General features: G+C 44.7%; 2 protein-coding genes across 4 annotated transcripts in view; one reads left to right on the top strand and one right to left on the bottom strand.

The window, feature by feature from the left end:
* Positions 1-17,816, top strand: part of TSHZ2 (teashirt zinc finger homeobox 2) — a 207,081-nt gene extending 189,265 nt beyond the window's left edge. The window contains exon 3 of the mRNA XM_066330948.1: positions 17,054-17,816. The gene's annotated coding sequence lies outside the window, so the exon portion shown is untranslated. The remainder of the gene's footprint in view (positions 1-17,053) is intronic.
* Positions 17,817-34,032: 16,216 nt separating this feature from the next.
* Positions 34,033-61,296, bottom strand: ZNF217 (zinc finger protein 217). 3 transcript variants are annotated; one of them, XM_066330956.1, is made up of 7 exons: positions 61,186-61,292; positions 60,097-60,169; positions 45,409-47,233; positions 43,226-43,351; positions 40,833-42,416; positions 37,401-37,527; positions 36,073-36,204 (listed from the first exon to the last, which is right to left on the bottom strand). In XM_066330956.1, the coding sequence occupies exons 3-6, from the start codon at positions 46,805-46,807 to the stop codon at positions 37,415-37,417; spliced, it is 3,222 nt and encodes a 1,073-aa protein (XP_066187053.1). In that variant the 5' UTR covers positions 46,808-47,233; positions 60,097-60,169; positions 61,186-61,292; the 3' UTR covers positions 36,073-36,204; positions 37,401-37,414. The 3 variants fall into 3 exon arrangements, with proteins under 3 accessions (XP_066187054.1, XP_066187053.1, XP_066187052.1); XM_066330957.1 differs by lacking the exon at positions 60,097-60,169 and having other exon boundaries at positions 34,033-36,204; positions 41,116-42,416; positions 61,186-61,296; XM_066330955.1 differs by lacking the exon at positions 60,097-60,169 and having other exon boundaries at positions 61,186-61,296.
* Positions 61,297-71,181: the final 9,885 nt, after the last annotated feature.

Raw genomic sequence — 71,181 nt, 5'->3', positions numbered from 1 at the left:
ATCCCCAGGTCTGCTCCTGCCACTTCATTTCTTCCTGAGCAGTAGAACAGTAGCTCAAGGAACTCCTGAATCACAGATTCCTTGTGCTGTCTCCACAATCAGCCCTTCAGCTGGTCCTTACTAGTATGGGGACGGCTAATAATTAACTCCTAACTCTTTGAAGCTAAACAAATGAGGATAAGTGATATAATTAAAGCAGAGAGGTGCCTGACTTTTCATCCTCCTTAGAAGTTACCAGGTGGCTTTCCCAGGTCTCTCTGTTTGTGCCAGGTTTTTAATTTCAGCCTTGCAGGAAGGGACCTACTCCTCTGTTCATCAGGGCCCAGGCACATCCTCCACTTGACAGAAAGAGCTGAGTATTCCCAGCATTAACCTGTGGGAGCAGTATTAGGGGTTGAGGACTTGCAAGTCTGGACCTTTTTATGAAAATCCAGCATGCAAAGAGAGAGAGTGAGAACCCTACAGGGAAGAAGTTGGGAAATTGAAGTGAAGTTTATCTGAGGGTGAAACTGCAGGCAGAAGAGTGACCCCATCAGTGGAGTTCACCCAGGAAACAAAGAGCTGGACTTTGGTTTCCTCCTCCTGGTGTCGTTTTTCTCTGCATTAGCAGCAGCAGACCAGCTCTGGCTGGGTGCAGGAGTCTCTCCAGGACAAGGCCAAGCCCGAGGACAGTGATGTGACTCTGCAGTGCTCAGTGACAGCTGGCTGTGACCAGGGGCTGCTGCTGGAGCTCCCTGTGCCCTCCCACACTGGCCCAGCCCTGATCTCGGTGCCTGGGCTTTGTGCAGCCTCTCTGCTGCATCCCTGCTGATGTGCACCAGGAAAGGTTGTTGCTAAGTGACACGACAACTGCAAAGTGCTTTTCAATTCCTCTCTCTGGCTGCTGCTCCCACCCTCCACGCTCATCCTGAATGGAGAGTTTGCTGCTGGAACATCCCTCTCTGGCAGGGAGCTCTGAGACACAAAGCTCCAGCTCTCCTTTCTCACTGAAGTGCTACCAAAGCTTCTGCTGCTGCCCCAGCGCTTCTAGGAGTTGGAAACTTGGGTTTGGCCAAGGATTATTCCCAGTTTCATTTGGTGAGGTGTAAATCTGGGTGGTTCAGAGTGCAGTCTGGAAGGGGTTTGGTGGCATCTTGCCCGTCCCGTGTGGCAGCTTCTGAGCTGTGTCACTCAGCCCTGAAAACACAGAACACAACAGGCAAAGTTTTGACTTGGTTAAAGCTGCTCTTGCTGCTTTACCCTGCTGTGGGTAACTGGCCCAGGCTGTGCTGTGCTGGGAGATCTCTATTTCCAAACCCTGCTGGTAGCCCAAGATTCCATTGCTGAAGCCCTCCTCAGTTCTTTCATCTATTGGCTCCACGAAGGAAGGTAATTTAATAACAACAATAACAACAAAACCCCACCCAACCAAACTTCAAACAAGCAGATTCTTTGAACTTTACCTCTTATCACAATCTTTATGCTGCTTACATCTCCCTGCCCTGAGTGTCCTTGGCCAAACCATCTCCTTTTGCTCTGTGCCAGTGCAGTGACTCTGGGGCTGGATGGGCCCTGCCAGGACCCAGCACAGCAAACCAGTGAGAGGAGAACAATAAATTGAATTACGGGGCTCGTGCACCTGCCTGTCCTGGGCCCTCCTCTGCTCCACACCTAGGGGAAGTCACAATTTCCTGCCATGCAGAATTTGTGAGTGAAAGACTGGAATTACACCTGAGCTGTCTCTTCTTTACCACATTAAAAAAAAAGTCATAAAAGGAGAGTCAGTTTAAAAATCTTGCCGCTGAAGAAAGCCTTTGCACTGAAATAAATCCCAAGCATGATATTTCTTTTTTTCAGTTTGGGAGGAGGGGAGCTGCTAGAAAAAAATTGTGAGCTCAACTATTAGCTTTCCACTTGTAAAACTTCATATATCACTAAATATATTGCCCGTAGAGGACAGAAGTTGTTAAGACGGAGAAGAATTTTGAAGATGGATGAATGACAAAGACAAATGAAGATTTTTTATTTTAGCAGAAGTTTCCAAGTGCTGTCTCTGGGTTGGGAGGGTACTGTTAATAAAGTACACTTGACATATAACTGTTCAAGTTCCTGAGAAACAGCTTTGCTTTAAAGTTCGGTGGAGGATCAAAAAGAGTGAATTCTCTGTTTTTCTCTATAAAAAAGAAAAAGAAAGCCCTGAAAAAGGATAGGTTTTTTTGGGAAACGGCATCTATGCCTTTTGTCTTTTCTTCTCTTTGTGGTCCAGAGACAGTGCGTTGACTGACTTCTTCAGAAAGGAGATCAGTGAAATTGTCAGTTGATTACTTCTCCTTGATTAGCATTTATAAGAGCCCTGTGATACATTATTTGCATTCCTATTTAGCCGTGATTTTTGTGGGGCAGCAATGATTAAACTTGTCACAGGGCCTGATTGACAGGGTCAGATCTTCACTTTCTACTCTTTTGAAATTAAAAACAAATGTGTCAGCTCCCTTCATGGGCCGCAGCGCTGTGAAGCTTGCTTGCCTTGTCATCGCAGATAGGTCAGGAATGTTTTAATTTTAGGGATGGATTCTGCTTGTCAAGCAGAGTGTGATGGCGTGTAGTTCTGGAGATGAGATGTGAAGGGTGTAAAACAAAGAATGGAAAGAACAAAGACAAAGACACTCACATTATTAGACAGATTTAATTAGTCTGAATGGATATTATGCTAGATGAAGCAGTGAGCTGTGAAATTAACCCTTGATTACGGATTGGCGGATCGTGCTCATAAAGGGAATCAAACCTTGGTGAATGGGAGAGAGGTGCTGTCCTACCCTCCCAGCCTCCATCCCCACGACCCCTTCCCCAGGCCAGGAGGGGGTGGAAAGCTTTGAAGGAGAAGCTGTTGTTGGTGGCATTTGGGAAGTTAGGGCAGCATCTCCCTTTTTCCCAACCTCTGAGGCTGGCCTGCCCAAAGAGCTGGAAAAGCAGCAGGCTCCAGGGAGGGAGGCTTTTGCAGGAGGGATGGTGAGTAATGACTCCCTGTGAGCAGCACAGAGCCCAGGTCCCCTCTAGAGACACATCCCCACCTCATTCCTGCCTCCCTTCCCACCACTGCCTTGCAGCTTCGATATTCCTGCTTGAAATCCTGTTTTGTTCTGATAAGCTGCGAGTTCAGGTGAAATTACTCACCCCTAGGTGAGGACTGAGGCTGATCTGATGTCCCAGATGCGAGGCAGTGTTGGGGAGCAGGGCACTGACAGTCCAGAGGGTGTTGTGTTTGAGCATCCAGCGCTCTGCAGAAGAGGCACTCCAGCCTTTTGTGTGCTTCTCATCAGCATTCCCAGAGCTCTGTATCAAGAACTCCTCTAATTAGCACCACTGCAAGGGAGGAAAACAAATAGAAAATACAGTGTTACCCTCTTGTTAGTTCCTTGTCATTTCTTCCAAGTTGTTCAGCTAATGGAGTATTCAGCCTTTCTGTTAAAAAAGAGGGGGAAAAGCCAAAGGGCATTAGGTGCACTGATCTGCCAATAGGTGTGAGGCCCCAGCTTCCCTCTGGCACGTTTGGAAGGCTCAGTTTCAGCGCAGATTTGCATGCCAGAGGCTGTGAGATTGAAAAGGAGTGAGACATGAAAACAAGTTGGGTCAAAGACTGCCTGGAAATGGTGGCTGGAGATTTTTTGAGCAGCAGACTCACCTCTAGTGTTGAGCCTCTGTGGGTGCCGTGCTGCACTGTGCTGCCTCAAACACCCTCTTTGTGTATCTGATATCAAGAATTCTCATTTTTACTTAACATTTAGCAGCATTTAAGTAGTGTCTCTGCATGGAGTGAAAAAACCCTTTGATTAAAGACCTACAGAAGATTAATGAAAGTCATTATCTTTATATGATAGCAGAGAGTTACTACCCACAGAATAAAAGGAATTTCTGCCTGCACATCTTCCCTGCCCTGGTTTCCCCATCTCTTTTCATACCCTGAAAGAGAAGAGACAGCATGGGAAGGTGATGAGGGAATAGGACATGACACAAATCCCATTGAGAAGCCTACTGCTGAATCTCTGTTGGTGTTAGAACAAGTCACTGTGCCATTCTCCAGATGAAAATTATTATTTAAGGACAAAAGCCTAGTACTTATCATGAAACCTGAAGACACAGACTAGTTCTTAGGCAGAAAAGCCTTGTCATTGAACTGGTGTTTATGTGAGCAGTCACACATTAGTGTTGCTGCTTTCAGGGGCTTTTCATCAGACTCTTTATTATTACAGACCTATTGAGCTGTTCCTCAGTTGCTGGGAATCAGCAGAACTCTCTTGAAATAGTTTTACATCAGCTGAGGATCTGACTCTTAATTTCTGCCTGTTGATAAATATTCAGCTGAACTCTTCCAGTAGAGGCCAAACCTTCTGAGAAGGATCTGCAGGTCCAACACTGAGCCCTTGGTCTGTGTCACCTCAGCCCCCATTCTGGAAGACCGAGTGGGTGACAGATTAATTTAATTAAACGGTTTTAAGATAATTATTTGACTCAGTAGATTTTGCAGTCTCTGCTGGGTTACCTGTAGCAGGCTCAGGGATCTGGACAGGCTGCTGGCTTGTGCTGTTAAAAGAGAACAAAACACACAAAATACTGCAAAATAAATGGCAGTGAGAGGGAAATCCGTGTATCCTCTGTGTGTGTATTGACAGCAGCACAGGTGAGGTTTGGGGTTTGGGGTTTGAGGTTTGAGGTGTGTCTCTGGGCACTGAGCTCCGTGGGTCACACAGTTCCCCATGGCTCATTCCGCTCACTCCGCACAGACACACACCTCAGCTCCCAGGAAAAAACAAAAGGCATCCAGAGGAGAGGTCTGGACAGAGCCATTCAGCACTGAGACTGTTGAGTAAAAGCTCCAGACAGCCCTAGAGAGGTGGAGGTGTTCCTTCAGTGGGGAGCAATGAGCACCCCCGGGTGGGACACGCTGCGCGCCCGTGGGATGCTCCGTTTGCCATCCCCGTCCTGCTGCTCCCCAGCAGAGCCCAAGGAGCAGTGCTGGCAGCCCTGGCCCCATTTCCAGGGCCATTCCTGCCTCGCTGCTCTGCCCTGAGAAGGAGGAAACTCTGCCTAATCCAGGGAATTAACCCTGGCGTAAAACCAGGGAATTAACCCTGGTGTAAAACCAGGGAATTAACCCTGGTGTAAAACCGGAGTGAGCGCGGCAAGCTCTTCCCCCAAATGTGAGCTCAAACTTGCGTTTTCTACCTCCCAAATCCAGCAAATATTTCCTAATTATCCCCAGCGGATCCTGGCTCACCTGAGGCTCAGGTTTGCAGCCCTGCCTCTCCTCCCTGCCTGCATTCAAAGAGCAGGAGCTGTCGTGTGTGCCCCTCGCCCTCCCTTCATTTCTCCCACGGAATTGTTTCGGCGCTAGCTTGGTGTGTCAGCTTGTAAGTCTATAAAACAGTTCTCTACCAGCTGGAAATCCAACATGCTACATGAATACATAACAGTGCCTAACCAAGAAGGTTTGTAATTCAGTAATTAGCTGTAATTAATGAACACAAAGTGAAGACTCATTTACAGTTTAAATTATCACATTAGCTCCTGTCACCCTCTATGTACACAAAACAGCAGGAATTCAATTATTTTTATTCTTCAAAGCTAATTTAAAATTTAAGGAATGCCATTACATGAAATAATAGGTAGGAAATGTAATAGAAATCGCTGAGAACAGTTGGCCATCCTTAGAATGGGAGGAAAAAAAATGCTATCAGTGATGATTTGGAAATGTTATTTCGTCTGCGAGCAGATGAAGGATTGAAATCTACACTCTTTTCAGTGTATTTAAAAAGAAAACGAGTTTGGTGGTTGCTAAGTCTTTGTGCAGGAAGAGCGTAATTGTGCATTGTGCATAATTGTAGAAGCAGTTGATACTGATAATGCTGTTGATAGCAACACGATGACAGCATGGAAATGCTCACACCATTATCTTTAATGGGGCTGAGCCGACTGCGGCAGCACCGAGCCCCTGGAATCCTCACCAATCTTACTTGGGAAACTTCAGCCTAGCAGGCCTTAAGTAATTGTCACTTTGCAATCTGCCTCCAGTCCGTGTGTGTGCACGTAGGGCTGTGTAAAACACTTTCATTGTGCTTTTTAAACCCACCACGACGCTGCTCTCTGCAGCTGCCACTGATTATTTTTTCCCCCTCAAACAGTTCAATAAGCGAGAGAATTCCAAACCCATCTGATGCCACATATCTGCATTCCAGCCCTTCTTCTTCTTTCTTCTTTTTTCTTTTTTTTTTTGTTCTTTATTTCTTCTTCAGTTCCCTTTTCATTTTAAATAGGCCACTGGAAGCTCCGGCGTCTAATTTTTCATAGGTGATCGACTGCTGAGTTGTGGGTTTGTGTAGACAGAGGGAAGGTAGCGATAAGCCAAGAGAGAGGATTCTATTAGGGAAATGCAGCAGTAACTAATGAATCCTGCCAGTAATTGGGAAGGTGTAAGCCTCTGTAATATCCTAATGATAGTCATCCGTTGTGTGCATCCCCCGGCAGCGGCAGCGATCCCTCATCGGCTCCCTGATCTCAGACACTTAGCCATGCAAATCTTCCTGACAGGGCTCTATGTCTTTGTCTCCCTAATTGGACAGTATAGAGTTGTTTATGGATATTGCAGACATTTAGACCTCGGTTGGAGGTTGTTCAAAAATCGTTAGCAAAGTTGCCTTAACAGCATTGTCAAATATTTATTCCCCCTGTTTCAATATCTGTTTTTTAACCCAAGCGTGGTTGGAGAGAGAATTACCATTTCGTTGATGGAGCGTCTCCTTCCAGCCTCTGGTTGAGATTTTTATTAAGCCATTTTCTTGCAGAAAGACAGAACAACAACAAAAAATCTACCAGAAGTCCTCGTTTCTTCTTCTTTTTCTTTGGGGTTGTAGGGCAAATGTGCTGATTTTTAATACCATTTCTATAGGGAAATATTAGGAATGCTGACAAAGGCAGTTCCAATTATAAAAATTACAGGAAGCTTATGGGGCAAAAATTCCAGTTTAGTGTAAGCCAAAATAAATGGAGAATATTCCCATTCACTACACCACTTCAAGTGAGTGCAGATTCAGGGCCTGGCTCAGATTTATTAGAAAAGCCATGTTTTATTTCCTTGGTCAAGAGCTGAGGGATTTAATTCTTGTCTCTAATCATCTCTTGGTAGTAGGTGAAAAGTAAGATATAAAAAATACATCCAATGCTGTTCTTTACCAGGAGGAAGTTTTCTTTCTTTTAAAAAATTTGAAACTGGGTGATTTCACATTTCGTGTAGAGGGTTTGGGGTTTTCTGAGCACATGGCAAAGTCTTACAGGCACTTCCAGAGACCATGAAGCCAAGGAGGAAAACTGAGTTTAGGAGATCAGAGATTCCAAATATTGGAATTTGTGAGGAAGATCAGCTGGATCAGGCAACTGAATTTACCATTCCAATGGTCATGTGTCATTTTACTCAGGTTGTCCCACAAATCAAGGGGATTATTTGCCTCAGTGAAAGCGATCAGACCCCTCCTTTTTCTAACTACTAAATTAATCCTACTGATTAATCCTACAAAGAGTTAACTCCATATGGACTTCCATTCCCATCCTGTAACCCAAGGCTGCCTATTCTAAACTGCATACATTCTATAAATATTAGACAGATATATATATAAAACCAGAAAAAAAATATATGCAAGAATTTGCCTAAAATAATAATTTGGCTTTTTTTTCCTTTTTTTTTTTTTTTTTGAGCCAACTCTTTACACAAATAGAGGGTGTGAAAGCTTCTGTTCATGGGAATATTTCTAGGAACAATTTCTGAAAGTATTAATTTGCGCCTGTCTGGCAACTATCTTGAAAGCTGTTTGTAGTTTTGGAGATTATTCAGCCAGGGAGCAGTAGAAATGACACATTATATCGTTGATTAATGTAGTAAAAAGCAAATTACTGAAGGGGGAATAATCAAAGCCATAGTTGCAGCAAATAGTTCCCTTATCTGATTTCTCTCGGGTTAGCCCAAAGTTTTAGGTACTTCCCACAATCAGACCCAAAAGATAAAGAAAGAAATTAAAGGAGAACTATTTGTAAAACAAGAGAAGGAATTGAATATTTTTTTCTTTTTGTGAAAAAAATTCTGCAGATTTGCTATTGTTCTTAAAGTAAGCTCCCATTCTTTCAGGTTTTAGGACTTTTTATACAAAACTCCCTGTTCCCCTGAAGCACTACTGACACCATCTGTAAACCCATCAGCTTTTCACCCCTGTCCCTAAACCGCTGAGGGAAATGTTGTGGCTGCAGAAAAAAATTCCATCCACTGAAGGTGAGAGAAGGCAGAGGACTGCCTGGGTCTAGAGCCGAATTCAGGGAATCCTGGAATTATTTACGTTGGAACCACTCAGAGCTCTGAGTGCAACCATTCCCTGTCCCTGCCAAGGCCACCATGTCCCCAGATCCCTGCAGGGATGGGGATTCCACCTCTGCCAGAGCTGAGCAATCCTTTGGGGGAGAATTTTTTTCCTAATATCCAACCCAAACCTCCCCTGGCACAGCTTGAGGCCTTTTCCCCTTGTCCTGTCACTTGTTCCTTCCCCAATTCCTGACCCATCCCAGCTCAGGATTTGCCAGCCTGAGCTCACTGAGGGGACAGAGCTGTAGCAAGGTAGTCCCAGCTCTCAGATATCCCTTTTTTTGAAGTGAATTCCTGTTTCCCACAGCTTTTGATGGACCCCTGGCTGCAGGGAACATCCCAGTCTCATCCCAGTCTCATCCCAGTCTCATCCCAGTTAGAGCCCCTCAGCCTCTGAGGTCACCAGGTTTCCATTCCCATTGGGCCAGCAGGATCAGGATCAGCCTCTCTTCTCCATCCTAAAACAAACAGGCTCTGGATGTGCTTGCTAGAACCTTCTCCTCCAGAAAATGAATATATTAGCATTTAGGGTTTTTTTTTGGTTTTTTTTTTGTTTTTTTTTTTTTTTTTTTTTTTTGTAGACACACACTCACGTATATATATTTAAAATCCCAGCTTTACAAACTTACGTTGGTGCAGCAGCCCGTGACACTGAATACAAGCTGCTGTGCAAAGCAATTGCCAAATGTTTACATAAACACATAAATAAGACAAATAAATTCATTTTCATTATTTATATTTTCTGCTATTTCTTCTCTTTTTTTTTATTTATGCCTTAGACAATGGCTCCTGTAAATATTCTGATTAAAAAAACACCTGCAGTGGACAGAAAGATGATCAAAAAGCCCTGATAGAGAGCAATTCATGTTTCTTCTTTACAATCACTAACGAATCTTAACTTGAACCATGTTACGTTCCCATGTGAGTGATAAGCAATGATTTATTATGAAGTGTCAGGAAATCAGAATGCCATACAGTGAGACATGAGCTAGTGGAAAATGTGTTCCCTGTTTCCCAGCCTCATTACTCAAAGATGCAGTGTCCCTTTCTCCAAGTCTAATTTACCTGGCAACTCAGAGCCCAGGAAACTGCTCCAGGAGGGGAGCGCCTGATCCAGGCTGTGCCCTCACCTTCCAGCCCCTCTAAACACCGTGGAGTGACCAGGGAGAAAAGGGCTGGAAATGCAGAGCTCTGGCTGTACCCAACCATTCCCAGCCCTAATGATGCTCTCCCCAAAAGCAATCTCTCAGCATTACAGCATCCTTTGCCTCATCAGCGCTGTCAGCGCCTGAGGAGGAAATAAAGCAGGCGGCGCTGAGGAGACAAACGGATAAGTTTTCTTTATGTGTTGGAGTTTCTTCTACTCTCTAATGATTCCCTTCTCCCCATGATCCTAATTCAAGGAACTGGCATGTGATATATTTTGCAGACAAATCAGCAGCAGAAGAGCGTGTGCGGCTCCGGCGCCGTGATTCACTCACAGCTCGGGTTTGAAGGTGGGGATTTGTGCTTTTGGAGCTCCCTGCAAAGAGAGGGGAAAGCAGCAGATCCCACTCGGACTCACAGGGGCAGCCTCCACGCCTACCCACTGATGCTCCCTGCAAAAAGGAACCCAAACTGGCAGAGTCTTAATGATGAAACATTCGTTCTGGGTGTCTCTTTAAAGGCCTCAATCCCAAAAGCATTTGGGGTCAGCCAGATGTGGATGGGAAAAGGTGAATTTTCTTAGGGAAAAGCAGGGGGTGAGCGTGGTTCTGTTCTGGAGCAGCAGCAGAGAAGTGGGAGCCTTCCCAAGGAGGTTTGGCTTGGATGGTCTGGGCACATCAGAGGCACTGGCACCTGAAATGATGAGCAATATTTTGTTGGAAAGGCAAAGCCTTTATCTAAAAAATATTTTAAAATAATATTGAAACTTCTTTTTAAAATAATCTTACTGTCCAAAAGCATGGATTTAATCACAGCAGATTGGTTAAAAAGCTACCAACAGTAGCATTTTCTATTTCAAGATCTCCTTCTATTGTGGTAAAACAGGAGAGAAAACCAACAAGTTAAACTGGACAGAATAAACTTAAGAAATATATGTCCTGCAAATTCTTTCACATGAAAAATAAGAATCTCATATCTGGGCATGTTACGACTGGTTCAGTCTGTCTTAAGCAATGGTAGCTGCTGTTTTTCCTTACAGAAAACGTGGAAATCATCAGAAAAAAAAAAATTAACCAGAACTCATCTTTGTCTGAAAGGCTGAGAGACTCACGAATTTCAAAAAAATCTTTTTTTTTTTTTTTTTCCACTATAGAAATGCTTTATAGAGAATCTTTGTGAAGTACAAACCAGAGAGTGGTTGTCTCCCAGCACTGACAATGTCTGCTGTTCCAGACGAGACGGTGTGTGATGTACCATCCTGAAATATTGTCAGCAAGCCTGCAAATATGAAGGCATTTTCATAGCAAGGCAGGGATGAAAGGGAAGAGCTTTGGGTTTGCTTTTTTTGTTTTGCTTTGTTTCTTAGTCCTAATAAAATCTACCAGTGCGCTCTTAACTTCTCCCCTCCCGTTTTGTTCCGAGGAGAAAGGGAACATCATTCTCTTGTGAAAGTGTTCAGGGGAGAGGGAGGAGGTACAAATTCCCTGCTGGAGGGGTTTGCTGTAGCCAGGACCGGGTTTGTGTGATGTTTGAGTAACTCAGAGAGCAGAGACACATCAGCATCTCCCCACTGTCAAGTGGCCTTTGCTGCCTCACAGTGAATGGAGATATTTTAGTGTCGTGGCTCAGAGGTGGGGTTGAGAAAAAAACCCACCCACAGCAGCCTCTGGTTTGGTGATTTAGAAATCCTCTTCAGGGTTTAAAAAAATGTGGGGTTTAATCTCAGGAGGAATTACACCTCAAGGGAAACAGGGAGGAAACTGTGGATCGTGCAACAGTTGAGTGAACATTTGCAGACAATTCAGCCTTTTTAAGCACCTAAATAAATGGAGGGATCCACCTTTGAGTGACCCACGGGTTCCTGCCGACCTCCATCCCTGTGCACCCGGGTCTGGAACACGCAGCCCTTGTCCAGATGGTTGCTCCATAATTGCTTTGTCTAATCTGCTGTAAATTCACGTTTTGCAAGGTGTGTTCCCAAAGCTGTTTCTCGGCTGGGCTCCTTACAGGTGGCACTTTAAAATGTAGCGAGCGCCCAATCCTGCAGAACCTGCTTGTCACAGAAAATGGCACAGTTTGCATGTGACCTGTAATGACAGTTGCTAGTTGAAAAGAAACCAGAAATTCAGCTTTATCTTCCACACTTTGGTTGCAGCTGCCATCAACTAAATCTCTCTCCAAGGGCAGATGGTGCCCTGTACAATGAACAATTTAATCTTTAGGAAACTTTGCCAAAAAATCCACTTTTTTTTTTCCCCCCCTCTCCAAGAATAGGCTGTCAATAACATGTGCTCCCAAATACATTGTGATTTGATGGCTATACTTTATTTATAGGAAGAAACAGAAGTTAAATGCTCCCTGTAGTTTTTATTTTCTCTTTCCAAGTCTGTGATTCTTCCAGCCACCCTCGTGCTGGGCTCTGTGGGGGGACCAGGTGAATGTCACACCTTTGTGCTCTGTGTCACTGTGTCACCCTGAGGTTCATACTGAGCTCAGGGGTGAAATCCTGCCCTCTCTCAACACCAGTGGCACAAATCCCCCTCCTTCCAGCAGCCCGGGGTTCCACTGGGTCTCTCTGGAACCACGGGGAGCTGCAGCCCCAGCTTTTGTCTGACTCATCCACAGCTTCTCTGGGCCACCTCTGGCAGCACCTCCCACCCTCACAGGGAAGAATATTTTCCCAATATCCAATCTAAATCTCCTCTTTGTCAGCGTGAAACCATTTCCCCTTGTCCTGTCACTGCAGGCCTATGGAGATTATCTCTTCCCATCTTTATTTTTTGCCTCTCTTCAGGAGTGAGCTTCTTGTCCTTCCTGCACCATTGCTGCTTCAGCACCCTGCAAAGCTCTGGATTGCCCAAACAATCGGAAAGAAAATATCATCCCAGGCAAGGTCTTTAAATTTTCCACCTGGGTGTTGCAGGGTTTCATTCTGTGTTCAGACAGACACAGCTGAGTTAGAGCCCACATTTCCTTCCTCTTGCCCCACACACTCACAAGCTCAGATCAGAAATGTTTCCACACTTCACTCTCCGTGTGGCTGATGGCTGAGGGTGGATGTACAAGGACTGGTGGCTTCTGCAGGGACACGAGTGGTGACATTGGTGGGCTGTGGGACCCTTCAGTGGCCAGGACACGAGGGGTTGTCCCTGGTGGCATCACATGGAGCCTCTGCCTGCCTTTGGCTGGGTGCTGCACCTCAGCAAGGTGAGAACTGAAAGATTTCCTTTCCGTGGGGGTTATTTCTACCTCTCCCAAAAGTCTTTCCCATCCTATCCGAGGGTGTTTGCTGAAACAAATATATTCTGTTTATTTATTTAATGTGCTGCTAAATGACCTTCTGGAAAGCTATTCCTGCCATGAGGCTTTAAAATGGATGGGCAGGCAGAACTCCAGGGAGCATGCTCCTCCCAATCAGGATGAATCATTCCAGTAGTTACTGTTTAGATTGATATAATTTTAGTTATAATTATGGGTAACGAGAAGGCGTTTAGAGGCTGTAACATTGTAATTCATGGTGAGAGGAGTCCTAAATGAAATAAAACACATCCGGATTTGCTGTTTCCCCCTTTCTCGGTGCTGTGCACGTGGCATGGCTCTTTAAGGAACAGATTTTGTGCTGCTGCAAAAAATCTAGCAAAAGTAGGTCAAAAATGACATCTAGAGATAACATGTTTGGTAACCACAAAGGGTCTGTCTGTGTCTTTCTATGTGGCCTTTAAAGAGTCCTGCAATTCATAGTGATAGGTGCAGCTGCAGCCTGGAAAAGTTTTGATCCGGAGGCTCCCATGGACTGCGGTGGGTGGATCACAGAGGAATATTGTCATTTTTGTTATCCCATTGCATAAACAGGAGCTGGCTAAATGATATTAGCAAAGATATGGAAATACAGGGAAGGCATGATAAATCCATGAAGCTGCTGTCATCTGCCTGGCTCTGGAATTCCATCCCACCTCAGACTGTGCCACTGAAGAGGTGACAGAACCCCAAAATCAAATGGTGACAGCAATCCCCAAGAAAAGGGCTTTAGATCCTGGAAGGACCTCACAGCATCTTCCAGGATCTGAAGGGGCCTTCGAGGAAGCTGGAAGGGGCTCTTCAGCAGGAACTGGAGTGGCAGGACACGAGAGAATGGCTTCAAACTGAAAGGGGGGACATTTAGGAGAGGTATCGGGAGAAAATCCTCCCTGTGAGGGTGGGGAGGCCCTGGATCCCTGGAAGTGTCCAAGGCCAGGCTGGACAGCGTTTGGAGCAGCCTGGGACAGCGGGAGGTGTGGAAGGGTGGAACAAGATGAGCTTTAAGATCCCTTCAACCCAACCCATCCTGGGATTCCATGGCTTGACACCCACGCCGTGAGCAGGCAGCTCCCAGGAGACAGCGTCACTCCGCTGGTGTGGCTTTTGGCTGTGGGGACAAAGGGGACAGTGGAGAGAGCAGAGCAGCCCTGGGGCCTGGAGGAGAGCTGGGCACTGCTGTGTGAGCTGGGAGCCCGGCTCAGCCTGCCCTGGGAGCTGTGGCAGCCCCGTGAGCCCAGGCTGGCAGTGCCCGTGTCACCGCCGGGGGCTGGCGCGCCGCGAGCTGCCGACACACACTTGACAGTTGTCTGGGGCTGCAGACGGGTTTGAGAGCTCCCATTTCAGAGGTTTCACAGCTGTGTTTTTCTGGAAAGCTCGGATGAGGAGAGGGAAGCCGTGCCATGGACAAGGAGAGGGAAGGAGGCTGTTAGGAGGGGTGCTGAGTCCTGACACATCCGCGTTAAAATAGATACGACTTTTTACATCTGTTGATGGCTCGATAATTAGTGTTAAATAAAAGCAAAGCTTCAGTATCTGCAACTGATATTTCACATATGCTGTACAAGACATCAGTATAATGAACACCCTCAGCCACGTTTTCAGAACAGGATTCAAATGATGGAGTTTTCTTTATGGCACAGGGTGAGCTGCATCTCAGCAAACGCCCAGGAAGCACCAGACTCTGCCCATCAAGTGCTGTTGGGATGTGCAGGCTGCTCTGCACTGACTGCAGGTGACAAGCTCCCCACAAACTCCCTGAATCTCTTACAGACTTGATAATGAAATACATAAACTATGACCTTTATTGATCAGGGCTCACACTAATTAATTTCCCAAAGTCCTGTCCCAGCCTGCGGTGGTATCAATAAAACTTAAAAAAAACCCCAACAAAACCCACAAAGATGGAGACTTCAGTTAGCCAAAAGACCTTAGGGGTGAAATACTTATCCCATGGAAATCAATGCCAAGTCCCAATTGAATTGACTTGTGCACAGATGTTACCATTAGTCAAGTACATGGACACGGAGCCTCAAAAGTTTATTTGTTGCCAGAAGAGTTTCCTGTGGACCTTTTCTCTGACCAACGTGCCTCTGAAGGGTCTGCCCAGGGCTGACAGTGTCCTCAGCATTGTTCTGTGACAGGGAAGTGACCAGGAATATTGCTCTGCTGATTAAAAACTCTCAGGGTCTTCCTCACAGTGGCACAAAAAGAAAAGGAGGCGGGAGTTTGGCTTTCCATTTTTCCGATCCAAGCTTTTATAAATATTCCCCACAGGCAGGGAACCAGTGCCCTGCAGTAACTTCCAGGCTCCACCCCACTAATTTGGCTTAATTATCCTAACGAACGTCCTGGAGGCAGAGTTGACCTAGTGAAGGGTCACCACTCCTGCTCTCAGCTGGGTCACCGCTGTCCCTCGTCACAGCCCACGGTGCCTGTGTCCCCATGAGGGAGGCAGGGGCTGGTGTGATGCCTCAGGTGCAATGTCACAGGGAGTTTTCCATCCTGGAAACCTCCTGGAAGGGTAAAGCCTCTTCCATTCCCACCCTTGGGTGGTTTGCAGAGGTGATCCCACAGTGAGAATCTGGCTGCGGCGTTGCTGTGTGTCAGCTCCAGGCCCCACGACAGCAATGCTGCTGGAATTCTTGAAGATTAGAGCAGGGTATAAACTGGCACAGCTCTGCCCTTTTTGCAGTGAAAAATAATAGCTTTGCAAAGTGAGAAATGCTCTGGAGTGTTACCTCTGAAACCGAAAGGCAACATCTTAAAATGTCAACATGGGTTGCTTTTAATATCTTTTAAGTGGGAATCATGATCCAAGGTATTCACCACAATTTCAAGCTGACTTCCATGCATCCTCAGTTGCCAAAAGTCGCTACGTTCAGCTGCCAAAACCTCCTCTTCCCTTCCAACAGTTTCTCCACAGCAGCTCTGGGTTGCCAATGCAAAACTCAGCATCACTGTGAAAACTGAAAAGGTGAAGATATTGTAAACCCAACCAAATTATAAACTAGCTAGCATGAAGTCAATGGACTTTTTTGTTTTCATATGGAATTTTTGAAAAGCTGAGTTTATTTTACTTTAAATAAAGCTGCTACTGAATTTCCAGTTGATTTAGCCAGAACACAGAGAACACACTGCAGGATTTGAGTTGTGTTTGCTGAAATATCCATGGCCTTGAACAGATAATATATTTTTCTGTAACATACTTCTCTTTGCCCACTGCAGCTCTTTTTTTCCCTCTGTGTTCTCTCCAGATTGACTTTCACTCTACTTATTGCCTGCCTCATTTCTCACCCTATTTTTCCACTTGGTTTTTTTTTCCTACAGCATCTTTCTCCCAGATTATAAGCAAAGCAGAACCCAGCTTTGGGCTGAACTTTTAAACCCACATCTTGAAATGAAATAAAACAAGCCCCTTCTGTCTCTGTGTAGCAGTAGCTTCACAACTTGAATCACTTAGCACTTTTAGCAGCTGCAGGATGGAAAAGGCCCACTGGAAGATGGCTTTTAATGCTGGGGAGGTGCCACAAGAAAAAGGGATAACACAGGAACAGTGGGGAAATTAGACACTGTGTGGGTACAGAGATGTCCAGCTCTCCATGAGGAGTTTAGAGCATGTTCCTGGCTGCCTGTAGGAAGGAATAACAAATTTGAGGAATATGGGGGAGAAGCTGAATAAGGGGCTCAGTGACCAGGCAGAGCCTCAGCACCAGCTGGAGTTCACCCACTGATCTGTGCATGGTTGTGGAACCAGGATTGTCTCTATAGGGCACAAAATGAATGACACACATAGAGTCAAGTTGTCAGGGCAAAAAGAGGGAAGTTTATTTTTCTACTTGGGTTTGTATAGATTTTGGACAGTGACTATGGATTGGAGGATGAAGGTTGCCACCTCTCCAATTACACTGGTCAAACCAGAAGTCCATCAATTCTCCCTCCTCAAGAGAGGAACGATAAACAATCACTTTTACATGAAAATCACTTTGTTTACGTGGAAATCTGCGAGAAACTCCAGTACAAAAATGCAAACATCAGAAGGCTGGAAAAAAACAGGGCGACACCAGGACTCCACCCACACTTGGTGTCCTTGCTTGTGGCGAGCCTGTGGGTGCAGAAAACAAAGCAGAGCTCTTTTGCAGCCATTTCCAGGGCTGAAGGTGCCTGCTGAGTGGCGTGGCTGTGAGCAGACCGTGTAATGTGGCTGTGTTGTTGTTGTTGTTGTGCTTGCAGGACGAATGCCTTAGCCCAGCTCTCCAGCCCAGCGCCCGGCCCCGCTCGCCACCTGACATTGAACTCGCGGCAACCCGGACCGAGGAGGCTGCCAAAAAAACTCCTGTTATTCTTCTTCATCCTCACTAACAATTTGGTAATGAAGTATTGATTTCCACTCCCCCTGCTTATGGACGATATTAGATTTTCATTGATAAACTGCACTGGGGCTGTCTGGTCTCCGCTGTCCCTTTTTGCTGTCACTAAAACAAAGTGCCACTGAAGTAAGATAATGACTGAGAACATTGATGTACTTATTTCGTCAATTTGTAACACTTGACAGGAAAAAAAAAAAAATTCTTCATAGTTTAATGTCCAAGTGTGCTACACAAGATGCAGTCACATTGGAAGCTTTACTTTTCATGGTAATGTCCATTTCCTATTTATAACCCCTTTGGGATAGTTTGTCTAAAGGAAATGTTTCTATTCTGTGCAGCTATTACTGTTGCACCTGGGTTGCCCAATCCAGTCATTGCACTAGGGATCAATACATCACAGTAAGTACAAGAATTATTAAGTTAAAACAGATTCTGAGCCAAAAAACCTCTGAACAATGTTAATCTTCTGTGCAAGTTGTTCAAATAGTTATGCTTAACCATGTTGCTGCCAAAGATTTGTTTGAAATGGGTTGTTTTCAGTTTGTTTTATTCCTCAGATATATATATATATTTAAATCTCCATTACGGTTTATGACGAGACATATGGGATGGAGGGATTTTTAAACAAAAGTACTATTGTTAGATTATTGAACATTATATAAATATAGATATATCTATATATAAATATCACTATATAAATATCTATATATAGATATAAAAGAATAAAAGTGGAATTCTTCTCTCAGTAGAGGTGAGTGTAAATCTGAAACTCTGTTGTGGTCAACGGAGTGACTTAGGATTTGTGCCACCAAAAAACTGGGATCAGAATCTGGTGTCTGAGCTGTGTCCGGCCAAACCCACCCCGACCTGGGAGAAGGGGGCTACAAAAATGGCAATTTCAAATTCGTGCTTGTAACTTTTTTCATTAAAACTTGGAGGGCCCAGTTTTAATTTGTGGAATATTCACGTTAATAATGAGATCTAATTAAGACATCCATTAAAAGCCCGTTAAAGTTAATTTAACGTAAAAATTCCAATAGAACTGTATTAGATTTTCCCCATTAAATTAACGTTATGGATTTTTAACGGATGTCTTAATTATACATTATTATTAACGGGAATACTGTATTACACAGATTAAAATCGGGTCCCAAGTCAACTCCCAGCCTCTTCCAGGATACGCCAATGTCACGAGTCCCACTGTTCCTAGTGCACTGCTTGGAAATCCAGGCGCAGCGCTGTTTGCTCTCACTCAGAGAAAACAACCTCCGCTAGACAAATCCATCTCTGCATTTAACGATGAACTTCCCCTATTCTCCAAGGAAAAATAAGTCTGGATCAAGTTGTAAATCGCTATTCCGTGGCAAATGAAATATTCAAAGTATGCGAGGCACAAGTGGAGAAGAGGCTCTTTCTCAAATCAGAAAAGGGCTCTGGAGTGTCTGTTCCTGTTGTTTTGTTTGCGATGTTGGAGGGTATAATTGAAGTGCAGCAGTCACAAAATCAGACTGAACGTGGTCCCTGCGTTCCCTGTGGCCTGTGCAGGAGGGCCTGCTTTGGCACTGCTTGGGAAATTTTGACATGATCCCTAAACTCAACATGGAGGAGAAAAAAAAAAGGCCCTTCTTATTTACCTCCTAGGGAAAGTGTTGCCCTTATGCCACATATAATAGCAAATTGCTTTTTTTATGGCATGCATAACCTAGATGGGAAAAAATATGGCGCTTGAGGGAAGGAGGGAAAAAGTAAATGAAGTTCCAGGAATGTCATTCTGAAGTAATGAGGCATGGACAGAAAATATACCCCTCACATCATCGGATTGAGATGGCAGTCGAAATAGCTTCATTGAAGTGTCAGCACTCATCCATCAATCAATCATCCACAAGGAAAAATAGCGACAGTACAACGGGGCGGCTTTTATGGGATTTACTCATGGGCATAGGGAATAGCAGCTCAAATGTAGTTCTGACATGAAAAGCAAGGTGCTGATATTATTTTTTATGATGGGAGGATCATAAAGTGAATTGAGAACAGTGAGGTCTGTCTTTGCTTAACCTATTCAACTGGAAATGAACGGAGCTCAACTGGAAACGAGCAGAGCCTTCAGATGGGTTAAGATTGAAGCCTGCACCGTGCTGAGCACTGGCCATTGACAACAAAATTCTATTAAAGCAAAATCAATGCATTAGCATCGAGCTCCTCAGAAGCTGTTAAATTGCACAGCCCAGGCCGGGGTGATGAGGTGAAGTTGCTCGAGGTGGGGCCAGTGGTGCCGACCCAAAGGCACCACAGAAAATTGCCCTGGGGAAAAACTGCACCTTTCCCTGAGCTTTTGGGTGCAAGGAAAAAACCTCTGGGCTGCTCAGAGCATCCGACAGGTGAGGCTCCCAGCCCTGAGGCTGTCACAGCTGGGGTTTTGGCTGTTCTTCAATAAGATTCTCCATGTTGAGGGGTTTGCACCTATGGCAAGGCCAAGCTGTAGGAATTCCCACACCAGGAGCTCTCAGGAGCTTCTTCCCACAAAAAGGAGGCTTGGAGTCCCCAGCCAGCCCACAGCACCCAGAGCTGGGGTGATTTGGGGCAACAGCTGCTCAGTTTTGGCAGGAAAGGAGCTTTGCTGGTGCCCTGTGAGCTCAGGGTGACCACAGGACACACGGCCCCACCCCGGAGCTGCAAAGGTTTGGGGAGATTTTGGAAAGGCCAAACACCCTGAGGGTGGTCAGGTTTTGCTCAGGAGTCTTCACTGTGTGGCAGCAGCTACTCTGTTTAAAAATCTGGCCACAAACCTTTGTCACACGGTGCTAAAGCTTGATCATTTTGCCTGCATCGCTGTCCTCGGGGAACGTTTTAGGTACACATTTGAATTAAGTGATTTTTATTCTTCTTTTTTTTACAATACGATATAAAAAAAAAAAGGGGGGGGAATTTTCGTCTCTCCTCTCTCTTCTCTGTACGAAACTGGATGAGTTGATAGTTTTTCTGTCATATAAATCAGGTAACACAAAAAATCATTGCATCTTTTCTCTGTCGCCGCTACTCAATATCTATCGTTCTGACTTTTATTCTTATTGGAGATCATCAAAACATTAATTAAAAGCCTGGTGATCAAACAGCCGAATATTTATGATTCACGTCCTTGCTTATTAACAAGTGGCATATTGATACACCACATATCCAAGCTGTTTATGCTCTTGCACTGAAATAAAGCAGGGAGAATTGTTACCCTTGCACACTGCTTTGAAAGATTTATTCAGAAACCAGAGCTCCCTTCCTGCCACCATCCATGTCAAAATAAGCCATATCGCCTGAAAAAAAAAAGATGTTCTATTTTAAAACAGGGAGAGGTAATTAGCATCCCTTTGGGGCCTAATATATAAGAATTTCAGTGGATGTCTCAGGTGTTTTTTCCAGGTTTTTGTTACTTAAGCTGAGAGGGAGAAGGACACTTAACTTTAAAAATAGCTGTCATTAGTACAATAATAATTGTTGGGTTAAAAAGAAATCTTTGAGAATCTGCTAACAAACCTGCCCAGTAATTACTTGTCAATGCAAGTTATCATGGGTTTTATTACCTACTTGTAAAAGTATTTACAAGACTGACCTCCCTAGCTTTTTTAGAGATCAGGGAGGATATAAAAAGTCATTTTAAAAATCAATAATTATATATTAACACGATAGGGGGTGAAGCCTTCCAAGCCAGCTTTACAGGCTATTGAGTCAACTCTCATACATTCAAATGGCAGGGATCGTTTCCCTAATTTTTGGCCTCTTTCTCTTTCCTTAATCATGTTTTGACAAAGTGCCATATTTATCGATTACTTCGTGCCCACGGTTCAGCCTTGAAACCAGGAGGGGATATTCCCACTGGGAATTGCCCATGCAGGATTTGCATGGAGAACAAGCTGCCCTTGGTGACCAGGAAAAAGGAATGTTGGAGTTTTGGGTGGGAGCTGCTGAGGGGACACTGGCTTTGTGCTGGTTCCCCACGGCCTCATCCAACCACATCCCAGGCTGTGGGTGTTATTTTGGGATGAAACCTGCTAAGGACACAAGGGAATGAGGAAGGCAGCCTGATTTTTGGCAGAGATTGAAGAGGTGGCTGTGGCTGGGCTGTCCCCTGTCCCCTCTCTGTATTCCATCATCACTCCGGGGCTGGCGCAGGGGGATCTCCATCACACGGGGCTTTTGTCCTCGCCAACAGATATACGATGCAATTTATATTTAAAATTCTCTCTATAAAGACAGTATTGATCACAGATTCCAGATCAATACGTTGCAATTACAGGAGGCTTTAAAGGCCATCTGTCCCCGAGCAGGAGCACCAAGAGAGCCACTTCCACAGATTGTGAGCAAATGCTGCTGGTCCTGCCCATCTTCTCCCAGCACAGCCTGACACGTCGTTGCTGCCCCTAGGAAGTTGGATTAGGAATTATGGAGCTGTAATTCCTGCATATTGACCACCCCAGAGCCCCCAGAGCAGCCTCCCGTTGGGTTTCACAGCAGGGTCAGTCACACTGTGGTTTTCCTCACCTGGGTTTCCTGCTCCTCATCACAATTTGTCCCACAGATCACAACTTTTCTCGTCCTCAGCTGGAAATGGTCAGCAGGAAGTTCTTTAACTTCACTAGAACTAAGAACATTTCCAGAATGGTGCTGAAGAGCTTGAGTTGGCCACTGTGGGTGCAAACAGAGCCCTTTTTATGTCACAGGATCATTTAGGTTGGGAACAATCCCCAAGATCATCGAGTCCAACCTTCGACCATTTGTGTCACTTTGGACCACAGCAAGTGTCATATTTTTAAACATAACAAAAGAATAAAGGACATGCATCTAAAGGCAGATTCCAATTCCATTTCATCAATGAGGTCTTGATTTGTCAGCCCCTGAACTCCAGATCAGCCATCAGTTGGTTGATGGCCCTGGGTGAGTCACTGGGTTGTTATTCCAGAAATGTTTCCTGGGCTTGCTTTTTTTCTCCATTATTTCCTGCAGTGGAAAGCACAGAGAATTTAGAATTCTCATTCTCCAGTTGTCTTCTAAAGAAAAGTGAAAGAATAAAATAATAAAAACAATGGGTTTGCAGTGGGACTGGAAGCTGACTGGCCTTTGCACCTCACACTTGCCACGCCACATCCCCCTGAATCCCCCCTGCAGCCACCTCCTTCTCATTTCAGTCCAATGTCTAAAAAACAGAAGCCAAATTCTGGATGCATTTATTCCTGAGTAAATCCAGATCCACCCTTTCAGATCCAGCAAGATTTACCCTCTGTTTTCCCATCTCCAAACACCATCCTCATGGTCCCAGCCTCAGATTCCAAAATAATCTAGGCATTTTTGAAAAAACAGTCCAGAAAACTTCAGTCTCTAGCTCCAGGCAAATTAAATCTCCTGCACTTCAGAAGGTTTTTAGTTATGTCAGGGAGGTGATTGCAAAACTTTGACATCGATGCTTGTAAAAATAACACCAGTTGTATCACTATAAAGCACTTTATACTGCTACAGCTCCTTTTGCTCTGCTGGACCACTTTTATACCAGTGCAAGCACTTTTATCCCCGTGTCCTTCAGTCTAGGGATGTTTTTTGCTTTGATTATGCCACAAGAGATGTGAAGAGTAGATGAAGTTCCAGATGACATTTATTTCTTGTACCAAAATGTCTGCACAATTTTTTTCGTGGAGAGTATTTTTTAAAAGTGAACTTGCTGTACCACTGGACTTAACTGCAGAGTAATAAACTTCCAGTTCATCATCCCTCTCAGCTCATGAAATGTCTTTAGGCCTTTGTAAAAAGCCCTGTTTGAGACAACAGATTAAACACTAATCCTGGCGGATCGCACAGCTCCACTTCAGTTCACACCATCGAGCTCAGCTAACTCTTTTTTTTTTCCCTTTCCTTTTTTGATCTAAGTAAAGGCAACAAATTCTTTCATTAGATTCCTTAAATGAGATAGCAGGGGGGAAAAAAATGATCAGTATTTCATGACGAAAATGAAAATTTTGCAAAAATGCAGCGACGCTAAAGGCAGGGAACACTTTCCCCATCCCCACACAGCACATCCTCACATCTGAGATGTGGGAGATTCCTGTGGGTGGTATTTTCACTTCAAAACTGGTCCAGGTAACGTTTAAGAACAGCATATCTGGGTGTTTCCAGGAGGATATGCAGGTGCACAGGGACATTTCCCTGGAGCACCCGTCGGACACGGGCACACAGATGTGTGTATGTTTGTGCATCCCTTGAGGAGCAGCAGCAGCTCCGGGGCTGGGGCAGCAGCTGGGCACTGCTGGCAGCAGGAACCTGCAGGATGTGCAGGGCAGGGGCTCGGCTTTACCCCGCTGGAATGTGCAATACAGGTGGCAAAAGCTCGACAGTTCCTATTTGGCTCAGGGTTCTTCTCTGTCCTATGTCTCTGGTACAACGCGCCCTTTTGTCCTGTGCTCAGGCACCTCTCCCTAATCCTTTGTTGGTCTTTCACTCTGTGTGTTTGTTTTGGGTTTTGGTACCTGGAACACGCCAGCACGAGTCAGGAGGGACCCACTCCCATTTCAGCCTCGGAGCACAGTCGGCCACTCTGGTGAATTTGGATGGGTTTGCTCTGCCCCAGCGCTCGTGGTTCATCTCACGTTTGTTGTTGGCAGCATCCTCAGGTTGCACCTGTGACCCGTGGTGTCAGGATTCTGTTTCTCAAACAATAAAGAAAATCAAGAATGGAAAGCTCATCTCCCTTTAAAAAAAAAAACAAAAACCAACCCCACACACAATTGTATATACTCCAAAAGGCCAAAAGGCAAGATTAAACCCATTTTTTATACGGACAACGCAGCCGGGACTCCTGGTGGTGACTTTCCCTGGCGAATGTCTCGGTGCTCCTGCACTCATTTTGTAACCAGTGCATGCTGTACAGAACATATTGCCTGTAACTTCCAGAGGAGGGGGGCCAAGCTGCTCCTCCTCGGGCACTGCAGCTTGTTTGGATGAAAAGTTGCGCCTTTGATGCATTTTTATACTGTACATATTTGTATATATTATTAACTATATTGCCATGTTACGAACACAGATTTTGTTATATTCGCTTGTTTCGGTTTCCTACAAAAAAAAAGAGGGAAAAAAAGGTCCATAGTGGGGGATGTTTTTTTTTTTCCACATATAAAACGCTCTTAATTTTTTTGTTTGTTTGTTTTCTCGGTCTTCATCTTTTAAAGGCTCATAAAGGAATTAGAGAGGAGTTTTTGGAGGAACTCGGAGAAGCAAGTCTGTGTTTGCATGAGACCTGCCCAATTGCTGGCTGGAAAGGGGGGCGGGGGGAAGAGGGGAAATCTAAGTCAAGTTTTGCTTTTGAAGCATGTTTAATCCCATGGGAAACTCATACATGTACGATTATTCTCTTTGTATTTTATCTAATAGTGCCTGATTTTTTTTTTTAATGTCTTCTTGGAGGAACAATTCATAATTGTCAAAATTTGAAACATTAGCTTAATTTTGTTTTCATGACCCCCCTCATTTCTTCTCCTTATTTATTTTGTTGCTGTTTATAATGGGCCCCAAGGCCATCTCTGACATTGCAGCGTTCCTCTTCCACATTAAGGATGTTTTTAAAATTACCGAGATTATTGAGCCAACAGGCTGCTTTAATCAAAACCATGTTTCACTTGGTTTGGATGATTATGAATGGTCCTTGCACGGAAAAAAGCCCTTTCTGCTGGGAGGACCATACCATCTAGTGGCCCCAGAGCTTCATCACACACAATCATCTTCCCAATATTCCCTTTCTCCGAGTCTGCCTGGCAATTTGGCTTCCAATTATTTGCTTGTTATAAGTAACTTCAACTAAACAAATTGATAATGTTAATGGCTTTTTTTTTTTTTTTTTATTCCTCCTCCTCCCTTCGGTTGATTGCTAAATAAATTCGTATAATTTATACTAGAGGAGATTATTGCTTTTATTGTTTTGGATTCCCCCAAACCAATTATTAACAATCAGGACTATGTATCTCATTAAATTTAAATCAGGTCAAACCTATTTATCTAAGGCCTTTTCTGATTTACAGGAAGATGACTGCATTCCAGAGCATTTAAGATGTATTTCTGTGTATGATTTTGTAGCATTGAAATCTATTAACAGTGATTATTTTTTTTTGTTCTGTATTTTCACAAGGTAAATACATTGTATTTAAAAATAATCCCTCAACTTTCCCACAGAAAACATTACTTTTTATGCCCAGGGATTGATTTTTTTTTTTTTTAATAAAATCACTGCAGTTTTAGAACTGTAATTAAAGCCCTGAATAATAGATCAGACATCTTTATCTGTTATGTTTAAATGGGGAAAAAAATAGCCCAAACTGTTCACATAATCCTGAATGCCTCATTTCCATAAAAAAGCTTTCTATACATATATTATTTACATTTTTAAACATGGTAATTCTTCCCTTTGTGGCATAAAATGTCTCTTTTCCACCGCAGCTACTGGAAAGCGACTGCTCACATCTGAAATGTTATCGTAATTTGCATCAGGAAACCCAACTGCAGACATTAAGGACTTGGGTGTGTTCAATTATGATTTTGCTGGAGGCTGTCCCTCATTTTAATGCTGCACTCATTGAACTACCTTTCTGAAATCTAGCTGATACGGCTCACCACAGACATGCTTCACAACATCATTAGCTTTGCAAATGGCTTCATTTCAGTCAATGCAGACTTCAGGGTTTTGTTTTTTGGTTGTGGGTTTTTTTTTTTTTGGTGTTTCTTTTTTTTTTTTTTTTTTTGGCCAATTGTAAAATGGAAATTTGAAAAGGGAAAAAAAAAAAAACAAGAAAAAAAAATAAAAAAAAATAGATGCACTTAAAACATGAAAAGAATTATTTATATGATAAAAATATATTTAGATTTTCAAAGCACAAGACTGAACAGAAGTGCTCTTTTTATGCTTTCTGAAGATGTTACTGTTAAAAGTCTTTCTACATCAGGCTTAATAAATCTGTAATGACATTTGATGGATTGATTTTTGTGTGGGTTTTTCTTTTCTTTAGTTCTTCTTCTTCTTCTTTTTTTTTTTTTTTTCTTTCTCTGCAGAGAAAGAAAAAGACTGACCTGGAGAGGCTGTGGGAGTCAAAAAAAAACCCCAGGAATGTGCCTGTTTCAGTAAAACTCACTCAGGATTTCTCACAGACTCCTTTTCCTTCATTAATAATCACTTAAAGTGAGGAAAAGAAGGAGGGGAAAGCAACACCACCACCCTGTGCTGGTTTCTCCCAATCTTTCCCTGTCCCTTCTCTGGCTCTGGGGTTATTTATGGGGTGGGGGGAACACACACCCATCCCTGTGGTGAACACGCCCCATCCTGCAACACCAACCTCAGGCTTTTTGGTTTTTTGGGGTTTTTTTTAAGTGCTTTTAAAAAAAAAATTAAAAAAAAGAATATATTGCACACATCTCAAGAAACCCCTCAAGGGTAAAATAAAAAAATATATAGAGATGGCTAAAATAACAAATGAATCATAAAACTTCGGGATGGAAAGGGACTATTAGATCATCCAATTTGTCTTGCTGTCTGCCAATCCAGGTCTGCTCCCCTGGGCTTTGTCTCGCCTCTCTGACTGAACTCCACTCCTCTGCCCCTTCCAGGGGGTGCCTGGGAATGGCCCAGGAATGTTCTATAGGGCTGGGAATGGCTTGGGAATGTTTTGCAGGATTGGGGATGGCCCAGGAATGTTTTGTAGGGCCAGGAATGTTCTATAGGGCTGGGAATGGCCCAGGAATGTTCTATAGGGCCAGGAATGTTCTATAGGGCTGGGAATGGCCCAGGAATGTTCTATAGGGCTGGGAATGGCTTGGGAATGTTTTATAGGGCCAAGAATGGCCCAGGAATGTTTTATAGGGCCGGGAATGGCTTGGGAATGTTTTGTAGGATTGGGAATGGCCCAGGAATGTTCTACAGGGCTGGGAATGGCTTGGAAATGTTTTATAGGGCTGGGAATGGCTTGGGAATGTTTTGCAGGATTGGGGATGGCCCAGGAATGTTTTGTAGGGCTGGGAATGGCTTGGGAATGTTTTATAGGGCCAGGAATGGCCCAGGAATGTTTTGTAGGACTGGGAATGGTCCAGGAATGTTTTGTGGGGCTGGGAATGGATTGGGAATGTTTTGTAGGGCTGGGAATGGCCCAGGAATGTTTTGTAGGGCCGGGGCAGATCCTACCTGCAGGGAGATCACCTGCAGAGTGCTCAGCGCTGACCCCAAATGTTTCAGTGCCCCACAAAGTTGGGATTTGCTGGGCTGGGAGGGGGTTTCACCTGCCTGGGGCTCCCCCTGGGTCTGTGGGGCTGGGATTGGGATCCTCAGGGATCCACTGAGATCAGCAGGGGCCACCAGGGATCCACAGACTTCTCCAGAGATCCCCAAAGATCCCCAGAGATCCACAAAGATCCCCAAGGACCGCCAAAGATCCCCAGGGACCCCTAGAGACCCCCAGGGACCCCCAAAGTTCCACAAAGATCCACAAAAGCACCAGAAATCCCCAGGGATCCTGGTCCCCGGTGCAGACCCCAAAGCACTGGGGCAGCTCCCAGCAGCCTCAAGAGGTGGCTTGGATTTATTCCGAGGGTTTGAACTCGTTTTTCTCTCTTCTTTTTTGGTTTTTTGAATTACTGCTGATACACTCCAGCAGAAGAACAAACAAACAAACAAATAAAATCAACCCTTCAGCTCCTCAGATGGATGTTTTGGCTACAGGGCAACTTTGAAAGTCGGTTCAGTTGTTTCTTCTGCTTTCATTTTTTTTTTATTATTTTTTTATCTCGCTGCTCCTTAAAACTGTCTTGATTTAATAAAAGTTAAATGTTTTCATAGGAGAATCAGGCTGGGTGGTTTGTGATTCTTTTATGTACGACACGAATATTACATTATTCAACAATTCAGGAATAAATTGAATTCTGCCTACCTTTGCTGAGTGTTTTCCAGTTGAAGTGGGCTGACAGAGGGGCCGGGTGCTGAGGAGGGACCCGTTGGCTCCAGGAGGGTGATGTTTAAGTTTTAGCTTTTATATTTTTCATGTTCTGTGGTGCCCAGGGCTCAGCTCTGAGCTCACAGTCAGTGTCACTCAGCTCTGCACACAGCAGGGACACAAAACAAATCCTTCTCCTGCTGCACACCAAGGACAACTTTCAGCCCCAAAGCACAACCAAGGGTGGGCTGGAGGGAGGGACAAGGATGGGACCTCACAGCCTGGGGCTGGAATGGGACAATTCAACCCCAATGGACCAAAACTTATAAAAGTGTGAGACCTGGTGACCGTGTGACCATTTTGTGAACATTTTGTGTCCATTTTGTGCCCATTTTGGGTCCACCTTGGGTGCAGCCCTGGCCAGGCTCTTGTCCTGCTCAAGGTGTACCCTAAAGGCCTTTCAATAAATCTCTCCTTTATCCTCCAGCTCTGCCCAGTCTCTGTTCCAGCTCTTCCAAGGGCCCCAAGGTCCCAGCACGAGGCTCAGAGGGGACAGCCCCGGGCACAGGAGCAGAGCCTGGCACAGGGCTGGGACAGCACAGGGACGAGGTGACACCTTCCTGAGGCCCCCGGAATGGAAAGGAGGAGACAACAGAGAGGAGGAGGTGCCATCAATCCACAGAAATGTCCCCAGGGAGTGGCAGGAGGGCAGTGCCAGGCTCCCCCAGCAGTGCCCAGGGATGGGATGAGGAACAACCAACATAAACTAAACACAAGTTCCACCTCAAACAGGACAAACTTTCTGTGCAGGGTGGCAGAGCTCGGGAACAGCTCCAGGGATGTTGGATTATCCCCTTTTCTGACACAGACATGGGGCCCAACTGAGAGGTGTATTAAAAACTTTATTTTCAGTCTCATGAGAAAGGTGAGACAGTACAGATGTCACAATTCACACCATCACAATCAGAGGCAAATTTTTTTTCCTAATTTCACTCCATTGTAAGTGTTTCTTGGCCTGTTGGCTTTTGCCACACAATGCTGTTAATGCCTGGACAATCCAGAGCCACCAGCTGAGAGCAGGAACCATCCCAGAGGTGGAAAATATCCCGGCCTGCTGGTGAAAAGTTTGGTGGCCCTCCACCAAAAAGTGCTTTTTGCTGTCCAACTATAACTTATTTCTACTTTTAAAGCATTCACAACCAAATTCACTGAATCTGGCTCGCTGAATGTGCAGGCCAGAGGTGTGGGGCAGCTCAGGTGGGATTAAAGTGTCCTGAGACTGAGCTCAATTCATCCAGTGCCAAAAATCATCGACAAATCTTTAAATACATAAAAAACCCAGAAGGAAAACCAAATCCAAAGCCTTTTGTGCACCAGAATATTCAATATTCCCCTTTAACAGGCAAAAGCTGAACAGTGCCACAAGCGTTTAAGGATTTTGTTTGCTTGTTTTTCCAAACTAATAAAACACCAACAGCTCTGGCTAAACTCACCCAGAACATATTGAGGTTAAATTAACAAAAGGAGAAGCCCCTGAGCTCAGGCAAACAGCAATAATGCCTGGTTTGGAGAGGGGGAAATCACATTTTCATATGAAGAGTCCATGTGTAAGCAATTGTGCTAATGTTTTAAAGATGATCAGCTCAGGCTTTTGGAGTCGATCAGGAAAACAACCCAAAATCTTATCAGGAAAGAGATTTTTCAACCTGAAAACAGATTCTGTCAAAATGTCAAAGGCCCAGATTTAGGTTCTGCTAAAAGAGGCTTTAACAAGACCCAGTTTGAAGAGAAATGTTGAGTTCAATTACCTTTGAACCTTAAGTAGCAGCTGGAGGGAAGAGCAGAAACCCAACCCCAAACACAGCACTGAAGGGGAACCCAAAGGAAATTGAAATTTAATAGTGCCTCATCCTCAGCCCCTGTGTGAACACACGGAGTGAACCCAACACCAACACGGGGCAGGTGTTCCACCAAAGGTGGAAAAACCCCAGAAACTGAACCTGGAAATGTTCCCTGGACAATCCAGAGCCACCAGCTGAGAGCAGGAACCGTCCCAGGGGTGGGAAATATCCTGGTCTGCTGCTGAAAAGTTGGGAGGTTTCAAGAGGTTTTGGTGGGAGGGAGCTCTGAAGAAACAGAAGGCAAAAAAAAAATCAAGTTGAGTGAAAATGTATTTCAGCATAAATTATCATTTCACTCAGTTCTGATCTTCTCTTTTCCCAAACTATTTGTGCTCAACTTTGACATTAAAATTTCATTGGGTTTGCTCAGATCTACTTTATTTAGCAATGTTTAATTAGACTTTAGAGAGCATACATATATATATTAAAAATTCAGAACTACCCTAAACTGAAATAATATTTCATGACAAATTGTGTTTTTTTTTTTTTTTTTTTTTTTTTTTTTTTTTTTTTTTTTTTGCTTTAAGTGCAAGTTCTTTCCTGATATTCCAGAATTATCAGTAAACCAAGAAGCCTGTGGTTTCCTTGGCTCATGTGGATAACTCAGGCCCTTTCCCACTTGCTCCACTGAAGGGATGAAATCACAGGAAAGTTCTCTGTAATTATTCAACAAGACAAAAAATCAGTAATTAGGTCATGCCTTTCAGAGAGGATTAATTAAAACATTTTACACGAGCAAAATGAGTTTTAAATGCCAGTGTGCTCGGCGATTATTTATCCGACTGGATTTGCTCAGGCAAAAGGCTCTGTCCTGGTGATGTTACATCCCCTCCATAAGTGTAACATCTCCAGCAGTCACAAAGAACATTTGCCAGCGGCTAAATCCTCTCGGTGGCACCACTTTTCAGGAAATACCGACGGGGAGAGGAGGGAAAATCCGGGATAACCCTCAGGATGGACAGCTTTGCTCCTGTCCATCTCCCTCCCTGCCCGCGGAGCTTCCCGGGGATGCTGCCATCCCGATTTTTGCCCGGGTCCCGCCTTTCCCCCGCGGGTTGATTTTGTGTTGTTTGGGATTAATTGGGGGATTTACACCGAGCGGGTCCTCGGGATTCCCGCGGCTCCGGCGCCGCTGCTTGGCCAACACCGCCACCTAACGCCGGGCTGCTCCCGGGAATGGGGAGCATCCCCGGGAATGGGGAATATCGGGAATGGGGAGCATCCCCGGGAATGGGGAATATCGGGAATGGTGAGCATCCCCGGGAATGGGGAGCATCCCCGGGAATGGGGAGCGTCACCGGGAATGGGGAGCATCCCCGGGAATGGGGAATATCGGGAATGGGGAGCGTCACCGGGAATGGTGAGCATCACTGGCAATGGGGAGCATCCCCGGGAATGGGGAATATCGGGAATGGGGAGCGTCACCGGGAATGGTGAGCATCATCGGGAATGGGGAATATCGGGAATGGTGAACATCACTGGGAATGGGGAGCGTCACCGGGAATGGGGAATATCGGGAATGGGGAGCATCCCCGGGAATGGTGAACATCACCGGGAATGGGGAATATCGGGAATGGGGAGCGTCACCGGGAATGGTGAGCATCACCGGGAATTCCAAACACTATCGGGAATGCTGAACATCATCGGGAATGCCAAGCGCTGGGAATGATGCTCCAGAGCTCTGCCCTGGCACCTGAAATGGTGCTCCAAAGCCCTGGCACAGGGAATGGTGTTCCCAGAGCCCTGCACTGGCACAGGGAATGGTGTTCCCAGGGCCCTTCCCTACCCCTGGAGCAATGGAATTCTCTCAGGATGCAGCACACCCGGGAACCTCTCCCCGGCTCTCAGGGGACATCGGAGAGGTGTCAAAAGCACCCAGGGGAGCTGCTGGAGGCTGCAGGAGGGAGTTCTGCCCGCTGGGAAAAGCCATGAACGGAGGGGGAAGCAAAGGGGGAAAACTTCTGGAGAGGGAATATTATTCCCAAAATCCAGATTTCCTGCAGACAGGGCTGGGGCGCTTTGATTTCATACACACACAGGAGGGTAAAAGCTGCCTGAGTCAGCCCAGACAGAACTGATCACACAGTGAGGGATGGGCTGGGAGCACACCTCGCCCTTCCCTTTGGATCTTTCAGGAGAAGGCTGAAACCAGAGCAGTCTGTGCTTTACAAAGGCTCATCCCAGCAGCCTCCTCCGAGGAATTCTGCTCCAGCTGCTCCCCAAATTCCTGATTTTTGCCACATTTCACTCCTGACCGAGTCCTGGACTCCGTGTCCACCAACAAAGAACTCCAAACGAAATGAGGCTTATCACACACCTGACCCTCGTTCCAGAGAACACGTGTCAAAATGGGCATCCTTGCAATTAGCACGTGATTACTTCATCTGCATAATTACACGTGGTAATCATGCTGCAGCATGTTTGGAACTGCCAGATCTCATTTTCCCCAGTAATCCCGGATCATATGAATATCTTCAGTAGGAACTACTACTTTAGATGTTATGAATTAATATTAAGATGAAATTGAATTAAATGTACTGATTTTAATGTCATGAATGCACTCATAACTATTTTTTTCCCCTGAGAACCATCTGCAATTTAGAGACTTGCTAATCCTAATTAAATGCACTTTTCTCAAGTGTGTGCAAATGAACAGAGAAATCTGCTCGGGAAAGCACTTGCATATTTTCCTCTTTCACAAAGGGGGAGATAAAAACCGTTTGGTGGTTTAATATTAGCTCTTCCTCCTAAGTGAGAATGAGTTGCTTTCTTGGAATTTCAGGACATGGAGCAGTCAGAGATGGATCTAAAGGGGTAATTTGGTAAAAGCAGAGGAGGAAGAGCCCTCAAACAAGTGTTGGGGATGCTGCTCTGGACATTGACAGCAGAATGTGCCTTCCATCGTTTTGGGCAGTGCCTGAAATGCCAAAACTCTGTGGAGGCAGCAAACAAGAGCCTGGCACTCACAGGTACCGACACACAGAATATTCTGTCCTGGTTCTTACCTCACCCTCAGCTCTGGGAGCTGCCCTTTGGTTTGAGTTTTACCCACGTGCAGAGCTCACAGGGGTACACACATCACCAGCTCAGGTCAGTGTGGCTGACCCCAGACCAGCCCAGGAGCCTCAGCCTGGGCCAGGCACCAAGGCAGGGCTCAGAGCTGGCTGCAGAGCTCACACACACTCAGCTGTCCCCTCCAGCCACTGCCACCCCCCAGGAGTGACCCCAACCCAGCCCCTGTGCCCCCCAGACCCCCCTGGTGCCCCACGGGCACAGTCAGGACTCACCATCCCGTTTCCACATCACTGCGGCGCTCAGCTCCCACCTTTGGAAGGTTTCAGCTTTTATTAAACCAAGAACGTGGCCCAGAGCCTGTTCCTACAAACCAGCCCAGCCTGGCATTGAACAGGCTGTGCCCCCTCATTAGTGCCCCCTCATTAAAGCACCCTAATTAGCCCTTAAATGGGGCTTTCATCAGGTGAATTCCCTTTCCCCAAGGGTGAGTTGCCTTGGACCTGTCTCTCCCCCAGGAGCCTCCCAAGCTGATAATGTCAGTTTTGAGATGTGGTCAGAGGTGCTGGTGAGCTCTGGCACCTCAGGAAGAGTTCCAAGAACATAAGAGACCTAGAAAATTTCGCAGAGCATTTTTGGTTTAAAAAACGTAATAATAATTTAATACAAATTATGAAGACTCGCCAAAAAATACAATTAATGCTCCTCTCAATGTCATTATCACAAAAAAAAAAATGCATTTAATAACTCACTTTCCATTCTTGAAGGAAAATAATTGCAAGAGAAGAAAGCCAAAAAGTTTCTTCCTTATTTCAAGACAGATTTTCTGGGGAGTGACTCAGTATTTTCATGTAACTGAACATGAATTTGGATTTGGTTATTGGCAGCTTCTCCCTCTCCCCCAGCAATGCGAGGATGGTGAAAGGTCAAGTGAACATGAAATTCCAGACAACTCCTTTTAAGCCTTAAAAGCAAGACACAGAAACCAGTTTTGCAAAACACCAAGTCTATATTTACATCCACATGTAATAATATACTCAAACTAAAGTGAAATACATCATAAATTAAATGAGTAATGTGTGCCTGCTGCTTGCCGACTTCCGGTCCCAACAATTAAAATAGAACAAAATGGAATGAAATAAATACATTTTAAAAAAGGAAAAAAAAAAAAAAAAAAAGAAAAAAGAGGGAAAAAAACCGAACAATTTGTACCTCTACATATGCACTGTTATTTCCAAAGGAACATACCAAAAAAAACCAGTAGTATCCCAATAGTTAATACTGATGGGCAAAGTGTGGTGGTGCTGCCATGGAATGGAGTCTTCAGGTCCATTTTTCCATTCCAAACCTGCCCCCACCCCCCAAAAAAAACCAAATTTTTTAAAAAAAAAAAGCCTTGAGGGAAACTGTACCAGCATGAAGGGAGATTAAAAACAAACAAGCCTTAGGTCTGTTTGCTGCACAACACGTTAAAAAGCAGCCCTGCCCCGTGTGGCACATGCACCCTTCCAGGACAGGGGGAGAGAGATCACACACAAAAATAGATTAACCCTTTTCCAAGTGAATTCATCTTCAAAAAATAGGCTATAAAAGTGCAAAACTAGGAAAACAAAAATCTGGGTTATGTACATATGGCTCAGCTTATGAACAGGAAAACAGGTCAATAGTGTACAATTTCCTGATACACAGCACTTCATTCCATTGCCAGTTTACAGAGACATTAAAAACCAGTCCCATTTACAGGAACTAAGACAACTGGAACATCTCAAGTTGCATAATGAAAAAAAAAAAAAAAACAACAAAGAGTTTCTAGGTTTTGCTATTTTACATTTGCTGTAGGAAGGGAGAGAGAAAAATGAACAGTGCAAAATATTTAATTGTTTTGTTTTACTAAAATATATGGAAGTCAAAGCCAGGTACAGAAGGAATTAACTCTTAACTACAGTAACTTCATGAGAAGAAACGAGGAAGGCAAATCAAAAAATATGCAACAGTTCTGCTTTACTGGCTGGTTAACTGGCCATCTTCCCTTTACAAAAATTAAACTGCGTGTGCATTAGAAAAAACTCTTGTTGTCTTCACAAAAATATAAAAGGACATATTCTCCCATTTACAGGATATTTCTCACTCATTTTAGATGCTAAAAACTGACATCAAGAAGCTTCCAAGCACAGTCAAGTAGGCTCCATCACAGCCACATCCCTTTTGAAGTCTGGAGAACCCAAATTCGTATTTCAAGGCTGTTGTTTGAGACTTTATAGCTTTGGACAAAGGTGCAAAGGAGGGTTTGTTTTTTCGCTCTAAATGTGACTGTGTGGAGCTCAGCACAGAACCAAACATTTGAAACATGGAGATTATTATTGTTTCTCAAGCAAGTCCCAGGGATTTTCTGTTTGGATGGTGGCAGAGGTGTGTTTTTAAGTGGCTTCTCTGCAGAACAGCGACCAATGCCAAGAGAAGAATCCAAGCACATTTCAGGAAATCCAAAAGTGTCAAGTATTGCCTCATGCTTGCATTTAAAAAACCAAGCTGGAAAGAACCCCAGAGAAGCAGAGTCCCTCCAGCACGTCCTGGTCCTCATCCAGCCAAGGCAGATCAATGTCAGCACCGTTGCTTTTAACGTTCACAACATCTCTAAACCGGACACTTTCAGACAGTTTATTTGGAACTTGTTTAAAAAAAAAAAAAAAAAACTAACATAGTTCAACAGGGGAAAAAAAAAAAGGCAACAACCCCAACAGATGAGAAACTTTCACTTTTATGAAAAAGGAGCATTACGCCAACAGGATTTTCAACTTCAGTATTTACAGTTTACCTGAGGTGCAACGATATATAATCTTTCCAAGAGAAACTCTTCAGCAGCGCTCAAGTATGTAAAAATAGAACTCCTACCTAATATTTGGTCAATTAATTCTAATGAAAAATACTCAAAAAAGTCAAGGTCAAGATATACATTCTCCACACACCTTCATAACCCAACTGTTTAGACTACTCTGTATGGCTATTTGGTACAAAATGTTAAAAGAACCAATATTATAAAACTGTAGTGTTTCTATATACAGTACAATCACAGCTTAGTTCAGTAGCTTTCACCATTTTCTCTTCCTCAGGGGATGAACTGCAGTTATAATTCCATGGAATATGCACTTGTGTCCTCAGACCTGGGGGGGAAAAAAAGAGAGGAATAAATATTAATTAAATATTAAATCAATATTATTGTGGTATACAGCTCTAAAATAGTACAGCCAACTTTTTGTTGTAAAGAGTGTCTTTGTCACAAAGGGAATTCCAATCCTTGCTAAAGGATTGATACTGCCATGGAAATCTGCATTGCCAGCCTTGATCTGGCAAATAAAGTCTACTTTGGGAGATGTTCAGCCCCAAGAATTTCAGGCATGAAATCAAGTTAACAACACAACCAGACACATCTATGCTTAGTGGAGGGAACAATGAAAGCAGTAATATTAGAATAATACCAAGAAATAAAAGTTTTTAAAGCTGTCAACTCAATGTCAGATAGCTCTGCTCCCAAAATCTTTCCATAAAATCCTGTGTGCTGGCCCAGGTCCTACACCATTCCAGAAATAGTCCTGAAGTGTTCACCTCAAGGGGGGAATTATCTGTAGCTCTGGGCTAGAAAAAGGCAGAGATCTCTTTATCCCAGCCCTAGAGAGCACTTCTGTGCTGAGCTGTGAGGGGTGTTCAGGTCTCAGCTGCAGCACGGAGGGGATGAACTCCCAGCACAGGGCACAACTCTCACCTGCCCTCCTTCCCCGGGAGGGCACAGCCTCTCCTTGGTTAAAGAGAGGAAAACTAGCAGGAATAACCTCTGGATCACAGAGAAGTGGTCAGGAATCTCTCCCTTCCCTCTGGACTCAGCCAGCCCAGAGCTGTGGGCTGAGGAGCCCTGAGTGCTCAGCAGGGGCAGAACCCCCAGGAGAGCCCACCCAACACAAGCCCCGGGACCAGAATGTGTCACAGGCACCTCCTCTCCTTCTGCTTCCCCACATCTCCCTCTTCCACCCTCAAGGACTGACTCAACTTCCCCTTCCTGACTGCACTTTGACTTTCACTGAGCACTTCCCACTGGAATTATAACTAATTAACATAGTTATCTAGTGCTACCCTCTCACTTCTCAGAAAGGCACATCCTGTACCTATCAAACAAACCATTACCACTCCTCCAAACAATCAGGGCTGCCACCCCAGCATTCGGTGATTTTATAAGGCGGAGGAAATTTTTTATCTTTTCAGGCTCAGACTTTCACAAGCTCTCCCCAGGCTGGGCAGGAACCTTTGATGCCACCAACACCTCGTGCAAGATTGAAGCCCAAATTAATTCAGAAGGTTTGTTTACCTTTCTGGAGTGATTCAGTTCTTCTTGTCACTGGGTCTGAAGGGTGTGTTCCCCACAAAGGGCTCGTAACTCCTCTTCTGCAGCAGATTGCTGGGTAAGTGTTGGTAGGATGACACTGATCTCTTTCCTGGGGAGAAAGTCATTGAAGGGAATTAGAATTATTTCCTGCTGCTCTCAGGTCCACATCAACATCCAGAATCCAAAGTACCTTGACAAGTCATCTCACAATCAAGCCTCAAAAATAGAGATATTCCTTAATATTCCTATTATACGAAATTCACGATCCAGAATAAATACAAGGAGAAAAGACAATTTAACAACCTTGTGCTAAGTTCTACCCAAGTGATGTCCAAATTTTACTCATTTTATTTGCAAGAAAGAAATGTCTTTGCTTAACTAATCCCACAGCAGAGGCCTCACCTAAGGAGGTGTAAGTTCTGCACCCCTAATGCCTAATTCAGTTCCTGTAGTTGTTTGAAAATTGAGTTTTTCAATGAGTATTTGAGAGGGAAAGTGGGGATATTTCATTGCTACCATCATGGATTACATGGAACTCGTGACATTTTAAGGAGTGTTAGCACACATTTACTTGCAGAGCTTTGTTAAGCAATTCTCAGTCTAGCATACAGGTAGTTTCATGTTTATCTGGGACCATTAATTCAGATTTATATATGTGAAATCAATGCCTGTTCCATATTAAGTCTTACTAGCTTAGGCAAGCAGTCAAAAACACTTCATAAAATTAAGGCAAAAAGTCCAGAATCATTACTCCCACAGGATCCAAAAAGCCCAACTGCCATCCATATTCCATGAAAGCTTCCAGTGCAGCCTTGGAAAAAAAATAAAAAAACCCACTCGCGAGCTTTAATTAAATTAAAATGGCACCGCTAAATTAATATTTCAACAGAATCCACCGAGCCATCGGAGTGTGTCGCGAGCAATTGTCTTTAATTTGCAGCCTCTGCCAAATCAATCAGCCAACAGGTTATCCTCGATAACATGTTGCCATTGCAAAGGCAAATAATTTGAGAATAACACAAACTGAGCGGTTTCAGAATGTTTCTGTCTCTTCAGGGCAACACGGGATGGCAAAGCTTACAAGCAATAAGGGAAGGCATCATGCTTTAATCAAGTTTGCCAAGTGGAACATATTCTCCTGACAAGTTGATCCAGCATTTAACACGCCGCAGAACACGTTGGGGGCACCTCGAGGATGTCGCCACAAGGGCACACGGGCCCTCGGAAAAAGGTTTTTGACGTCGTGGTTTATTAAAAAACACAAAAAAAAAAAAAAAAATCAGCAGGGTTCAGGAGGAAGAAGGGGCAGAAGGCTGCAGGTCTGCACCTGCACAACTCTGCAGATGGGATCACAGCACACGGCTCCGAGGAGCGGAAGCGGAGAGAGACTGTTGTGTTTCAGATTTATAACGGAAAAGAAAAGGAATTTAAAGAAACTTTTATCTCTGCTCTCCACCCACAGCAAAATTCTAACTCTACATTGAGAGGCTGCTTGGCTTGCTACCTTGTACCACTCTCAATAACTATCAAGGTTTGGGTACTTCTAAGCAAATTGGTTGAAAAACCGAGAAATTAACCTTACAAACCTACATCTTCCTGCCCAGGGCTTTTACAGAAGTTGATAGAAACCCCAGTAGAGGGGGGCTTGTTTCACGAGTCTTTCCAATAGAGGTAACAGCCATAAAAAGTTGCTTTTCTCGCCCTGAGCCAGCACCGGGTAACGAACAATGAAATCCTCATTTCCATGACAACAATGCTGTCAAATTAGCTGCAGCCACAGTTGTGAGAGCTCCAAATAACAAAATCAATGAGAAGTTCCTGACTGCGGGGCAGCGTCTCCAGGCTGGCAGCAGGGAAGAGGAAGCAAAGCCCAGCACTGAGACTTCCCTGACACAGGTGGAGCTTCTAAAGAAGAACCAGGTGGATTCCATGAAGTCATGGTTTAAAACCAGAGCTGCTCCTTCAGCTGACACACTGCTGACACCTCCCTGGTCCCTCTGTGCACCTCCACATCCTCTCCATCAAAGGACAGCAACAACTCCTGTGCTCCTGGCCAGCCCTGTGCAGAGCCCAGTGCCCATTCTGCATTTCTCACAGCCATTCGGGGCACACAGGAATGAAACCAGGAACCAGCCCCATTTCCCCACCCCTGCAGTGACTCAGCCGTGCTGCTTTTCCTTCTCCACTCCCTGCCCAGCCCGGACACAGAACTGTGACACTTGCCCTCACCTTTCCCTATAACACACCAGGCACGCCTGCATGTTTCTATACAAATACAAATTATATGTGATACATTTTAAAGCCCATAACCTTAAACAAGCAAACAAAAACCAGAACAGAGTGAGAAAATATTTTTTTTTTTTGGCCTCATAACTAAATGTGGATTCGGTATTGCAGTTTGCTCTGACCTGAGGGAACACACCCCTGGCTTGTCACCATCCCAGGCTACTTCAGAGGAGCAACTTTACTGCTTCCAGAGAATGGGAGCATTCAGAGTTCAGGAACTTCACAGACTTTAAGACTACACAGCCAACACTGGCTATTCATTTTTATAATGGGATCTTCGTCTCAAAATTCAAAGTCCTGTATTTGTAGCTAAGTACATGCTGACCTCAGCTTCAAGTCATAAATACCACCTTCTACAAATAGTCAGACAACTGCTTCAGTATCACCCAGCACCTTTTAATCTTGGCCTCCTGCTGACTTTTCGAAAATGTTGATCAAGGACAAAACACAAAAAGCATGTGTTTTGTAAAAGCACCAGAGTTCTCCCAATACATCACAAATCATTTATCTCTGCTAGGCCCAGAACTTTCCATGGAGCATTACTATACCATAATTAGAATAGCAGAAATCTGTTGTCTTGATTTAACCAAGTATTCTGTTCCTACTAAAAGTTAAACATTAAAATAACCAACCCACTGAAGAGCAGAAGTCTAACATTTAAATCAGTTTTATGATCTGCAATACATCCTTTTCTGCTCCTGAAGGGAACAATTGTCTATGGCAGCTTTTTTTTTTTATTATTTTGTAAAAAGTTTTATTAATATTCCAGATGGTCCAAGACTTCTGGCACATTAAGCAGAAAGGCTCATTCCATATCCTGGATTAGTCAACATGTCTGGAGTGGTCTGATGAGCAAACAATACACGTTTGCCATCAGAAACCCACAGCAGAGGGGAAGGGGGACCTTGAGGAACATCAGATCCCTGTTTAAAATTCAGCCCTTCCACACCTAATTCCCCAAGCCAGGAGTTTGCTGAACCTGGATTTTAAGTCTAAAATCCAAGCACTGACTGGACTTGGCGAAATGCTAAGCACAGCTGTATTTCCAGCCTTTCGAGGTGGGCACAGACACATTTATATCCCATTCCCCTCCCTGTGCAGTGGTGTCAGAGGAGGGACTGACTGTACCTTCTCCTGTCGAGCTGGTGACTTGGCCATTGCTAGATCCACAAGAACCATAAAGAGACCCAGAGCTGTATGGCTCGTAAGGTTTGAGAGCAGTCAATACATTGGGAGGATCAACATCATCTGCACTGAGGAGCCCTTGTTTGCCTGGCAGGACAGAGGATGCGGGTTTGGTGCGAGGGTATTCCTGAGGTAGCAGATTTGCATATCTGTTTGCAACACGGAATCTGCTCATTTCGTATCTCCTGTAATTAGCCAGAGGAGAGTCCAGGTGCTCCACACCTACCACAGAGGGTTTCATCCGTTTGGAAGAGGTCTCTCCATAGTCCAGAGTTGCATTGTTGCTCCCAGATTTACTAGAGAGATAGTCTCTCCCTCGGTGGCAAGGCCAGCCAGGTTCACTGAGGTGAGACTCGAGAGCCCCGTTCATGCTGCTGCTGATCAGAGCAGACTGAGTCACTGGGGCACTCACAGCTCTGATTTTAGATTCAGATCTTTTTACTCTGTCCAGCACCGGAGAGATACTGGAACTGGAGTGCACTTCTTGCTGAGGTTGTCTGTAGTTGTTTGCCTGAGCTCCAATATTACTTTGCTGTTTATGAAACTTGAGGTTACTCGGGGCTGTGCTGCTCGACTCGCTCCCGGAGAAGAGAGGGGCTTTGTTCTGTGGAGGGGCACATTGCTTGGCTTTCCCTGCCTGCAGTGGTTTCTGCTGTGGATTGGTGGCAGCCTTGTTTTTATTGGGGTGCAGAGGCAGAGGAGGCACATCCTTGCCCAGCAGGGCCGGGGGACAGCCCGTGCGCCGCGCCTTGGCCACGGCCTTGCTCCTGTAGCCGTTCTTGTTCACCGTGTCAGGGTTGTACTTGTGCATCAGCCTCTGGTGCATCATGAGGACCTCGGGGTAAAATGTCCTGTAGGTACAGAAGGGGCAGGTGCTGGGGGCCAGCAGGCCTCTGCTTGCAACCACTGAGCATTCCTGGGAAGTCTTACTGGATAAGTCCAAGGGCTGCTCGTGACAGTCCACGACAGCTCTGCGTTTGTAGTTCTCAGTGCATTCTTGCATATTGTTCACATTTTTCCCACCTATAAAAGCACAGATATACTGGACATCATCTTCCTCTGATGCCACGGAAACCTTTCTCTCTCTTTTAGGCTGAGCTTCCTTGGTTTCCTTCTCAGCCTTTAGTTTCTCCGGGTAAGGAGCGGGCACGTTTTCAGGTATTTGATTCAAGCTGCTACACACAGAACCTTTGTTCGATTCCCTGGAATTGTTCTTTACTTTTAAAAAGACTGTGCTGCCTATTGCATTGCTCAAGGACAGAACTTCCTTTTGCTGCTTGGCAGGTGGGCAGCTCTCAGCATCTTTGGCACCATCAAAAAGCCTCTTCAGATTTTTGGTTTCTGAAGCAGCGTCAGCAGCCAGCAACAGCGCCGTCTCCTGACCCCGCAGGGAACCTTTGCTGTCACCCTTCCCATCGGCCGCGCCGTCACCGTGCCTGTCCTTGTGGTGTCTCTCTAAATGATACCTCAGGGAAGTCTTCTGGGCTGCTGCATACTCACAGAATTCACATTTGTACGGCTTTTCACCTGCAACACACATTTATCAGTTAGTCAGGCGGAGATTTGAAGGCTTGATCACAAACACAAGGGAAATATTGTGACTCTAAAACATTAAAACCGACTTTTCTCTCCCCTTCCACACGCTCCTAAGTCCCAAACTCATCTAAAACATTTAAACAACAGGATCTTAACGCTTTTACTAACTACAGTGACATCTTCTGGCTGTGCTGGGATGTTTCCACATGCTGGCTATGGATGGAGATTGGAGCTGACAACGCGTTTGGAACAGAGCAAGGAGAGGAACTCTGGGTCAACCCCAACAAGTTGCAGCCCTTGATCACCCCACAAGTGTCCTATTCCCCACACAAATGGGACAGCTCAGCTGCAAACAGAGCTGCTGCCCAAGAACCCAGGCAGGAGTACTAAGGGTTTGTCTGGCTATGCAAAACAAGGAGCTGAGTTGAGAAAGAGACTCAGCTTTTCCCCAGGTGGCAGTACCTGGCAGACAACCAGCTTAACACTTGAGAAATTGGCTGGGTTTTCAATTAAAACCAAACTCTCAACTTTTGCTACACTGCTAAAAGTAGAAAAAAACCCGCCTTAAAATAGATGGTTTTAAAAAGACTTAATGTAATTTGCATTATTCAAAAAGCATTTATAATTATGTAAATAAATCAAATCCATTTTAATTGCGATCATTTAGTTTTGTTTAGAATTAGAGAAAACTTTGTTCTTAATATCAGTAATTTTAAGGGCAGATTCTGTTTTTCAACATTCCATCCAAGTGGATTCAGCAGATTTCCCTCCCCACCCTGAAAGGTGTAGCCCTCATTTACCTGTATGAGTTCTGAGATGAATATTGAGGTAATAATTGGAGCGAAAATACTTTCCACAGTAGCTGCACTCTCTGGAGGTTCCGAGGGTTTTAACTTTTGTTCTTTCCAAACTGTCTTCATTTTTATCTTTAGGAGAAAATAACAGGCATATTACAAAGAGCAAATGCTAATCTGCAGTCTTGTTTAAAACAGTAACTTTATTAAAAAAGATAAGCATAAAATTATGAACTGCTGTCAAATTCTACACTCTTCAAGTAACTTTTGCTCTGTTTTGCTGTGTTCTGAGCAACAAGGGCACAAGAGTTAAAAAGGTTTCTGTCCAGAACACTGTGGTTTGTGACAGTGACCAAGGAGCCCAGAGAACAGACGAGATGCAAAACAAGATTCAAAGAAGAAAAGTTCTCTTTACTGACCTACAGGACCTTGACAGAGAACAGCCCATCTCAAATACTCACACAGGTTATAAACACTTATTATTTTATTAAAGGGGATGCTTGAATTAGTTGTGAGTGGGATGATTCACACTAAAAATGTGCTCCGTGCACAACAGCCAAACACAGAGAGGTAGGGGAAGGAAGCCTTTTTAAATTAATTTTAATAATGATATCATTTATGAGCTAATCAATGGCATGTCTGCAGAGAGGCACTCCTGAGATTTGATGAGGAATATTTCCTAGAAGCTCCGTAGATTTGATGAGTATTTCAGTGAGTTACAAGGAGTGAGGAAGTGCCAGGGTGTCCCAATGGAAACAAACGCAGGGATGACCAACTAAGTGGGTGCAGTGCAGAGGCAGGAGGTGCCACAGGAGGGCGGCAGGGACAGAGGAATGGCAGAGGATTCACCCAACCACCACCAGCAGCACGCCAAACTCCGCTGAAAATCCACACAACCCCACTCAACACCCAAGGCAAGGCTGACTGGACACCAGGTGGAGGAAGGAGACCTTTGGCCAGACTAAGAAATCGGATATAGAACAGACTTAAAAGAGTTCTTTGAGCTTCCAGGCTGCTGGAAAGTTTCTCTCCTGGAAATGGAGCGCATGGCTCAGCCCTGGTGAGTTAAACAAACAGCTCGTGTCTCCGGAGGTGTGACTCAGCAGCTCACACCAAAATCTGCTCTGCTTTAGGATAAGGCGCTGAGAAACAAAATAAGCAACTTCACATTAGGTCATCGTTTCATTCCTTTGTTCCTGCAGGCAAAAGAAAGGGCTGCACATTACCAGAAATGGCCAAGTCAGCCCTGTGTGGGTGCCAGGACATTCTGTACGTCGTGTCTTGCCCTGAGATTATGCAAGTGTCTGTTCTTTAACGCCGGCTGGGAGCATGTCACACAGAGAACGGCAGATTAGCTGCCAGACTTTCTGCCAGGCCTTTTGTCCCCTGACATGCAATCTTTTTCAATTAAGGAATCATTCAGTATCACTTGCTTTTCTAAGACACTGTGACATGCAGAATTAATCCTGGGTAATGTACAGATGGAGCCCATCCACGCTGTCAGCAATCCTTCCAGGCAGAGAAGTTAAATATACACCTCTCTTACTTACAGGTCCGCGTATTAACACCCTGTGCCCTTACACAAATGATTCAAACATGTTGGTTCTGACATTTAGGCTTTCAAATCACTGTTCCAAGCAAACAATGAGCTTGTAGTTAGATAGAAAAAAGTTTTAAATTATTCTTTACTTCTCAAAGCCTTAAAAACTGCTGGTGTTGAGCACTGAACATTTCTTGCACTTACAAAATAAAGGGGAGAAGAAAGTGAAACTGCAATTATCTCCTATAAAACACTCTTTGTAAAGACATGCACTGGATAGGAAGGGATATGGAGCACTCCAAAGCATCCAGTTAAATTAGAGATAAGGGGTGAGTAAACAGGGATTTTTTTCTGATTTTTATATTAAACTCACTGTTATGAAATCTACTTCCGTAAACTCCAGTAACTGCAAGAAGCCCCAACACAACTTCAAAGACCTCAAAATGGCAGCATCCAAACCTTCCTTACCCTCTCATTTTCCTCTGTTCCCTTTCCCCCACCCTAACATTCCCCACCTAGTTTTTTACCATTTCCTATCACATTCTGCAAAGATAACAGAAAAGCACGACGCATTCTTCGGCTCTAAGGAGTTCCTAAACAACTCTCACTAAGAACCACTTCAAACTGAAGTGCTCCCAGAGCTACTCACCTAAAGTAATTGTTTCTGGAAGCCCATCCTCAGAGCCATCCTCAGAGCCTCCCTCCATCCTCTCTGCTGCCCCGTTCTCCTCCAGGTTGGCCATGATATCAGCACAGTAGGTCCTGGCAGCAGTGGACGTCTCCCCATCACCCCGCCGGTCCCTCTTGTGCACTCTGGAGTGAAGGACCAGCTGGTGGTACGTCCTGAAGGCTTTCCCACACTCAGAGCAGTGGGTTGGCTTCTCTTTGCTCTGGGATGATTTAGAATCCATCTCCATAGAAGGCACTTCACCAGCGGGATGTTTCAGTTTGTCCTGGGTTAAGTTACCATTCCCTGCGAAACTGCTGTTTTTATTTACCTTTGACTTCCCTGTAGTTTCAGCCTGGCTACCTTTATTTGCATTCCAAATTTCACAGAGTTCTTCTTTATCTGAAGATGACTCATCGTTGTCTGTACTTCCTTCTTGCCCCGGTTCTTTAATCTGCCCGTGGCCGACTGCAATTTTACCTTTGGTAGCCAGCTGCCACGCTTGATACGTGGTGAAAGGATCCAGCTCCGCGATCCACTTGGCAAGTTTCTGCAGTTTGTCCTTTTCTGGAGCTGAATTTGGTCTTAAGTTCAAGAATTGGAAAAATTCCTGGTTTTGAGATGTTTCTTCTGCATTGACTTCAGCAGTCACTTGGGGGCTTTCACCGTTGGGAACCGATTCTTTGGTGTGCACTTTACTGTGCTCAATTAGAGTCTCTTTATTGTGAAATAGGAAACCACAAACCATACAAATTTTGTAAGGTGACGTTACGTTTTCAGTTACATGCTCCTGCACCACCTCATTTATTGTTATGGGGCCTTCAGCGCCTTGTTGGTGCTTGTTTCTAGAACCAGGTTTTCCAGTGTGCGTTCTCATGTGATTTTTGAGGAACCACGGCTCTTTGAATCTTCGCCCGCAAACGTTGCACCAATAAGTAAAAGAATCTTTATGTTTTTTCATGTGCGCCTCGATGTCAAAAGCTTTATCAAACGTCTGCCCGCAAACTTTACAGCTGAGCTCTTCGCTGTCCTGCTCGTTGCTGGGCGAAGGGGAGCTGGTTCTGACCTGACATTTATCCAGAGGGCTGAGATACTCCGCCTCCACCCTGAGCACGGCCGGCTCGCACAGCGTGGGCCTGTGCTGGGTTAACACGTGCTTCCCCAGCTCCTCGGGGTGCTTGAAAGTCTCGTCACAGAACATGCAGTCCAGGGGCATGCAGCCCTCGGCCTGCAGCAGGAACTTCTCCTGCAGGCTCTTGTAGGAGATGGTGTTTGTCCCTTTGATGGTCATGGAGGCGTCGCTGGTCTCCATCTGGGCACCCACGGCGCTGGCCAGTCCCTCGGGTCCGTCCATGTATGCCAGGAGAGGCTGCGTGGGCATCTTTCCTCCCTCCTGCTCCCTCTCACATCCCTCAGTGGCAGCCTGCACTTCCCTGGGGGTGGCCCCCGATGGCAGTAAGGACACTTGTGGAGTTCTCCAACATGTGCTCGGCTGGAAAACCTCTAAACCTCTCCCAGGAATTTTTTTTTTTTTTTTTTTTTTTTAATTTATTTTTTTTTCCCCCACCAGTAAAAAAATTATTTCTTCGTCAGCTTTATGTGCTTTCACACATCCCAGCAAATGTATCCAAAGGTTCACTCAGTGACGGGATGAGGTTTTTTTGTTTTGTTTTTTAATTGTTTCTTCAGAGTTTTCAAGTCTACAGATACAGTCAGTGGCACTTAGTTTTGTTGCAGAAACATTTCAAATAATTGCATTGGGTAAAATACACTCAAGGCCAAGTTCAGTGCCATAAAACTCCAGCACCTGCAGGAGAGAGAAAAGAGTTAGTCAGACCTTTCAAAAGAGAAGTATTGTCTCCCAAATAATGAAAATATTAGGGCTGAGAACCATCAAGTGCTTTAGAACAAAGTGTATTTTTAAGAGCCAACGAGGGGTAGGTAGAAGGCACCTGGGTCACTTTTTTACCTGCCACAGCTGGAATAGTTTGGTTGTGAACATCCCTCTGTTTCCAACTGTTATTTCTTTGCAAGACTTTGTCTGTCCCTTCTAAACCTGCTCTTACCCAGTGATATAAAGCTGCTGTAACCATATTTCAGTGCACTGCTGAATTCATAACAAACGAGTAGCCCAAGTAACCTTTCCTTGAACCTGTAAAACCACAGCAGACTCACTTGTTTGTCCTCCAAAGGCTGCTTAGCAAAAGGCTTTTTTAAAATACCAGACAGCTTGGAATCAGCTTTTATAGTTCTGGTACACAGGGAATGTCAGCACAATCTTTGTATTAAGAACCATTCACCAGTCCCACTACTCAAAGCTTTCCCTATCACTCACAAATTTACAGTATCTGTGACAATTCTGGGCTGGTACAAACAGAACATCTCAACATTTTGTATGAATTAATTACACTGTTTCTTGAACAGTGGTTTAGGATTTAAATCATGCAAGAAGCCAACTACTACATTATAAAAACAAAACTCTTCTACTTTTAAAGTGGCACAAAACAAAAAAAGGATTTCTTGATTATACTCACAAAGGAAGGTTTACGATCCCACAAGATTAAAAAGGGTTATAATATAGTTAATTTAAATCTCTGTCTGAGTCTACTCACGGGCCACCATTTGGGCTGACAAATTACAGTTTTGTGGAGTTCAGGACTCCAGCTGATTAAATTTTTGGGTAAAGGAAAAGTCCAGCAAACTAATACAAGACTAATATAAACTGCAGAAGAATCATTCTGAGACATTTCCAAATAAAGTAATAACTAATGAAAAGAATTCATTCAAAATCTGACTCAAACTTTGGCAAATTATTTCCTAAGAGCCTGCTGGCCAGTGACCACATGACTTGAATTAATATGCCCCAAAACACATTATGCTCTATAACTCTTTTAGCAGAAAACAGCACAGACACAGTTGAGGTTTAAAATTCACCTCAATTTCCACTTCTATGGAAAAAAAATGAAGCATTTAGTTTTATTTGACCCAAAGAAAGGCCAACAATTCAACCAGAGCTCTGCAATAGTTCAGGCTGTCAGGTTTCCATGATAAAAATGTGATTATCAGTTGACTCTCAGCTATTTCTGATCAGAGCTGGCTGGACAGAAGAAATGGTCTTGAGCCATTAAATCTTAAACCATTTTCAGCAGAAATGAGCCCAGGCAAGAGAAGCAGCTGGGGAAGGAAACCTCAGCACACACTGGCAGGAGTCGTGGATCCAACATCTCAAACACTTCACATCCACTTCCTGCAGCCTTGCCCTGAGAACACTCCTTGCTTTTCATTTGAAAAGTCAGCACCTCCTTTCCCATCACGCAGACCACAAGATCCTGGGGCCTAATGAACATGGGTAAAAATAGAAAATAAAATAGGAAATAAAACGCCACCACACCAGAATGCCAGTAACAGAAGAAAATTATTGTTACCAGCTGTCTGTCTTCCATTTTTTTCCTGTTTCTCTAAAGCTTAAAGTCTCTTCACTGCCCAGTCCTCTAACCCTCAATCAGCACAGTTAATATCAAGAATTTTCATGGGGTTTTCATCCCAAGTTGTTTCAGGCTTGGGCCAAAGGCTCATCCCAAGTTAAACACAAAGGCAGGACCTTGCAGGGTAAAGTGGAGTGTGAGAGGGAACAAATTACTGCTGATGGCGACAGAACCTGCCTTTTCTGCAGCCAAAGTCTCTTTTCTAACTGCGCCCTTTATCCCCATTTTCAGTTTTATCACTGCCATGATTAACACTTCCTCTCTGCAGAACAGCTCAAAAATCTCCTGTAACGGGCAGGTTCAGGCTGTGTGGTGACACTTCTGCTTCCACTGCAGCCTCTTCCTTTCTCCTTTCCCCACCCAGCTCAGACCTCCCCTCACTCCCCACAGGCAGGTGAAGGAGCCAGAACCAAAGTTTGAAGCTCAACTATTCAAAAAACTTTTTCCCTTTTGTAAAACATCAGGCGAAAAAAAACCAAAAACACAACATATCAAAGGCTGCTGGTTAGCATGTTTTATACTTCATGTTTCAACTTGCCTTTTTGTTCTATTTCTACTGCAGTTTTAAGAGGGTTGTTTTTACCCAACATGCTACAGCAAAGCTCAGTGAGTATCTGCCTGAAAATAACTTAAGTTTCAAATTAAAAAAAAAAAAAAAAAAAGAATCCAGGCAAGATTCAAGAAGTGGAACAAACTTAAGAATGGATTGCCTTCGCTTTCAGAGCCATAGGGAAGTAAAAAATCAGGCTGCAGAGAGGCCAGAGGCATTTCTGGGGCACGAGTAGATCCAAAGGGCAGTGCCTGGAGTCCCACAAAGTGAACTGCTGGGATTCATCAGCCACTGCTTCCCCGCTCATGTCTACAAACAGAAAAAGCCAATTACGGTTTGTTACGCTCCCACTTTGTGGCACTACAACAAACACACAATGGAGCAACAAGGATGAAGTCACTGGAGAAAGGAAACAGCTGGGAAGCAGCAGGATCCACCCTCAGTGTCCCTGTCCTTCATGGCATTGTGGGCTGAGCGAGGGACACCACACATGGCCCTACCCAAACCCAGCCCAGGTAAAACCAGCACTGAGACAGCCACAGCGCCAGGATTTTTATTTTAATTTTTAATTTAAATTGAATTTAGTTTTAATTTTAGTGACAGGTAAAGATGACATCTAAGGAAGGCCCCAGGTTGGTCACTGATGGGTGAAAAATCCACCTCAATCAATCGATAACATTTTCCCTGATAAATCTTGGCAAACAGGGCTGCTTCAGTCCCATCTCAGCTGTCTGGCCAACAAACCCTGTCCTCACAACCACACAACCAACACCTGAGCCACCAGAGGAGTTCAACAGGAGCCTGGAGCCAATTTTGGTGGCTCTCAATAGGTTTGAAGCCCTTTGGAGACTTCATCAGAGCACTGTGCACCCTCCACCAAGCTGAGCTGGCTGCTCAGAGCTCTCACTGCTTTTCATAAAAGGCTCTGAAGAGCTCTAAGAACCAGCCACAGCTCATCCTCTAGGCAGGGCTGCAAACAGAGCAAGATATTCCTGTTCCAGGAATCTGAAATGCCTCTCTGCAGCTCTTGCTCTTGGATACACAGCTCTGAGCACCTACAGAGTGGGGAAAAAAACTGCAGGTAGCATTTCTGAAGGAAAAGTGCAGATGCAACTAGACAGGAATGTATTTCAACTGAGAAGAAGGAAGAATACAAGTACTGGAGTCAGGAGGTGAGTTAGAAAGCTCCAGTCTTATTCTGTATCTGGTGATTACACACTTCACTCTGATTAGAGCCATGGCTTTTACAAGTAGGGAGGATTTCATGCTCTCCTGTTCAGACAAGCCAACACATGCCAGAACTACAACCCAAATATCCCCACCAGGATTTTATCCATTAGTAACAAACCTTTCTTCCTACTGAAGAGAATATGCCTTGGATTTGAGGATCAAAAACGCTGATTAATTACATTCCTGTTATTCAAAACCCTGTAAGCAGCAGGAAAGCTGTCCAGAGTTGCCTCAGTTCTGTTGTTTCCTTGGAAAAGTGAATAACCTGCAACACTGACTGTGACTGAAGGTCTGTGCAGGAGCCCAACAAATAAAATACAGCACCTGCCCTCCTTCTGTCTTCTTTCACTTTCGGAAGACAAAAGGACACGGCAGTATCAGAGATACTGAGCAAAGGAACAGAACAAAACAGGAAATCCTTCCTTCCAACAGCTGAAAAGCGATAAACGTGCTACAGATGAAGGTTGCAAATAAAGAATGACTTATCCCGCTCACAAAGCAGGTCAAGAAACGCCACTTGTGACTTCCCTGCCCATCTGTAAATGTCCCTTTGTCCCTCCTGCCCAGCCCAGGGCCCACAGCCTCCAGGGATGCTCCGAGGGGAGTGAGCAGGGCAGGAGGAACCTGCCCAGCTCCTCTGGACTTTTCCTGCAGTGACCTACCCAGGAGTGACCAATCCGTCTCAGTCCCAGGGTCCGCCTACTGCACTGGATGCAACTACAAAGATATTTCAGCTGAGAAGAAAGAATAAAACTGCTGGAGAAGTTTGAGGTTGAGCATTTAACAAACTTCAGCTCACCAGTGAGCCATCCCTGGCTGGGGATTTCAGCAGGTTCACAGCAGCAATCGCCATTACATTTATAAACACCACAAAACACCCATAAAGATTCCACTGGATAGATGAGAACATCTTGTTTTCATTGCACTTGCCCCACAACCTAAGAACCACACCAAAACCCTGCTGCATATAAATGCACTATTAAAAGAGAGAAAAGTTTAATTAACTGTCTGTAGAGGAATTTAATTTATTTTTATTAAATTGCACAACCCGAGACAACATATTACAGTCCTGAAGATTTCTTTGGGAAATGACCTATCAGGAGTAATTTTATTGCATTTCTACTTCCTGCATTTCAAAATTTCCATGAATATGTAATACAAACTCTAGACACACCTTTCAGAGAATAGCAACGTCTAACCATTGAATTTCCCATTTTAAACACATTACAAGGCACTGGGAATAAAAGTTGCGTGGCAGGTCTCAGGATAAGCAACTATTCTTTGCTAATTCTGCACTGCAAAACTATTGTTAAACTGTTAAAAGCAACCTGGAACAATTACAGAAGTTAAAGCAGTTGCTGCAACACTTTCTGAAAAAGAGAAGTGAGAAAACTCGAAGAGTTACAGCTAATTCCAGGACATTAAAGTTACTTTTCTTCTCTGGCAGATAAGAACTCAGACACAACTACCTCAACAGAAGATTCTCAAATGCAAGGCCAGCAGCAAAATTATCACTGCTTAGGTCACACCTTCCTGCAGCTGCTGCAGATCAACCACCTTAATTTTTACTGGGTCTACTGGACTTGAGAAACTTACATGCAGCTAACTCTCATTTCCACTTAAAAAAAGGGTTCTTTTCCACTTCAAAAAACCCCTACAGTTTTCCTCATGTTTCAAGAAGTTTCAGGATATTTAGAGTCATTTTACATGAACTGTTCTTTCCTCTTGATGTGTTTATGCCCCAGAACAGATTGCTGCTAAATAGATCTTACACTGCTGATTGCTTATTGGAAATTCCAAGTTTAACACTTTTTTTTTTTTTTTTTCCATTCCAATTTCAAAGATTTACCGTAGTTGTTCCAGTCCTACCTATGAACCATAGATAAAACAACCCAGTTAACATCACTTTTAACAACACCTCGCTGGGACCACAAATAAAACCTTCTGTGTGTTATCTATTTTATCTGGGCACAGCTGTGTTCAGGTGTTAACACAGATCACAGGCAGAGCAGCTCAGGTATAAATAAATACAACTTCAAATCTTCAAATAAAACCTGAGCTGGGCCTGAACTTAGAACTTATTTAGAACGGTTTTTTTTTTTTTAATATACATATACATCACTGCAGAAAGCTAAGGCAGCTGCACCACACCTACAAAGTTAAGCACAAATAGCACCTTAAAACAGTTCCTAATCATATTTAGGAGCTCCAGATTTTGGGATGCCCCTCCAGTGTCCTGGCAGAGCGTGGTGTCTGCACAGGCCACCAGTGACCCCAGAACCGGGAGCAGTACCCTGGCACTCCTAAGCTCCCACACTCACTCAGAAATGAAAGCCAAGCGTCATCGTGAGGTCCTCACTCACCAACTGTCCCAAAAGGTGAGTCAGATTTCCAAACTGCACGGTGTGAAATCTGGGGTTTGCCTGCAGGTAGCCGGGGTTTGCGACCACCGCGGCAGTTCCTCTCTGCGCTTCGGCAGAAACGCGCCTGTGTCACACTCGGGGCCAGGAGGGGCTTTCCTCCAGGAGGCACAAATGCCTCTGCACCCCAGTCTGAGCCAGGGATAACTCATCTCAAGGGAGATGACGAAGTATTGGCCTCATGGAACCATGACCTGGCTTCCCAAAGAAGACAAGTGTCCATTGCCTACGACTCAAGTGAAAACAACGCTGCAAAGTTATCAAAGCTGGCCCAGATAAAAACCTGATTCTGCACAGCAGCACAGAAGCCAAGAATTATTCCTCATTACTGGGCATTCTGCTGCTTTCTAGGGAGGGAAAGAGCTACTCCCATCTTGAACAGTAGATCATTTCACACAACTTCCCAGAGTATTCTGTGCTAGTGGAGGAGCACGTGAGTGATCCCAGCGCTGCTCCTGGCCCACACTGAGCCTTTTATACCAACTGTGCAAGCACAAAACTGGTTTTCAATACTTTGTTAACAGCTCAGCCTGATAAAGAACTAAAACGAGCACTTGTAAAGGAAATGGAGATTCAGGGGGAGGAAGGGGAGGAAGAGAGTTGTTTGTTTCAGTTGCAGGAAAGATCAAAACGAAGATGTTCAGGTTGAAAAGAGAACATAAAAGATGACCCTAAACTGGAATTTCCACTCCCTCCATCTGCAAATTTAAGTCCTCCTCGTTAGTCCTCATCCTTCAGGCTTGAAGATTTCAAAGTTACTCTAAACTTAAACTCTTAGGAAAGTTTTCACTTTCACGGCTCATCCTTTTTATCCTAAGAGAGATGCTCAGTTACAGTCCCTTCTAACAACACCACAGAGATTTCCAACACAAAGATCCCGAAACAATTCACAAAAACACAACCAGACTGAGACATACACAGAGACTGTTATTACCCAAGCATTTCTGCACACACACTTCAGAAAGGGTTTGTGTTGAAAGCCCTTTTGTAGTCAGATAAAACAGACACACATGCGAGTCATTTTCCCCCCTGAAGTCTCGCAAACAGGATTTTAATCACCAGTGGAAAATAACTCATGGTTAATAATGAACAATATTAGGAAAAACTCCCTCCCCCCATCTCAGACATCTATACTAATAAAAACAAAGGATATCCTCTTTCTCTAAAAAACCTTTTCCTGTGGAGTCCCTTTTTCTTGAAGGCTATATGTCTACCAGGGTTTTGGCAGAGGATGGATGAGCTGAGTGTGTCTCCTCAGAGAACTGAATGCCTCTTCTATCAAAAGATGTAATTAGGCCTTTTAAAGCAGGGAACGTATAAGCTTGCAGCATTTTGCACATGTTTTTCCTCCACTGAGCAAGAGCAAATATAAAAGACACTAATTCTTGGCATTAAAGGAGGAAGTATTGACTTTTAAAGTTCAGAAGGACTGCTAAAACTGCCAGATTTTTTTTTTCCTTTTTTCCCCCTCTGATTAGGAGAGAAATTCTCAAGAACCACAAAACCAAAGTGTAGTTTAGATAACAGAAGTGGTCAATACCTGTCGTAGAGAAGGTGAAAGACACAAGAATAATGCTATTTTAAATAAGTCTGGGACACATTTCACCACTGCTGCGGGATGATGCAACTTCATTAAATCAAGAAGTTACATGCACTTAAACTGGCAATGACCCCTTACCTTACAAAACAGTTTATTGTTCTCTCCACAGCAGGTAAAGGCTCTCGGTGGAATGAGTGATACATTTTTATTGTTGAGTCAGTCTCACCTTACACAGACTGCCTTGTATGTTTAGTCTTGGTTTTCATTTAAAAGAAGGTATTTTCAGAGACCTTAAAAGCAAATTTGTATTCTTTACTTCTCTGGCAGAAGGATGTAAGGTCTCTCCAACAGCCACAACTACAAAGAAGTGGTAAATTCAGTTTACCAAATTAGACTTAATTCCTTATTACTCAAGAGCCAGGAGCTCCTCTGTAGCAATTACAGGCAAGTTGCATCCCCTTTGGGCAGCATAGGTGAAATAACAGGAAAAGAGATTATTTTACCACTCCTGAATTGGAGAGAAGTGGTCACTTCCACGGAGTTCCCTTTGTTAAGGGCGATGATGTGCCCTAGGTGCCCTCACCTGGCTTCAAACCTCAATCCAAGTCCCACCCAGCTCAAACTGCTGCCCCTTGGAAGGAACAGGGCAATATCTCATCCCTGCACTCTGCAGGGCACTTGGAAGCTGTCACTCTCAACACAACCACAATCAGGTGCTTGCAAAAGTCAGTCTTGAAAGATGGAAGAAGATAAAAGAGTCCAGGGAAAAGACGTTTACTTGTAGCTCAGTCATCCCCTGGAGTGGCATCTGAAGGTACTAAAACAGAAAAGTGACAGGAACAGACACTTCCAAAAGCTGCCTCCTTTCTCCCATGCAGGTGGGAGATCTCCCAGAGACTGATGGAGAGTTTTTAATTCCCCAGGCTCACATTATCCCCCCCAGTGGGCTGCAGGGATGTGTGTGCAGGATCCAAGAGCCTGGGCTGCACAGGGCCTGTGGAGCAGAGGCAGCATCTGCAATGAACTGAGCTGTCTAATTTCAGACCTCAATTTCACCAGCAGAAGAACAAAAAAAGTTACTAACAGACAGGAAAAGTGAACAAACTGAGGCTTCTCTGGGCCACCTTCACATCCGTTTTTCCTTACACTGTCCATCAGTCCTTGGCATCAATCTGAGCAATTCAAATTTGCTTTTTCCTGAGTACCAAAGGAGGGAGGCAGAGAGAACTCCCAGGATTTCACCCATCCAGTCCTCCACCCTCACAATAAAGGGTAAGCACAACACAAAGGCCTCAGTTTCCCTGATGCAGCTCAGGCAGAGGCAAACCACACTCCCTTTATGACAGTGAGGAACACAAGTGTACCGATTGCGCATAAACAAACTCAGACTTTGATACTTTTAGTTACATAAAATCCGCAGCACATAGAAAAGCACCATCCAGTCAATTATTCACTTCTGCTCGGATGGTTTGCTGCTCCAATCTTGAAGTCACCCTGATCTGCATAGATTTCCCTGCATATTCCAACCACATTTCCTCTTGTGCTTACTTTTGAAATCCTCAAGGCAGCTTGATAAACAATTCCATCTCATTGTGCTCCCAAACACGCATGTCACCCAGCTTCTTAATTTCAAACTCCTTTTTCCCTGCGTGTGCACTGTTTCACTTTGAAACTGCAAAGTCTGCTCTTATCACACTGCTTCAAAAAAAAAAAAAAAAAAAAAAAAAGGAGGAAGAATCAAGAGTGCTAGATTTATGATAAGCTATAAACTGTGCTCTGACCAAAGTCATATGATTCTAACAGTAGAAGTTCTAATGTATTTTTCCCATTGAAATACACCCACGTTTGGCATAAACAAGCTTCATCAGCAACAAAAGGAGATTATTTGGCAATTTCACTGAAGAAAAAAAAAGAAACCAAAAAACAAACATGTTGATTTCTAAAACCAAATTATTTTGAAAGAGCAACTTTCTGTTTTGGAAGCACATTAAAAACCTAGGTAAGTTTAGGCTGAAAAGGGCTTTTTTTTTAATCCTAAAAATACAACATGTGTTGAGAATCTTACACAGCTCGGTCACATCCTTTTCCTTACTTTTGCATTCAGTTGCAAATCTCTTGTGGAATGAGTCACATCTCTCTCAAAGCACGCATACAGTAGTCAGCAGAATCCCCCCAGCGCATTCATGCACCAGGAAGAAAAACTTTTTTGTTCCTAAAGTCACCTTAAGAAAGGCGGGGAGGAGGGAGGGGGGGGGTCACCAGAAATGGCCCCAAAGTCGGTTCAAAGTTAAAAGCAATTTTGCAAATAACGCAGATATGAGAAGTGGGAAGGCTCCGAGTGGCCCCAGGGAGGGCTGAGCTGGCACATGGCAGCCCTCTGCAAAAGCCCCAAGGTTCCCTCCTGCTATATTTAAAGACAATACCTCAACAGTGAAGTATTACAACATTCGAAGGGAGATAAATAAGCATAAGACGCAGGCAAATATCCTCGGTTATTGAATCACCCTGAAAGCGGCGTGGAAGTGCGAGGCTCAGTTCAAAGGTCAAACTCTTCTTTCAGCTTCTTGCAAAGAAAAGAAAGCTCAGCCCATTTTACCTTGGGGAAAGGGGGGGCTGCTCCTTCCATATGCCAGCATTTCATAACACACCAAAGAGGGAGTGTATTTACATCCACACGGGATGGAATCTTCTCCTAGGACAATGCATTCCAAATCAAGATTCAGGTTAGAAAGAGCTGGGCCGACAAAAAAGTCCCAAAGAACAAAGGGAAGTTAAAATTCACTTAACGTTTCCCCAGAGCTTCTTAATTGCAAACTCTCAGATTTTTTTTTTTCTTTTTTGTAACTAAAAGTTTACTGTAATCACTGTTTTGAAAGTCTAAGTGAAAGCCACAGTTCCCTTTAAAAAGAATTTCCCCCTGATCACAGTAATAACTTAACACTTTGTGTAAAATATGGTATTAATCTATCAGCATGGTTCTAAATGAAAATACAATGGTAAAGAGGAGATATTTCTGAAGGTTAGAAATAAGTGCTCAAAAAGGAATTTCTGGAGTGTGATCTAATGAAAGGGGAAACCAGAATCAAGTAGCCTTTTGTGTAAGACAGTCTGATAAAAAGGTGCTAAAGTTTATTATCTTCCTCTTTCTCTAGCTAGCCCCTACCCTAAATCTTGCTCTCTCCACCCCTCCACCAAAACAAAGCAAAAACCAAAAAACATTATTCACTCAAAGAGGAAAAGAAAATCCTCTAATGCAAAGCCTGGAAGCCATTCTCTAAAGACTATTTAATATGAAACTTTGTTTACAAGACACCAATACAGCCTCCTTACCACACTCAAAACCAGAAAACATCCACTTATTTAAAGAAATGCTTTTGCTATTTTGATCAACAAGGACGTCGGTATTCATTTTAATTTTAAATTAAGCCCCAACAGTGCCATAAGAATGTTCTAAACTCATCTATGATATGCACTGTTTGAGAATGTTTAAACAAAGGAAGTAGGAAAAGCCTTAAAATACACAGCAAAAGTTAATGGCTTCAATTTTTAAATCTATCCTGATTGCAGCGGGGCAAAATGATTCTCTCATGCTCACAACTCAGCCTTCAGAAAGAATAAGTGCAGTCAGTGGAGTAATTTGTCCCACTGGAAATTCTGTATAAAACATCCACCTAAAATAAACAAGGCTTCGCAGCAAGAATCGTCAGTTGCCATTAAGGACACACCTTAAAGTTCTTACCACACAGTAACTAAACAAGTACAAACTAGTGGGGACTGTTTGCTACTTTTGTCTTAAAAGTTAATGAGATCAATTCGCCGCTCAGTATCAGATCCTCAGATCATTTTCTGCAAAATGGAGCACACAAACAACCCCCCCAAAAAAAGCACGAACATCCAGCCTTCGAGGGGCTGTTGTTGTTATCAGCCAGCCTGAGCTTCTTGGAAAGGCGGACAGAAAAAAAAATTCACATTTAAACCTGACACCACGTAATAGTAAAAAGGTAAAACGCTGAAGTGCTCAGAATCTGGAGCTCTGGTACTGGAAGGCAGCTGTTGTTCCCCTGCCTTTTCTTTTGTTGTGCTTAATCTCATGTCAAGTCATTCAACCAGCTCCAAAGCGATGAAGACATAATTGAACAACCTTAACTAAAAACTGATCTACTGTTCCTCAACTGCCATATATGCTGCTGAAAGATTAAAAAAAAAAAAAAAAAAGGGCTAACTTATGAAAAAGAATCCACAGAATTTAAATCAGCAACTCTGGTGCATGCAGAAGAGTTGCTTGGCTGAAGGCCAAGCCAATCAATAAGCACTGTAATAACCGTGGTTCTAAAGTTATTTGTTTTTCATATTCCCCACCCTGAAAAACTTAAAAGGCAAAACTTGAAAACTCAGATGCTGATTTCAGGAAAGAGCTGCGAGACAGAAAATCCAAGCATTTGGCTCAAGTGTGACGAGATTGCTCATTTAAAAAAAAAATAGCAACAAAAAAAAAAAAAAAAAAAACCACGTTGCAGAAAGATCAGTGATCACAAAGCCACATTCCTGCTACAGATCTTAAAATATTGACTCAGTTACAGAACTAGTAAAGGGGAAGAAGAAAAAAAAACCCTCCTCCACCCTCTCCCTCTTCCCTCCCCCTCTGCCAAAGAATGCAGTTTATCCGACTTATTTGCAACTGTCCTTTTCTATTATCCAAGGAAAGGCTGAAACCTCAGTGCGGACATCCCAAATTAAAGTCTTAGCCGTATTCCCAAACCTCCAGTTAATAAGAGCTCCTAAGAGCAATAAAACATGGCGTTAAAGCATTTGCAAGCCATTGTCATAGCCCTGTGCTCTGCTACCTTTGCAGGCACAGAACCAGCCCCCACCAGCATGGAAGCGTTGGTCAGCAAGTCAATGCCTGCTATTCAACTTGTAGCTAGGCGTTTTATTTCTGTGTCTTCCAGATCATATCACCCCCGTGCATTTCACGGCCTAATAAAATGTGAAGAATGATATGCTCCCTTCTCTCTTCTCCCCCCGCCCCACCTCCCCTCCCTGCATCTGAAACTGCGTTATTTCCCTCTCTTCTTTTTCACACATTCTTACAAAAACTTCCCTTTTCACATACTTCTATAAGAAAATATTTCACTGCAGCTCTACTTCAGTTCCTATTTCTATTTTCGATTTTCACTAGATTCTTCTGCTCCTGCCTCCCCCTCAAACCCACTGGGTAGAAACTGATGGAGTTTTAAAGCTCTCAAGGTCATTTCAAAAATGAAAAAAAAAAAAAAAAAAGTTGCCTTAAAAAAAAAAAAACCCAAACCTTTAAACACACAACCCCCCCTTAAAACTAAACCCTTTTCACATTCAAACGCCTTTCATCAGCAGATCAATAACCCAACAGAAAGATTTTTGTTCCCCACCACTTCAAAACTATTACACTTCAATTCAAATACTTACTGGGAGTCACACAGCACATTTTATGGGATGGCTCATTAGAGAACATACAGAGCTTACTTTGGGTGCAGGTTTTCTGTGTAGGAAACAAACAAACAAAAAAACCAAACCTCACACCCCAAAACAGAAAGTCCAGGGGGCATCACGGAACAGGAATGAAATCCAATCTCTGGATATTCTAGAATTTTATTGTCCTCGCCTGGCAACCTCTTTTGTTGTTCAAGAAGTCAGTTGAGGCTTATTTATTTATTTTCTAAACTTCCTATTCCCCTTTAAAAAAAAAAAAAAAAAAAAAAAAAAAAAAAAAAAAAAAAGACGATGCTAAAGAAATGATCGGGAAGGCTTTGGTCTTTGAAAGACAAAGGTAAATGAAACAAAAAACCGCCTAAACGGATCAATAAACTTTTCATTAACAAACCCCCCTCCTCCTCCTCCTCCTCCTCCTCCTCCCCTCCGCCCCCACGAGCCACTTACTACAAAAATCCTTCTTCCAGGAACATCTTTGACTGACAAAGAAAGAGGCTCTCGTGGCCGCGCACCCCCGGCCCCGGCCTCGGGGCGCCCCCGGTGCGGGCGGAGCGCGGCCCCGGCCGGGGGCGGCTCGGGAGGGGGCGGCAGCGCGGGGCCAGCGCCAGCTTCGGCCCGGGAGGGAGCTGGGGAAGGGCTCCGGGCTCCGGCCGCCGCTGCGCCCGCCCCGCGCTGGGGAAGGGGCGGCGGGAGGGGCCGCTACCTGCGGGCGGGGCCGGCGCGGCCACACACACCTGGACCTTCCTCCGCCCCCCTCCCCGGCCCCGCGCTGCCCTTTCCTGCTCCTCCTCCTCCTCCTGTCCCCCACGGCCGCCGGGACAGCGCGGGGACACGGAGTGGGGATCGCAGCCCCGCTTCAAACCGGGCCGGGGGCTGCGCCCCGAACCCTTCAGACATCCCGGCGGCGGCGGCCCCCCCGCGCTCCGCTCGCACGACCGGCCCCTCACGGCGGAGGCCGCCCGGGGGACGGGGCTGCGCCTGCCGCGGGTGCCCCCCGGGGGGCGGGGGAAGGTGAGGAGGAGGCGGCCCGGAGCCCCCGGCAGGTGCCCCCCAGCCCTGCCTCACCTGAGCCGAGGCGCCGCGGGGGAGCGGCCGCGCCGCGCTCGGGGCACTGTTTGTAAACGGCTCCGCGGCAGCTGTTGCTCGGGCAGCCCCGGGCCACGCCCCCGCCTCGGGCACGCCCCTCGAGCGCGGGCACGCCCACAAAGGGGCGGGGCCTTCATTAGCCACGCGCCCGGCGCGTTTCAATCAACGTTGGTCACGCCCCCAGGACACGCCCCCTGGGGCCACGCCCAGCGATGGCCACGCCCCGTCCCCTCAGACGGGACAAGGAGTGATGGACGCGATCCAGAGCGCAGCCCCTTCCACCCAAACGTGAGGAGAAACTGCTGCCCGGGGAGGCTGCCACAGCCCTGGCACTGCCCCGGGGAGCGCGTGGAGCTTCCTTCTCGGGAGACACCCCAAAGCCACCTGGATGAGTTCCTGTGTCACCTGCTCCAGGTGGGCTGCCTCATCTCCAGAGCTTCCTAACAGTTCCAGTTACTCGGTGATTCTCTGTGCTGCTCCCTCTGAGCTGTCTCTCCCCGTGCCACCATGGGCCAGGCTCAGCCCTTCGTGACACAAAGATTTCGGCGATAGGCATCGCCTGGACGACAAACTGAGGGCAGCACCACCGAGCCGGTGTCAGCCGGACACAAATGTAATTACAGCCAAAACACCTCCTCAGCACTGACCTTCGGCACCCTTGGGTGGCTCAGGGGGATGACCCCAACCCTTTTTGCCGTGTGGCTGGAGCCCCGATGATCCCGAGTGCTCAGGGATGGGCCGGGCACACATCAGCAGACAGAATACACAGATTTACTGTGGAAATTGTCCCAAAAAGGCCAAGGGTTCATCTGGTTTTCATTTTTCTCGAAGGCCCAGCTCCGGAGGGACGGACTCCACAAAGGAAGTCACTGCAGCAGGCAAAGACTTGAAATTCATTTCCAAGTGCCCTACTTGGCACTGATGAGGTTTTTAGGAGTTAAACGCAATCTGTAATGCTGTTAGCAAAGTGCTTAATCTCTGCTAGACTCCGAGGTTAGCACCTCCCTCGAGTAAATGGGATAAGGAGGAGGTGAGTTTCCATGTGCTTTCTGCTTTTTCCCCCAAAGACTCACCGAGACCTGCTAAAGTCACTTTAGTTTACATCACTCCGTTTACATCACACCCAGGGGCTTGTTTCTTTCAATATAAAAACCATCCTGCCTGAATGGAGGACGTTTCTAAAATAATTGCAGCTAAAATCACGTGTTTGGGTTTTTTTGTTTTTTACATGTGGTTCTTTTTCAAAAGTTCTTCTCAAAATATTCTCCCAGTCTAAAAACGAGCAACCCTGGCCAGGCTGAAATTTAGGTCGCTTATGTGACAAATAAAGATTAATCAAAGCTATTACAGAGTGTGTAATATATATATACAAGGTAATATACTTACCAGGTAGTTCTGGAAGGGGAAATATCTCTATTGAGAAATTTGAATGTTGCCTCACGCTGACTTGAAGCAGATTTAGTTTCACGAAGTGGTCAAACCTGCTAAGGCCAAAATTTTAAAGTACAGATATTTAAGTCCTGGCCCTTCAAATGGGTTGATGGGGCAGCCTCATTAATTTCTTGAAGGTTGAAAATCTCTCTGTCCATCAGCGGTGTGAACCATGAGGAAAAGGGATGTACCTTGTGCTCCTTCACAGATTTCCAGGTGTTAAGTCCTGGCCTTCCCACCGCTCTGGATGGAGTTTTGAATTGACACAGGAGAGCTTATTGCACAATCCTTGCCAGTTTAATGCGATTTTTTTTTTCTTTTTTTCTGCAGTAGGATGTATGGGAGCCGGTGTTTATCCGTGCATGCAAAACGTTCCTTTGTCTTGCAAGAGCAGAGTGCATTTCTTTGGAACTTGGAACACCAGCTTGCACTGTGTGAGCAAACCTGATCCCACAAACACTCCCAAGTTTGCAGCAATTTAAGTATTGATTATCTCCAAATGGCAGCGAGGCCAGGAGAACAAAGCGGAGTTTTGCTGGAAATGGGTGTGGGAGTGACCAGGTTTTGCTGCACCAAGTGACTCTTAACAGTCTGTTAAAAATGTATTCTTTTTTGTTGAGCTCTGATGTTAGAGAGACTTTGAAAGATTTTTGTATTGAAGAGTTAAAAACAAATTCAAGGCACACAAACTTATAAAAATAATAGATTTGCATTTTTGCTCTTAACTCGGTGTCCTTAAAACCCCTTGAGTCAGGTGTTGTGGCATTTCTTATTCTCATGACACACCAAAACAAATTATTTGCTCCCTCCCCATTTAATATTTTAAAAATTTTACTTTTCCATGTGAAACCTACAGATCTTCTTGATCACAAGGACTGTTCCCTTGAGCCAGGGCTTGGGATAACTTTAAACATGACTTAGCAGAGAACACAGGAGCCACACGGGTTTTATCCACTGCGATATGGCACCTCTGTGGAAAACATAAAAAAATAAAAATAAAAAGACTGCATCAGGAAAAAAAAAAAGTAGAGGCTCAGAATATCTTAAAACCTTTCTCCTTTTGCTCAAAATGCATCATATAATATCACATTACAGGAGTGAAATGAAAACATCCAATTTATTTTTACAGATTAGCCACGGTGACCTCTGTGATTTATGCTCATGGCGCTGGAAATGTTTGATACGAGGCAAGGGCCAACTTGAGGAAATAAATCCTGGATTTTCTTCTCCCTTCGTTTTGCCCCGTGCTGAGGACATTTGCTGCCTTTCTGGAGAGGATTCCCCAGCTGATATTTTACGTATGAAACAAAAAACCTTGAGCACCAAAGGCCCCGGCAGACCTGTGTTTACTGCTCTGCGCTATATGTGACTCCACAGTCTTGCAATATTCAACCTAGCCCCAAACTAGACTTTGGAACCAGGCAGCACGCCCGAAATTGTGATAATGTCCTCCAGAACAACAGAAAGAAATAAAATAACACCGCTGAAAGCTGAAAGGTTTCATTCTAAACTCCTACTTGTCCGAATTCTTTTAAAACTACATTAAGTGCAATTACATTATGCAAAACTCCAGGCTGGAAGTTCTGTGATCTGGCTCAAGCCCTGCTTTTCTCAGAGCACACAGAGGAAAAAGCCTCCTCGCTGTCAGGGAGAATGAAAACAGAGCTGAGCAGGCAGCGGGGAGCCTTCACCTAAATTTAAAACCTTTCCAGGGTTACTGGGGGTGTTTGTCTCAAACAACTGACCTGAGCAGCAAAACTGCCTGGGCTGTCCCTGGCAGCAGGAGATCGGCCAAGTTTCATTCTTCTGCACAGCGATTCGCTCATTTTACATTCATATTTAGGCTATTAAATCTGGCCTGTGGTGTGGTTTAGGGCACAAATGGGGTTTAGGGGAGCCGGGCTCAATCCCAGCTCTGCCCCTGGCTTCCTGCGTGATCTTGGGTGAGTCTTCTCCCAGGGCTCCCGAAATTTGGTCGTTTGGGGTGTTTTTTTTTTTAAAGCCCCTGCTCCAGCAGTCAAATCATTACATGAAATTTCTCTGTTTGCTGGCATGAATAGATAAATGGAGTAAATACACGGTGTTCAGGCTTTTAAGGAGATAAGCTTGAAACTACGATCAGAGTGTGACCTAATGGCTCGAGAAGCCCTTTTTAGGACTCTTTGGGCTGTTGAGCTGGAATATAAAATCCTACACCCTCCATTTCTGCACAACAACATCCCTTTGCAAAATCAGGATCGTGTTGCTCCTTCGCTTACAAAACAAATTGTTTGTGCAACGCTCGGACGAGAGCGAGGCCAGCAAATGGAACCGCTTATGAGCAGCTTTTATCTCGGCGTTTTTTTTTGCGGCTCGGTTTCGCTGTTTGCGTTTTCTTTGCAGAAAATCGCCTCTTTCAGCGCGATTTTGAGAGCAGATCCCGCGGCCGGATCGCGCTGTCGGGGCGGCTGCGGCGGTGTGTGTTTACAGGAAACGCCTGCGCAGGAGGGGCTGCTGTGCCGCCAGACTCAGCTCAGGATTTGGGCTGCCACACGGCTCCCCAGACACGGATGAGACACGAGGGTGACAAACTGGGCGCTGGGACACCGCATCGTGCTCGGGGAGATGCTCCATCCCTCCCCCAGGAATGCGCCTGGCTCTGGTGTTCGCTCCCATCTCCAGCCCCAGCCCACCTCCCTGAGCAGCATCAGCTCTGTCCCCTCTGCCCTCCAGCCCAAACCGGGCTCTAGTGACGCCCTCGGTGATATTTGGGTGCTGCTTGGAGGTGTTGGGATGCCCCCCGCTAAAATGTGCTGTCTGAGCAGCCCGCTGAACGTGGGACGGTTTGTTTTTGTAGTGATAAAGGAGTGGCAGGGGGCTCTGTCCCTGTTTTGTACATCCTGTCTGGGTAAACTCGCAGATTTCAAGTCCTGCGAGGCTCATTGACAGTCCAGCTATGAAAGATTTTCTGTTTGACCTTGATTTTGTTTTGTTTTCGCCGCGTATGAACTTTAACAGACTTCGAGCGTGACGTCCTTTCTTTTCCCTTATCATGGCGCACTAGTGTAGGAAAATACAAATAAACAGGAGCTTCTTCAACAGCACAGAGATTTCTCAAAGAAAACATCTCCCTTTTTTTTCCTCTTTTTGCTCAACCTGCACTTCTGTTCCTGTACTTTGTTCTGCAAATGGATCCTTTTCAGAATGACAGCACAGCAGCATGTGAATGTTCTCTTTTCTTGTAACTCGTGGGGTGAAAGATCTCTGGCATCTTCCTGGTATTTATCCAAGCCCAGGGTTGTTGTCTGATGGGCTCTATCACTACAGTCACAGCAGCATTGCTGCTACTCAGTGAGAGAGAAAGAATAAAGATTTGCATGGAGAAGTAAAATCTTTTCTGAGACGTGGCTGGAGGAGAGGGAAGAGCTCTTCAGCATGCAACCCTTCTTCTGAAAGGGCTGAAAACAGAAATCAACCTCACGTGCATCAGTGCAGGGCAGTGAGGGAAGAGAAATGCTTTGGTGAAACACAAATTCTCTGAAAAAGGCTGCTGAGGAAGATAAACAGCCCTGGATGATGAAGTCAAACCCTCTGCCCAGAGTGACTCAGTTATCGGCACCAGAGGCCTTAAACTTTTGTTGTAACTTTCCAAATTGTCCTTCCCGGTATCACATGGCTTTTACTCTCAATATCAAGAGTTAGATCTAGAGACTGGTTAATTCTCTCCCTTCCTTGATTAGTTCGAGCTTCCAGCCTTTTCACTCTCAGTTTATAAACTGCTTCTTTCTATGGCTTGGATATGGCAAAATAAAAGCACATTCACTCGTGCTAATTAGCACCTGACACCATTCTTCAATTAAAAACGAGTCTAATATTAAAAGCCCAACCCTGTGCTGACTACTCACATACAGAGGTAGGTGTGCACTGAACTGGTTCTAAAATTGAAACCTAAATATATTGTTTGGATGGGATGACATGCTTAAATTCCCTATTTGTTAATATAATTTTCCTCACTCCATTAGAGAGCTCAGTGCAAGGTTGTTACAAAATAACTTGAAAGAAAATTTTTACAGACTCGTGAGCTCTGTAATATGCTGGATTCTTGGTGTAGATAAAGCAGAATTTTACAGCCATTTTCCAGTTCTGACACTTGTACTATATGTGTAGTTCAAATGTCACCTTTTTTCCACTTCTCCTTTTTGGGGCTATTTTCTATTCTGCCTTCAATTATAGAAGTTTTTCTCCTCTTTGTCTTGATCTCAAATCAAAATTTCGAGCACACCAATTGTATTTGTTACAGGGTCTGTCATCAAAATAATGGAAGTAGATTGTAATGATGGAAATGGAGACACACAAAATGTTTCCTCACTGAAAAGGGCATTTATAGGTTAATTCTTTTACTTCCAATGGCATATTCCAAATGTATTCAGAGACCAAAACTGCCTTTAAAGGTGGCAGTTACTGCTCCTCGTAATTGTGATGTGGAGGCAGATCCTTAAGGAGCAAGGAAACAAAATTATCTGCCTTGAGATAACAGAGAGACTGAGGCACCCCTGCACATTAATTCAGAGTTAAGGAAGTGTTCGTTTTGTAAAGGTTTTGCTGTGAGATTACGCAGACTCTGTCAGGTGTAACCCCTCCGAAAAAAACGTGGCGGTTCAGTTAATTTTTGAGCCATACTTTTACAAAAGTGCTTACCCCAGAGTGTGTCCTCGCTGGGCTATGGTTCTACTACAGCATTTAATTCCCCAAATTATAGACGAGAGAGAAGAGGATACAAAAAAGTGGGTTTGTGATGCTTTTCACGACTTTTCATGCTGTTAAAAAATGGTAATTACCTCTCATAAACTGAAAGTGCTGATAACATTAATAATGGATGGTGGGATTCTTGCACGTGTGTTTATTAATTTATAAACACCACAGAGCCTCAGAACGGAAGGTGTTCTATAAATAGAAAGCTAATATTGATCAATCCTGACGTGGAATTACCATTCTTGGAGGGCTGCAAGAGGGGTTTTTTTTGGTGGGTTTTTTCCCCTTCATCCTAATCTGCTAGCAGAAAGAAATCCCTGAGCTCGGGCCTTTGTCATCATCATTTGTTTCTTCCTATTGTACTGGCAGCAGCACTTCCTCCTTGTATCAGAAATGCAGGAAGAAAAAAAAAAAAACCTGAGGCTTCTGGGTCCTGAATGCTGCAGAGCCGCTGTGGCACCAAATGTGCATTTGAAAGGTGCTAAAAGAGAGCCGGGATTGTTTCCAGGCAGGAATTAACATGACACTGGACAAAGGGCCGGGCTGTGTCAGAGCTCCTGGTGTCCAGTGCCAGTGGGGACGGTATTCCCTGACCTGAGGATTACTCTTCAGCGCCAGAAAAAGATATCCTTTACTTCCAAACACATTCTCCTTTCCCCCTTTCAGCCCTGACAAGTAACCCGACCCCTGTCCTTGCGTTTCTTGCGTTTATTTGATTTATATTTTTTTGCTTCCCTCTTCTTGCAAAACCGAGGTTTTACAGCTGCAGGAGGGTGCTGGGGCAGACAGGTGAGGAACACTTGGCATCTCTGGGCTGGGTGGAATGAGGAGGGGAACACAAACCCCACAGTTCCCAGATCTAAAAAGCTTTCAAGTGATTTCAACACCGAGCCCAAAGCGCAGCCTCTTTGTGCCACCTGTGCCAAAACTTCCCGAACAATCCCACCAGGGAATTTTGGTCGGTACGCTGCCAATATCACACTCAGCAACTCCTGGGAGCCAGAAAACACCAGCAAACCTGCCAGATTATATAATTCATGTATGAAATGCTGAGCTCCTGCTGCCACTGTGGGCCTTCCCTCCCAGTGCTGGCACTGCTGGGATGCAGGAGGATGAGGATGAGGATGAGGATGAGGATGAGGATGAGGATGAGGATGAGGAGGGGAAGGCTGGGGCTAGAGCAGAACTTCAGCTGGTGCTTCTCAATATCACACTCCTGCCTTTAATGCAGCCACAAAAATTTCCAGCAGCTGGGGGTTCAGCCCAGCATTTCAGTGGCTTAAGGGGAGTTTGGACTCTAAAACCTCCTGTTGTGCTGGGGTGATGGACATTGCAGCCCCCTGAAACCTCTCCATCAGCGAGCCAGAGTCACACGTGGAAATTCAAAATGGGCCATTGGTGCTTTGCACAATGCAAGCATTGTGTATGGGACACGGAGTATCTTCCTGCAGGCTGCTTGGGTCAGGATATTATTCAAAGTAAAGAATCAGATTTTGCCTCGTTTTTGCCATTGTTACATTATTTCCTGTATGGTTTCTTTTTTTTCCTCCTCTCGAGAAATTAGCTCTTACTTCATTATGAAATTTCTGACAGCATTTCTTTTTAAATGAACATAATGAACTTTTTGCCCAGTTAAAAAGCATGTTTTCAAACAAGGCAGTAACACACCCAACTGAGGACACTCTAAGCTTAAACTACTGACAAGAGACAGAGAGGAAGGTGATTTGTTCTGTGGGAGCAAAAGCAGAAATTAAACGATCAGACATGAAATGACAAATGTAAAACACTTTCAGTTTATCCATCTGAGATGGTGCCAGGTTAAATAGGAGAAAAAAATTGTCATGGGGCTTTTTAATAAGAAAGTGTTCTCCCGGAATTATAGGATATTCTAGTTTTATAATAAGAAATATATTTCTGTAAGAATTTGATTGAGGACAGCTGGTTCCTGTGGTCAGGAAATCAAAATGTTTTGGGCAGAATATGGACATGGACAGTGGGGAGCTGTGGGATTGTCCCTCCCAGGTCTCCCACAGCAGCTTTTGGTGCTGACAAAACCCTTGCCCAACAGATGCAACCGTGGCTTTATCAAGGACTTCTGGTGACACTACAAACCGTGCACGAGAAAAAAGCCCTTCCTGCTGCACACTTCCTGCTGCTGCTGGGGCACTTTGCTCAGGGCTTGTATCTTTGTCAGCCTGAGAGGTGAATTGAAGCCCTTCACGAGTCCAGAAGAATGTGTAACCTGCTAATGCTGTGTCCTCTGGTGTTGTGTGGGTAGGTTGAGATAAATACCTCCAGCAGGCATTGAAAGGTGATCGTGAATGGGATTGTTTCATATAGAAAAGCTCCATAATTATGCTGGTGTAGAGACCAATAGGTGGATTTAAAAAAAAAAAAAAAAATAGGAACTCAAGTATTGCAAATGTGTGTGGAGCTGGATGGCTGCTTTAGGCATGTAATTATTCTAATTTGGGTATGTAAACCAGATAATTGTACATGGAAGCAGCTAATTGAGCAAATTTTAATTTGCTTTTACCTGCACAGACACTCAGGAGAGATGGGAAGAGCTCACTAGGAGTACGTGCCCTGTGCATTTCTACTGCAGGGAGGTCTTTGGTTTCCTGCTGTGGATCCCACACAGAACTGCCTCTAATCCCACACAGAACTGCCCCTGGATTCCACAGAGAAGGGAGGAGGATTCCACAGTTTCAGTGTCCCAGACCATTCCAGCATGCTGAGCCCCCCTTCCCTTCCCTTCCCTTCCCTTCCCTTCCCTTCCCTTCCCTTCCCTTCCCTTCCCTTCCCTTCCCTTCCCTTCCCTTCCCTTCCCTTCCCTTCCCTTCCCTTCCCTTCCCTTCCCTTCCCTTCCCTTCCCTTCCCTTCCCTTCCCTTCCCTTCCCTTCCCTTCCCTTCCCTTCCTTCCCTTCCCTTCCCTTCCCTTCCCTTCCCTTCCCTTCCCTTCCCTTCCCTTCCCTTCCCTTCCCTTCCCTTCCCTTCCCTTCCCTTCCCTTCCCTTCCCTTCCCTTCCCTTCCCTTCCCTTCCCTTCCCTTCCCTGTGCTCTCCCTCTCCCATTCCCACTTTCCCAAACTCCTTTCCCCCTCGCTCTGGCAGGTTTTAGCCCCATGCCCAAAGGCAGAAAGAAGAAAGGAAGGGCAGGATGTGCTTTCTGCGCTCATCAGGGGGATTTGTTTTCCTTCCTGGAAGTTGCAGCCAATGTGGAGACGAGGGCTGGAGCGAGCACCGGGAGATCCCAGAATATCTCAGCAGCATTTTACTCCACTCTCACATTCCCATCCCATAGCAACATGCTGACAAATCAAGAGCTGCCATCCTATATCCAGTGCTCCAGCTGTCAGCCTGGAGCAGTGCATCTCCTCGCTGGAGCACAGCCCTTCCCTTTGTTTCAGCTTCGGAAATAAAATCGTCAGTTGGTAAAATAAAGGGGGAAGAAGAATCCTTTTCTAGGGCAGTGAAATCACTAATCCTTTTTACAGGTTCATAACTGCAGTAACTGCTTTGAGCAAGGAGGCACACACTGAATGTTAATGGATTTGTAGTGACAGTACACCTTGTATTTAATATAATAACTGGTTACATTAAGTCAGCAGGCTGACTAAACTCACCTATACTTAATTTTATAAATATTTTCATTGATTTAAATTGCTCCCGGTAAGAAATATTTATCACCTGCACAGCCTTTGTTTCTACTCGACCATTTTTCAAGGGAGGAAAAAGACTTTTTGGAAGACAGCTCTGCATATATCCCGTTTCTGATGGTGGCTCAGAGAGGGTGGAGCGCTGTGTTAATGTCC

This window comes from Sylvia atricapilla, chromosome 16 (assembly GCF_009819655.1).
Source record: "Sylvia atricapilla isolate bSylAtr1 chromosome 16, bSylAtr1.pri, whole genome shotgun sequence".
NCBI classification, from domain to species: Eukaryota; Metazoa; Chordata; class Aves; order Passeriformes; family Sylviidae; genus Sylvia; species Sylvia atricapilla.
The sequence above is the reverse complement of the archived record's forward strand: the minus strand, read 5'-3'. Positions and strand labels throughout refer to the sequence as shown.

What these genes read in the sequence shown, in the direction of transcription:
- ZNF217 (XM_066330955.1), bottom strand. Translation starts at nt 46,807, where the DNA reads ATGCCCACGCAGCCTCTCCTGGCATACATGGACGGACCCGAGGGACTG. An exon ending in TCATCTCAGAACTCATACAG is followed by an intron (nt 42,417 to 43,225) that starts GTAAATGAGGGC and finishes TGTGTGTTGCAG; the next exon opens with GTGAAAAGCCGTACAAATGT. An exon ending in CACCAGCTCGACAGGAGAAG is followed by an intron (nt 37,528 to 40,832) that starts GTACAGTCAGTC and finishes CTTTCTCCCCAG; the next exon opens with GAAAGAGATCAGTGTCATCC.